The sequence below is a fragment of the Girardinichthys multiradiatus genome, chromosome 3 (genome assembly GCF_021462225.1).
Source record: "Girardinichthys multiradiatus isolate DD_20200921_A chromosome 3, DD_fGirMul_XY1, whole genome shotgun sequence".
Lineage (NCBI taxonomy): Eukaryota > Metazoa > Chordata > Actinopteri > Cyprinodontiformes > Goodeidae > Girardinichthys > Girardinichthys multiradiatus.
The window spans coordinates 28,159,933-28,224,670 of NC_061796.1; the positions used below are offsets into that span (position 1 = coordinate 28,159,933).

Here is a 64,738-nt window from a genome sequence, read left to right on the forward strand (position 1 = left end):
TTTTACAATTCAAAAATCTTGACTGAAGTCACTTTAGTTATGTTACAGAAAATGTGTGTGGTGTTAGTAAGACGTTTGTGGTGTTAGTAAAAACTGATGTTTATTAATAGAATTAAATCAGAACTGAAAAGGGCAATATAAGTATAATTGCGGATTAAAATTTGCGCTGACAAATAAATCTGGCACATTTATTAGATAGACTGACTTATGTTAATTATGTGTGTTTTCCTTTTTAGATAAATAAACCCAATTAAATCATGGAAAGACAAGTTAAGAGAAACACGGCCAAATTCTCTACACTATTTATACTCTAGTTTTTTTTAAACATTTTGTTACATAAAACAATCCCAGCCTCCAATGTAATTTTTGTGATAGACAAACAAAGTGATGAAGTGGAAAGAAAGTTATATGTTATATGTGTATTATTTTTTTACAAATTAAAATCAGAAAAGTTCACATATTTTTCATATGTGCTCCTCCCCCATGAGTCAACATTTTTTAGGAACACCCGTTATTGCATTGAGGTATGTGTCCTCTGGCTTTGCAAGTTTAATGACTGACGTTTTGCCCATTCTTTTTTCTACAAATAGCTCGAGCTTTTTCATTTTTCAAGCCCTGCTGGATATTCTCAATAAGATTGCATGCTAAGACAGGTTGTCCAAGCGTACTTGTTTACTCTGTCCCTTACAAGGCTTGTGGCAAAGCATACAATTTTAATGACTGTCTTTCAACAGTAGCATTTGTCTTGCCATTCTTTCAAAGAGGACAGATTTATAGACTGCAAGACTACTAGTTTTCCTGGCAACAGATTCTTTTACATGAGCTGTCGATCTCTGCAACTCCTCAGGAGTTACCAAGGGCCTCTCACCTGCTTCTGATTAATGCTTTCCTTGCCGGCCTGTTGATTTAGGTGGACAGCCATGTCCTGGTAGGAGTACAGTTGTACCATATTCTTTCCTTTATCAGATGGATGGATTTAACTGCGCTCTGTGAAATGTTCATGTCATATTAGAACCGATCTTCCTGACCTACATGTAGAATCACTCTAGGACACAAGTAAGTTTCAAAAGTTTAATTATCTCAAGAGGAAAAACTGTCATTTTAATTCTCCCAAAGAATGCGTTCTCTGGTCGTCTAGACTTTCTTGCTTGTGATCTCCAGGTAGATGATCTAAGGGGGGGTTCTTGGGACACAATCCGTAGGCAGCGATCCGGAGGGTCAGAAGGTGTTCTTCCAGTAAAGTTGGAGAGAGGGCAGGCTGGAGGATAGTTGGAGCTTGCAGATGCAGCTGGTAGCTGGGTTTCAGGGTTTTTTTCTCCGAAGGTGAAGGAAGTGAATCCGGAGTTGTGATCCACACGACCTGAGAGCAGCAAAAAACATGAGCTTAGGTTACTGCAATGTTTGCACAAAGACTTACAAAGTTTCAACCATGAACTTGGAAACTGGTATCTCGGAGGCATGAGTTACCACTCAATGTGGAGCATCAGGCGAAGAATGCTTGTCCTGGAGCTCCTTAAAAACGCTCCAGCCAAAATTGGATACAGGTGTGCAGATGCACACCACGCCCACTAGCAAAGCCACCGTCCGCTGCCACACCCCTTTACATCTGCAAATGTGGTGACGTACAGAGGGAACGGCAATAGTCTGTTTGTCCCTAGGCAAGAGAGGTGGCTGGTAACCCAAAGAGATCTCGAATGGAGATAAACCTGTATAAACCTTGTGTGCATATTCATCACAGGGCAAATGTGAGGACCAGGAGGAGGGATTGGATGAACACACAACGAAGCGTAGCCTCAAGCTCCTGATTCATCCTCTCTACCTGACCGTTGGTTTGGCGATGAAAGCCTGAAGTCAAGGCTACCTTGGCCTCTAAAATCGAGCAAAACCCCTTCCAAACTTTAGAGACAAACTGGGGCCCCTGATCCGATAGGATCTCCTTAGGTATCCTGTGCAACCAAAATACATGCTTCACTAGTAGTTTAGCTGTCTCAAGGGAAGATGGTAGCTTGTGGGATTAGGTGGCAAGCCTTAGAAAATCGATCTATAACAGTAAAAATGGTGGTGAAACCCTTGGAAGGAGGGAGACCAGTGACAAGGTCTATGGCTACGTGAGACCAAGGAAGGCCCGGGACAGGTAAAGGCTGTAATAAACCGGCCGGAGGCTGGTTGCGTGACTTATTACGCGCACAAGTTTGGCAGGTCTGGATGCAAGTCCTAACATCCTCAAAAAGAGAGGGCCACCAGAACGAGTGCCTAATAAGAGCCATAGTGTGACTCACACTAGGGTGACAGGAGAAACTAGCAGAATGGGGCCACTTAATGAGACGAGCTCTTACAGAACTCGGAAAATAGATTTTGTTGGGAGGACCCGACCCGGGGTCCGGTTCGGTCTCCTGGACTCGTAGGACTTGCTCTTCTATGTCCCAGGAAAGGGCACCAACAATACGGGAGGGAGGAACAATAGAACTAACTGGGACTTCCTCGTCAACAAAGAACTGTCTAGATAAAGCATCTGGCTTTGTGTTCTTAGACCCTGGCCTATAGGAGATAACGAAGTTGAATCTGGTGAAAAAAAAATAATGACCAGCGAGACTGTCTGGGATTTAGGCGTTTGGCTTCTTGAAGGTAGGCTAGATTTTTGTGGTCTGTCCAGACCAACACTGGATGAACTGCCCCCTCTAACCAGTGACGTCACTCCTCAAAAGCTAATTTAATAGCTAGAAGCTCCCCATCTCCCACATCATAATTCCGTTCAGCCGGATTTAAACGATGGGAAAAGAAAGCACAGGGATGGGTCCTATCATCTGATTCTTACTTTTGTGACAGAACACCCCCTACCCCTGCATCAGAAGCGTCGACCTCGACAATGAATTGCTTAGAGGGATCTGGTTGACAGAGAATGGGTGCATCTGAGAATCTCTGTTTTATTTCTTTAAATGCAGCTTCGGCCTCGGGTGTCCAGCAGAATGGTCTCTTAGTGGATGTTTGACGTGTGAGAGGAAGAACCACTTGGCTGTAACTTTTAATGAAGCGGCGGTAGAAATTAGCGAATCCCAAAAAGCGTTGCAGCTGTTTCCGGGTGGAGGGAACGGGCCATTCTAGCACCACTCTTATCTTTTCAAGATCTGACTTCACCTGCCCGCTCTCAAGGATGTAGCCCAAAAAAGAAACTGATGTGGTGTGAAACTCACATTTTTCTGCTTTTACAAAGAGACTGTTCTCAAGGAGTCTCTGGAGGACCACTCGTACGTGTTGCTTGTGCTCTTCTAGGGTTCTGGAAAAAATTTAAATGTCATCCAGGTACACAAAAACAAACTGATTCAAACAGTCATTTAAGACATCATTAATGAGGGACTGGAAAGCTGCTGGTGCATTTGTTAGTCCAAAAGGCATGACCAAATACTCAAAATGACCGATGGGGGTTTTAAAAGCTGTTTTCCACTCATCTCCTTCTCTAATTCTAACCAGATGGTAGGCGTTTCCAGAACTTGAACCATGAACTTGGAAACTGGTATCTCGGAGACATAAGTTACCACTCAACGTGGAGCATCAGGCGAAGAATGCTTGTCCTGGAGCTCCTTAAAAACGCTCCAGCAAAAATTAGATACAGGTGTGCACACCACCCCCACCCGCAAAGCCTCTCCGGGAAGACAGGAAGACACACACACACACACACACACACACACACACACACACACACACGCAGTAGCACAACACAGATTGTGACAGTTCAAAGCCTGACGTATTGTTTTATAGCTCCCTGACATGTCTGCTGTGTTTCTTGGTCATGATGCTGGTTGTTCTCCAATGCCCTCTAACTAACATCTGAGATCTTCATGGAAAATTCCATTGAACCCAAGATAAAAACACACAAAGGAAGTCTTCTGAAGCCAATTCGTGTCACTGGATTTTATGTAGTGGAATGAAAGTAAAGAGGGCTAAATACTAGAGGACTCCACAGTTTTGATATTCTTATTTGTAAGAACGATTGAAAAGCATGTATAGTTTTCCTTCCACTTCACAACTTTTTACTACTTTGTATTGGACTATTGCATAAAACCCAAAAGTTATGAATTTTGAACTCTAGGTAGCTTCGAGATTTCTGACTTTGCAAATTAAAATTCCATTTTCTTTTAATATTTGTGATGGGTCTTCAAAACAATGGAAAAAAAGAAACATGTCACATTTCTAAAGTATATCACATTTCTCCAACTGATTATCATGTACATGTACCATGTTAGACCAGCTCTGAAACAGGTAAAAATAACCTGTAAGATTCTGTTTTAGCCTTATCATTTTCTTTGCTGCATTCTAAGACCCTCATAGATGCGGCTACACCCCGCTCACCATGTTCCCACTGTGAGGTGTTGAGCCCTGTGATTTGAGCTACCATGAGGCAAGGAGAGCGCTCCTACTCAGCCTCATGGTCCCCCCATCTAAAAAACCTGCTGCCTGACTTAAATAAAAATGTGCACTGCTGTGTGATTATTTGTCATGTTGAGGTCCCTATAATCAAAGACCATCCTCCTACATCATCACCAACACGATGTGATGATCAGTTATGTGCTGCTGATGAAGCACCAAGGTGATTTATTCTGCAGACACTCCTATTCAGCTTTCACTCGAGTACGAGTACAAGTGCATCCATTTCCTATATCTGTTGGATCCTTGCAGAGTCTTGGGCACAGGAAGCTATGTCCATTTGTCAGTAGGCAAGAGGTGGGGTACCAGAGCAGGACACCAGTCCATCAAAAGGAAACGCAGAAACACACTGGACAAACAACCATGCAGACATTTTTTAACAAGGTTAAAAAGCTACTGAATGTCCTGACAAAGCATCACCTAAAATTTGCATAGCTTTATTCTTTGTCATTAAAGTTATATCTGGCTTGATTCAGCTAAAGCCTATAAAAACTCATTATTATGCAAAAGTTTGTTGAAGTGCTTATTTAATGTTGCTTTTCTGTTTAACATATTTAAGTGCAGTTTCAACAGTCAGACTCAGCGTACAGAAAAATATGTTCCCCTGTTTTTTATACTATGAAAATTGGCTTCATTAAACTCCTGTCTTGCTCCTGAGGATGCTTTTGTGCGGGGTAGTTTTCTGACTTTTTTATGATAAGGTTTGCATGTTTACCTTTTGTTTCATTATGATTAATTGATCATTTGGCTAGTGACATATTTCAGCGCAGTTCCATCTAATTGTTTAGGACAAAACTTATTAAACAAAGCTGTTCTCCTGCTATCAGGATCTGCCATTTTGGACTTTGTTTGGTTTTGTGTTTGTTTACTTTTCAGTTAGGTGTTTCTATTCCTTTGGGTTTAGTAGTTATGTTTGTTTATTCCTTCGGTTACCCTGATGTTAGTTTTGTTCTCTCTCTCCTGTTTTTAGTAGTTCTTTCTCTCCTCGCCCATAGTTCCCTTGGTGGTCGCTTTCTCATTTATCGCTTCCTATGGTTATTATTATTAGTATTATTACTACAGTTCTCTTTGTTTATTTTTCTTCTTTGGATTTTCTAGTTTAGTTTCTTGGTTAGTGTTTCTGTGCTTGTTTACTGTTAGGTTTATTTATTCTTGCTGCATTCTTCTTCTAGTTTATTAGTTATTTTTCCCCTTCGGCCTTAGACCCCTTTGTTGTTACTCGGTTGGTTATTCCCTGAGTCTAGCTTTTCCCAATGTCCTCTGGTTTAGTTCTTCCTAGAGTTTATTTCTACTTTTCCTTTCCAGCTTCTAGGTTTATTACCTTCAGGTTTCTTTTCATTTGTAGGTTATGTCTAGTTTAGTTTCTCTCATGCCTCTGTCTCACATTAGTTACTATAACAACCTATTTCCTCAGTTCCCTTCACCTGGCCTGTGCACCTGTTTCCACTTCCATCTGATTACCTGCCTTCCTCCCTCATTGGTCCATACTCCAACTCCCTCTGTTTATTAACTGGTTTGTTTGCTACACTCCTCGCTGGTTCCTTATGTTTCTCACCTGTTGTCTTCCTGATGTCTCCTGGCTCCTTGTTGACTTTTGACAATTTCTGTAAGTTCTTCGATTATAGTTATTAAAGAAGAGTGAAGATTAAATTGCACCATGTGGCTCCCAAGTGCTTGCTTGCATTTTGGTCCAAACCAATCTCGAACCGTGACACCTGCTTCATAAACTTTAAATATTATTTCAATAAACTCATCTTCCTTCTGCCAACTATGTTTTTATGTGAGGCAGTTTGCTGGAGTGCTAGGAAAAATGTATCCTTTTTACTGTATGTTTTGATATTATCCGTTAATAATTCAGCAGTTAATTCAACATATGCAGTTAACTGTTTCAAATGAAACTTACAATGTTCGAAGCAAAACCCTTCATGCCTGTATTTCAATCCCAAACACAGGGCTCACAATGAGTTGGCTACTCATAGGAACCAGAAAACCATACTAAGGGTAGAACATTGGGTAAAAGTCGCTGCTCCAGTACCACCCATGGAGGAGATAGGTTTGGAGCTTTGGACTTGGGTTTCGAAAGCTGTACTCATAATCTCCTGCTGGAAGGTCTTTTTCACATAAGATCCCACAATCTCTTCATACCACACAACGCCAACATGCTACCCAACCCGCGCACTATGCAGTCCGTATGTATTCATGTTTTCTGGCCTTCGTGCCCCTGATAAGGAGAGCTAAGCACTGTCATTTTTTTCTGGCCCTTGTGCATCTGGTAAGGAGGAGGGAAAAAGACCATGACCAGTTGACTACTCCTGCCTCCTTCTATCCTATCCGTATGAAACGCTGTCATTTTTCTGGACCTGTGTTACGATTTGCAAGATATAGGACCCCAGAATGCAGACGAGCAGGCATCGTGACGGTAAGTGCAAAATATTTATTAACAAAAAACTCACTCACAGCAGGAGGCAGGAACAAAACAACAAACGGGCAGGCATGAGCAAAAAACAAGACATGATCTGAGAACAAGACATGAGCATGAGAAATGTTTCCGCGGCGACTAACTGAACAGGTGTGTATAAATGGAGCATGATACAGGTGGAAAACAAAACTGATTAACATGGTGCGGGTGAACCGAATAAACTTAATTGACAGACAGGACAAAACGTGGCTGCGGCAAAAACAGAGACTCTCATATACAAACAAAACTTGACAAAACATGAACAAGACTAAAACACGACCAGAAAAATAATAAACAAAAGCATGATTCAAAACTTGAGCAGTGAAAAACATATAAGGAAAAAACCTGAAACCAAAAAACCCCAAATCATAACAACCTGTGCCTCTTTTAGGGGAATGACCAAGGAGGGCTCTCCTCTGTTTTTACCCAGAAAATAATGCTTGGAGCCCGGGTAAAAATGTTTCACAAATACAATTAGGCTTCCCAGTCAGACCCATGTCTGCCTACGCCCTCTGAAGGAACTGGACCATATATTTGCTGGTACCTTGAACCAATGCAAAAGACTAGGTTTGTCTTTAGGAGGAGATTTTCAGCCACTTCCTCAGCCAGAAGAACTAATTTGCTTTTAGAAAAACCTGGACCATTCTGAAGGATTTATTTGGTTATGTATCTATAGACAAAACCATAAAAAGTTTATTAGGAAGGATTGCTGGAAACATTTCCTTGATCCCCATAGGACCTGTGACCATGAAAACATAAGTTATAGACACAGAAGTACCCAAAGGACATACAGGGCTTGGACAATGAAACTGAAACACCTGTCATTTTAGTGTGGGAGGTTTCATGGCTAAATTGGACTAGCCTGGTAGCCAGTCTTCATTGATTGCACATTGCACCAGTAAGAGCAGAGTGTGAAGGTTCAATTAGCAGGGTAAGAGCACAGTTTTGCTCAAAATATTGAAATGCACACAACATTATGGGTGACATACCAGAGTTCAAAAGAGGACAAATTGTTGGTGCACGTCTTGCTGGCGCATCTGTGACCAATACATCAAGTCTTTGTGATGTATCAAGAGCCACGGTATCCAGGTTAATGTCAGCATACCACCAAGAAGGACGAACCACATCCAACAGGATTAACTGTGGACGCAAGAGGAAGCTGTCTGAAAGGGATGTTTGGGTACTAACCCGGATTGTATCCAAAAAACATAAAACCACGGCTGCCCAAATCACGGCAGAGTTAAATGTGCACCTCAACTCTCCTGTTTCCACCAGAACTGTCCGTCGGGAGCTCCACAGGGTCAATATACATGGCCGGGCTGCTATAGCAAATGTTGCTGGTGCAACATTTGCATAAAAGAAACATTACTTTTAGGATATTTCACTGCAGATGTAAAGTTCAGTTAAGGGAAACGTAATCATAGATCTTTTGAAAATTGTCCAGGAAGAGCCAGTTATGTACTTCCTTGCTCCCCTGTGCCACGAAGCAGAGGAATGTGTGTGATCTCTTCTGCCATCATCTGCTGGGGTAGCAGCATCAGAACCAGGGACTTAAAAAAGCTCAACAAGCTAATAAAGAAGGCTGGCTCCGTTCTGGGGACTCCTCTGGAACCTCTGGAGATCATTGTACAAAGAAGGATTCTTCATAAAATGAAGAACATCATGGAGAACCCTGAGCATCTTCAGTCAGAGGCTTCTTCAGATCTGCTGTAAGAGAGATCACTACAGGAGATCCTTCCTGCCCACAGCCATCAGCATCTACAATGGCTCTTTGAAGAAACCTGCATAATATGAGCTACAACAACATTTAATTTCCCTTTGGGATGAATAAAGCATTTTTGAATTGAATTTGACTTCGAATTGAATGACTTTTTCTTTGTTAACCATTGAGAGGGCATTCTCCCTCTGTTTGCGGGACAGCTTGATACCTAACAGGAATCTTTTGTGCTGACTCAAGTATTTCTCTGGTATTAAAAAGCCTAAGGAGAAAGAGGAGAAAGCCTTAATAAGGGGCACATGATGAGTCAGATGAAGAGTAAATTGAAGCGTTTCTTACAGATGGAGTTAGGGAATACACTGTCCTTGTTAGATTTGGCTTCTAAAGATGAACCCTCTACAGGTGACTTGTCAGATCCAAGAGGGAGGGTGATTTCATTCGTCTCTGACACATTACTGGAAGTTGCCCCCAGGTTGTTGATGGAGTTGAATGAGATTGTTTCTGGCACGGGCTGCTTGGGAACCTCCGCAGGTGCTTGCACCTGTACAGCAGCCTGTATTTCGCTCGGAGTATCTGCAGATTTCTCTTATTATTCCTATTTCTTTGTTAAATAGACTTGCAGCAGTTGCAGTACTTACCCTGCTCACCCTTCTGAAAATGATGGCATTGCCTTTATCATCATTATCAAGACCAGAGACCATGGGAAGAGAAGGCTCTGTTTTCCTGAGATCCTGGAGCATGGAGACAGTCTTGGCTTTTCTGTCTGACTGCATGTAACTCTCCCTCAGGTCAGCAGAGAGGTCAGGATGGGCAAACTGCTTATGTTGGTCAAGGCACCCAGTTTTGTAGGTGCACCCAGGGCTGTTGTGCTCATTTACATGTCCTGAAGAGAAGTTGAGCAGCATCCTCCTCTCCTGAAGATCATTAATGAAGTGTGACTTTCTCATGTAGTCAGACATAGCTGCAGAGACTTTGTAGCAAATGAGGCAGTGGGCCTCACGAGTCAGGGTCATTGTAATCCTGTAAAACATGGAGAGAAAACCAAGCAGAGCTCAGACCTGGTTTTATCCGGTAAAGGAGCCTGAATCCCGTTTCAGTGACTTTTGCAAACACAAATTCCCAGAGGGTGACTGAATGTTTGCACCACCAACATGCAGCCAGGTGAAAAGTCCCACCTCGTTAAGCAAGCTTTAAGTGAATTTCATAACACAACTCAACGCCCTCTACACTTTCAAAGGTGAAACATGGATCATTTAAGACATTATACCGGTCAGAATAAAATATGTTACATTCGTAAAGCTGCACGCTTGTTTTGGGACCTAAAATAACCCCAAAATTCAGAGAGCAACAGGTCTTACTGTTTGTTGTATGGGAGCCGCCATGTCTGACAAAGCCTTGAATAAATTTTGGCAGTATCAAAAATGGCATCAAATGTTTTTCTTAGAATCTGTACAGAATCGGAGTCTGATGTTTTTTTTTTTGTATTTTAACAAATCCTCAGTCTGGCTGGAAGTTCTGGTTTACAGAAAAAGCCAAAGGTTTCCTCCAATGAGCTATGATTTATATGATACTTGTCAAACATCTGTATTTGCTGCCTCTGGGTAGAAACAAAAGTTTATGCAAAGGTCAAATCAATGTCTCCTCTTACCAGCTTCAGGCAATATTACAGTGAAAAGAGAAGCCTGCTTGTAACCCTTGGAGCGACAGACAGTATATAAGCAAAACACTCAAGAAGAGGGCACACACACACATTCTTGTTTTACTATATGTAGTGAGGACCATGTGTTGACTCCCATTGACTTCCATTAATTTTCAGTCATTTTCAACCCTTTCTATGCCCTAACCTTGACAATAACCCTAAACCTAACTATTACCAGTGCATGCCTAACCCTAATCTTAACCTAAAGTCAATTCACACCTTGGTCCTAAACCTAACCGTTAGCAAAATAGGTCGTGAGGACCAGCAAAATGTCCTCACTTTGGAACAAACGGTCCTCAATTTGATGGTGAAATCGGGAAAATGACTCTCACTGTGATGCCAAGACAGGAACACACACACACACACACACACACACACACACACACACACACACACACACACACACACACACACACACACACACAGGAAGCTGTCAAATATGAAACCTGATGTAATTTTAATTAAATTAAATGGTCTAGAAAGTGATAGAAGAGAAGTGGACAATGATCATATATTATTTTGTTGAAGGAATACAGCTTAATAAATGTCAAGAGCACCAATCAATAAATATTATCAGGAAGGCTGAAGAGTGGGACCCAAATGCAGACAGGTAGGCTTTGGCAGCGTGAGAAATGCAAAAAAGGTTGATAAGTGATTACAAGGAAAACTTACACAGACAGGTGGTAGCACAGACTGGCATGAACATGGGCAGGGTTGGCAGTTAAATAGACATGGACAGACTTGGCATGTTATCAATATACTCCCACAAGAAGTAAACAGATCAGAGGGGTATATGTTGGTGAAAGCAGTGACTCTTTTTACATGAACCAGGTGGGCTGAATGAAGAAGATTGTAAAATCACAACAAATATAGCCTTTTTATTCAGAGGGTTCACCTCAAGATGCCAAGACTGATTACCCTTAAGGATACAAAAAAAAAAAAAAAAAACACTTTGCACCTTGCACTAATATTCTTTGTACAGATAAAACTTCAGCCTAGTAAGCTTTACAACAACAGTACCTAAATGGCCAGTTCTTTTAGGTACACCTTGCCTTCAGAATTTCCCTAATTCCTAATGAGAAACATGCAGCAAGGTGTTGAAAACATTCCTTCCAATTTTGATCCATATTTACACGACTGCATCCTACAGTTTCTGTAGATCCATGATGGGAATTTGAAATGTTACTGTGGAGCTCATTGGTGTACAGTGAAACCATTGTTATGTTCAAGAAACCAGTTTGAGATGATTTGAGTTTGGAGACATGGTGCTTTATCCTGGATATTTCCATGCTTTCATGTTGCTTACTCTTATTTCTGACACTACCACCTGAATGTTGCAGGAGAAATTAGGACTCATTGAACAAGGTAACATTTTTCCACCTATGGTCTAATTTTGGTGAGCCTGGGAAAGTTCTAGCCTCAGTTTCCTGTTTTTAGCTGACAAGGGTTGCACCAGGTGTGGTTTTCTGTTGCTTTAGCCCATCTGCTTTAAAACCGAATTTGTTGTGCCTTCAAAAATGATATTCTGCATACTTTAGTTGTTATTTGAGCTACTGTTGCCTTTCTATAATTTAAAACTAGTCTGCCCATCCTCCTCAGATTTCTGAAATCAACAAGGACCGCTTACAGGATATTCTTTCATTGTTAGACCATACTCTGTAAAACTGGGAGACAAAGCAAATGCAGTAGGATTTTCCTACTGTTCAAACATCCCTATGACCTGCTCTTCATAGCTGACATGTTTGCTCTCTTCCATTTACATTGGTAGGAACATGGCAGCAGGGAACATGTGAACATTTAGTCTCTGATTTTTTTTTTCAGCTCAGCTCTACTAAAGAAAATATACTCACAGCGGGTTCTGTGAAGATAAGGAATATAGTGAATGCCTTCATCAGTTATCTCTTTATTTTCCAATTTTCCTTATTTGGACATTTTCCTTTCCCCTGTTTCCTCATCCCTAAATTGCTGCTTTACCATCCGCCGTTTTTTCTCTAATCCTCCCTCTAAACGGCTGCTGTGCCTCCATCAGTCACCCCCTTTTGGTGTTAGTCACTGCCTGGCCTTCCCCTCATCATCTCATCACACTGACTTTAGCACTAATCTTCTGTTTTTCAGACAGCATCTGTACAGCCCCAACAGATGGGACCATTTTATTTACGCCGTCTGACACATACATCCATAGAGTACAGTGCACATGAAAAATTTATCAACATAAACATTTTACAGAAACATGAAGGTAGAGGCTGGTAAGTAGAATAGTAAGATGTGTCATATTAACTTTTGGTCTGCATCTAGTAGATGTTTTAAATCAGTTCCTATGTAACTGAAATGTGCTAACCATTATTTGCGGCCTGACTTGAACTCGTCTGAGTGGAAAATTTCTGTAAATGGATATGACGTTCTGACCAGGTTTCAGATTAACTTAATTAATTTAGACCTAATGAGTTAATCTGATCTTCAGAGTTGTAATTGGACAATTAACAAGCCATGTTCTCCTCTTGTATCCTCTTAACGCCAGATTATCTGCACTCTAAAAAGATTTCTGGTGTGACAGTTTAGTCTCTTTGCTCTTTTGTTTTTTATTAATCATAACAACCTTTTAGATATCATTTAGATAGTGAAGAGGCATCAATAACAACATACTTAACCAAAACCCCACTTTGCTTACTATGTATTTTTTATTTTTAAGGTGATAACTGGTATAGAACCAACAATGTCTTGCGTGAAGAAAAAAATGCTCAACTCATAGACCATACAAAGTTTTTCAACTGTATCTCCTCGTAATGTCTTAATATCTTAGATTAAATTATCATACCAATGATGGATTTAAAATAAAACCTATGTTAAAGCTGAATAAAGTTAAATGTATGTTTCTGAAAGGATCTGAAATGCATTATTAAATTCTGCCCCTGCCATCGCCTGCCACCCAGCTCACACAGCACCCAACCTCGACCTATTTCCTTGCAGTTAGTGGGGGGTGGGGGTTGTACTGCTTTATGAATTCCCATCAGACTACAAAACAAGCTTTGCAGCTTTGGGTTATATTTAGTCAAGTGTGTACCATTCAGCCCTGGTTTTCTTAAACTATTCCAGTCTGAGCAAAATCAGTAAGGGGGCCAACATACAAATGTTGACTGGGGCTAAAGTAGGTAATCAACAAGACACTGAAACTCCTTTCCATTAACATTTCAGAGTGTTTAATTAGCTTTTACCAGAGTTGCCTCTTTACAATGTCTGAGTTACTTTGCTCAGTTAGGGCCTTTTTCTTTAAAAAAAAAAGCCTTTTTGACCTGATCTCTTCAATGAAATTATCAGGTGGGATAAACATGGAACTGGGCATACTTTTAGGGCACTGAGGACAGGGGAGGGCAACAAGTCTGCCGTTCCAGTTCAGAAATATGTTACTTTGAATTATAAACAGTACAATTGGTTTTTAAATTTATTTTCTTGTTCATGTTACAAATGTAGCATTGTTGTCTCCATGTTGATCAATTATAATGCTATAATAATTTTGGGAGGCAAACTTTAAATCAGTTGTTTTCTGAGAATTTGTACTAAACTTATCTCACAGATAGAGATTAAACTCTGCTGTTTTCCCCAAAATGTCAAACAATTCCTTTAAATAATAAAGACATGCTTTAATCCTCAGGATTAGTGGCCAACAATCAAAGATACATTTGGGTAAGTATTTATCTTTGAATGAATTTCTGTGAATTTATATCTAGGGTATGTTTAAAAATAAAATCCCTTGTTTCCCTCACTCCCCTTTCTAGTAACTTGTTTATAAATGAGAAACAACCAAAAAAAAAAAAAAGGCTTAATGTTCTACTTTTTTGTTGCAGAGCTTAGAGGACCTTTTAAAATCCATGACATTTATAAGAGCAAGTTACATTGAAGTGTTGGGTAATGGGCCATGGGGCATATGGCGTCCTTTTTTCTCCCTAGATTTCCTCTAAATCTATTCTGAGTCTCATTTTGTCCAACAACTGTTTCTCCTTATTTTTGCTTTGCAAACCCATCCCCTCACAAAAATAAAACAGCCTCTTTATTAGAAGAGTTCTAACCCCACTTTTATCCACAGAAGTCACTCAAATGCCCAACAACGTTGCAGCTGAGCCATCTGGCCTACACACACTCATAGAAGCTGCTGAGCACGACTGAAGCTGTGAACACGTTGGAACTTGATAAGTGCTGCTCCGGCCAAATAGAGGAATTAATGAGAAAAATAAATGGATAACAGGCTGGTCGGGTGGGACTATGTGTCTGTGAGAGTACGTAACAGAATCGGATCTCAAATGGCTGCGATGCAATGAGCAATGTGGACTGTGGTCTGGCATACGTCTCCAAGATCTTTTCTGCAACAAAAATTTTTATTCCTTTTCCATTTTGTTTCTGACAATTGAATAAGTTGATGCTAAGCTAAAACTAGACCATAAAGCAATTCTAAGACAACAACTCTGGGTTCTCCAATGTCTTTTCAGTACGTTAGAGACCAACCTGAAACCAAAGCCACTGAGATGATTCAGTTTAGGTACTTTCCACTGTTTTACACTAACGGCGTGATGCGCCATTCAGCTCCCAAGACAAGACGGTACATGATACATGATGTTGGGTTCACAAGAATAAAACAAGATGAGATTTTAGCCATAATTTTGGAAAAAGTCTAAATACTGCCCTTCTTAAAAAGACAATAGAGTTAAGGTCACACAAAATCATATTTTAAAACTTCTGTAATAAGTGTATAGTTATCAGGTTTTAATAAAAATGATTCAATAAATCTCAAAATTTTGAAAGTTTTTCTGTTCATGCAGAATCATTCAGTTCTGGATTTATCAGTCCCAATGTGGTGCAGTTTACTCAATTTGTGCAGCTGTTTTGCTTTAACTATTTGTTTTATTTTGCACTTGATTCACAGCGGGAATTGCACCAAATACATGCAAACTCAAACACGTTCATCAAGTCCAGCAGGTGGAAGCCATTTTGCATCTATGTTGGTGTCGAACTCAGTTGCCATCTCTTCTGATTATTGACCTCTGAATGTTAAGCATATGTTAGAAAGTTCCACAATTATAAGGTTTGTAAAAGATGTAAAAAACAAGAGACTTAAAAGCAATTTAGACATGTTTTTAAATTAGAAGAATATTTGCTAAAAATGAAAAAAAATAGGCAGACTTCATTTAAATAAATAATGAATGCTACCGTCTGATACATCCCTGGCCTGGTTTTTGTGAATGCAGCCGTACAGCAGGTCACTTTTTACCCTTGGTCTTCTCTGTAAGCAAAATAAACAATGGCTTTCAATAGATGTTATTTCTCCACAAAATGGCAAGTCTGGTCTTTAAGAATGTCAAGCAATTTGCTTTGGCTGTAATTGATATCAACATTAATAAATATGAGCAGATAGTCCACTAAATGCATTCATAACTCCTCATTCCACTGAGAACAAACTTCACAAGAGTTTCTGAATTAGAAGCAGGTACAAACTGAGGTTTGCTAACATTTAGCACCTGCAAATGTCTGTGAATATGCTTCTTAATGTTTGAGATTTTGAACTGGAGATGATCAAATGGAGTCCCGACTCCTACAAATAAATAGCCCCATAATTTGAATACCTTCACTTTGGTGAGACGTGTTGTGTTAATTTTGCGATATCCTGGGCCATGAGATCTTGTTACATACCTATTTTACACAGTTTCTCACACACTGATCACCAGGCCGTCAGCTGCATAACTCATTGTAGGTGAAGACATGTTTGCATGACACCGGAACTGGAAAGCAGGAAAAACATTTCACAGAATTGCCACCACATATGAGCACAAGCACACGCTTGGGTTTCATTTTGTGCCAAATTATTACATGTGTGTCTGTTCGCACATGGAAGAAAGAAGAACACATCCATCTGTGGACCCAGATACCCTGAACAAGCAGTGCCACAGCTTATAAAATTAGTGTATCATCCTGTCGCCTGCTGGACCTCAAATAACCTCTCTCATTTGTCAAGACATGCGCTAAACCTCAGCTCATCTTCTTATCGCTTGTAATTACATTCCAGCAATGGCTTAATGCTGTAGAACGTTCATGTTTGGCTTTTTTCCAGCATTGTTCTTCTCATGTCCTAAACTGTCATTTTGTTTTGTTGGGGTAAGTTACCTCAAGTGACCGGTGTATGCCTAAAACTAAAGTCTTATCTAAAGATTTATCTTTAGCTATTCCCATAATCTGAGCACTGTTTCGTATATCCAGAAAAAAGTTGTACTGCCATTTGATGGTAAATGCCAGATGGTAAAAAGACTGATATAATCAGAATTAAACTTTAATGGTTTTGTCTTTCGTTTCTATTTCTAATATCAACATTTTCTTTATTAATCTGAAAAAATAAGCTGATGCAAGTTCTTTCTTCATAATGAGATTTCATTTGAAACCTTTTGCTCATTATTTGCTCTGGTTTCATAACCTAGTCAGTTGGCTTTATCCCTGCTCTGCCGTGACCCCCCCCCCCCCCCCCCCCCCTCCCCCCCCCTCATTCGGCCTGATCCTGGATTTCTGCATCCATCAGACGCCAGATACCCACCAACTGTTTTTATAATGACAATGTAAACTTGGGTATTGTGACGATTGTATAACGTAATTATGGCTATTACTGTGACAAATCTATGTATGAGCTCTCGAGCTGGTGCATTCAGTTTAGAAAAAGTTATAATGTGGATTGAGTCATTCCATCTAAAATCAGTGGTGTCCCATTAAAACAGTGGACTGCAATCTGGGTCCAGATATCCTGAGGTCAAGAATACCAGAGGCAAAATTTTCTGGAAAAATATGTTTTTGATGACCTGCATGACACGGTTGGGGGTTATCTAATTCATGGTTATGTTATCTAATGTTTCAATCTGTCAAATGTAATCACTGCACTGATCCACTGCAGCCAGGCAAGATGTTGAACTGCAACAATTCTCATCTAAATATGGTCTCATCTAAATATCTCACATAATGGTTGCTCATTACTTGGTCTTTTTGGCTTTAGCAATCTTTCTGAAGACACACAACAATCATGAATGTCTACCCTTTTGTCTATCATCTTAACTAACAAGAGGGTGTTGATAAATGCATGCTGCTGTGGTGTGTGTTGCTTTCCTTGGTCTCTTCTAAGACTCAAGGGTGTGTAATCAGGCTTGTCAGAAATTCTGAACAGTTTCTTTTTACAAAAACATTTGGGCCAAAAGCCAGATTTCTTTTTCCTGATTACATTACAGAGACACTGTCTCAGTGCTGATAACACCCCCAGTGTAACTGCTATCCTAAAAAAAGCTTGTTTTTTCTCCTCAGATGGTGAGGACCTGGAGCTTCGGGCAAAAAGAAAAACAAAGCATTACAAAACATTACATCCTGTGAGCTCCTCAAGTAATGGCATAAGTTTTTTACAGCTTTATTCTTTTGTGTTTTTCAGTGCCATCTAAACGTATTGTAAAGATAAGCAAAATAAAACAATAAATTAAACTGACCGTTTTTTGCAGTTGTACGATGTCACACTGACATTCTTCTTTGAGTACATTTATTTAGTAAAGGAACAACATCCCATGATAAGAAGTAATAAAAATCATTTATGTCACTTCTTGACAATTCCTTAAAAATAAATGTAACCTAAAAGTTTTCTTGAGCTATATTTCACCTTTTAAGGATAATCAGAGTGGAATATCTAATTATTAACCCATGACTTCCTCTTTCCCTTTCGAAAGACTGTGGCTCAGCAGGAAGATTAGTCGTCTTGCAATCAGAAGGTTGCCTACCGATCTGCGTATCGGTGTATGAATGTGTGATCGTTAGAGAGTGCAATTGGGTGAATGTGGCTCTAGTGTAAAGCGCTTTGAGTGGTCTGTATGACTGGAAAAGCGCTATATAAGTTCAGTCCATTTTATATGTTATGACATCACACGGAGGCCCATTCTGTTAGGTACTGGCTGCTAGGCTGAATGAGGACCCAAGTTGTCCCTGCCAGGAAAAACCCTTTTCTGCCCATAAACATAAGGAAATTTGTTAAACACCACTGGAACTTTAACTGTGAGCTTTGGTCAGATGGAGCAAGAGGGATCTTTTTTACAACAAATACTCAAGGTGGGTTGGGAGTGAAATAACTGATGGATTTGCTGAAAGTATAAAGGAGGATCTGTCATGCTGTGGGCCTGGTTGTCCTTCAAACACCCTGAGACATTGTTCAAGTACATGGCGAATTCAGTTTACAGATTTAAACCCTATAGAAAATTTGGTTTGTTTAAGCTGATGAGAAGGAAGCATTAGAGAGGACAAAGGACAAAGAAGGGTCAAATGTCCCTGTTTCTGTATGCTCCAACTTTGTGAAATGCTCCAGAAGTGCTCTCCTATTGAGAAAAGGGGGTTGTACAAAATATTATCATCATGAAATGACTTCTTAAAGGGGACATGTCATGAATTCAAATCCTTTCTTTCCACACTAAAATCATTCAGTTGTGGTCTATGGAAAATGGAACAGCAACAATGCTTTGGTCTGAATTTTCTTGTTATTGTAGCTCCACAGGCCCCTCTTTTACCCTTGTTCTGAGGTGTGCCTGAGAGCAACTCGTTTTGGTGCCATTTCTTTAAATGCTGTTGAGGCACAGCATTTACACCCCGCCCCCCTCCAGGTCATAGAACGTTCCACCCCATCCTGTTCACCATTTTTGTAGTTTGATAACAGATACACAATTATCTAGTGGTGCAGAAACGTTTTTATTCCCACATTGATTAAAAGATGTCAACAACAGAAGAATTTTCCATCCAGCCTTACATGTCTGAGCCTGAGTCTGACCCAGAGAAGGGGGAAAATGAAGACGAAGGATCGGCCGAACAGCGCTGTCAGATTAATCCATCATAATGGTGTGTTATTAATGCAAAAGAACTGGACGAGTGCCCTCCAACAGTTAAAGAGTACTCACCGTTAACACAGCCCCAAAAAAGCTCAAATTGTTTTGCAGTGTTGGTGACAATATCACCAATTAACAGTCCTTGTGAGCCCTTTTTTAATAAGAGCTTCAATGTTGTCCTTTAAATATAAACTAATCAGGTAACTTTGAATGCTAAAACTGACTCATCTAATACTACGGAACAGTAACACAAATTCAATTCATTATTACTGAATTTCTTTACAGACTATGTTTGTCAAGAATCAGATATTAAAGTGCTGTTGTTGAACCCATACTCATGTTACATTAAAACAAAAAAGTTGTGTTGTAAATCTGCCCAGTGCATCCATCATCCATGGGTTGGTACTGTTACCTCACAGTCACAATTTCTCTTGTTCAATTCTTGTTCAATGGAGTGCAAGTGCATTCCTGTATGCAGGAAAGACAACAGCTCACCTACCACAGTAAAATGGGATAAGGTGAATGCAAAAACTTGATTGATTAATGCCAAGAAACTGTGTTGCTCAGAGGGCAACAAACTTTGGTCAGTCAGTCTGCAATATTTTGGTCTCAATAAATTAATTTTGTCAATGCTCTACAGTAAACTCTATGGCTGCAAAGAGCAAATACGCTGCTTTAATGGCTTTCAACAACCAGGTTTAACCCGGAAATGTGCTTTATATACAATCCTATTCATTAAATTAGAATATTATTGAAGTTCCAACTGCTGGGTGAGCTGGTGCCTGCCCGATGTGCTGGGGGCTCTGGGGGCTCTCTGCTTTGTCCCGGGCAATCTTACTTCCTGTGGTTGGTGCGGGCCCTGCGGCGCCATGGGGAGCGGTTCCCACACACAAAAAACACACATACACACAACAACACACAATTACTCAAAATGGTTGACGGTCATACAAACACAGGTTACTAAAACATCAATGTGGCCTGCCTGCATTTGCTGGATTGAATCTGGAATTAATAAAGTTCATCACGCAATTAGGAAACTGTCTTGATATCCTTTTTGTAGCAAAATTGATCTGGCGCATGTAGGGAATCATCTGCTCCTTATGGTATGCCTAAATCCCTGCAACACAACATTTAAAAAAAAAGAAAAAAGAAAAGTGCCTTTATTTCAGTAACTCAATTCACCTATTGAGATTAATTACACACAGACTGGTGTTTTCAAGCCTTTATTTCGGTTTATCATGATGATTTTTTGGCTCACAGCTAATGAAAACATTAAATTTAACATTAGAAAAGTACATCAGAAAAACAGTTTTAATACGGAAATGTGGGCTTAATGAAACGTATGTTTAATACCTCCTTAAATGTCATTATTGTACTTTTAATCTGACAAATGAGCCTCATCAGAATGCATATTCTAATTTAATGATTTTATTGAATATGACTGTATAACTTCAAAGAATTCTCAATTTCTTTAGGCTATCGTCATCATCCTTTAGTGATAAAATGTGCTACAGGAAAAAGTGCAAGCAAGTCACAAACAAAACAAATGGATAAAATATTTAGACAGAAAATGCCTCGGAAATAAATATTTGTGTACGGAACCATCTCGATTCAAAGCAGATTTTTTAAAAGTTTTCCACATTTAGCCCATGTTGGACCACTTGTTTGCTGAATATGCTGGACGTGCAAATGGTGGCCTATGCCTTTCCAACGTCATCGGCCATTTTGTACCGCAGGATAGTCTGCTCCTACAATTCCCAGCGGGCACCGCGGCTGATAAGACGGGGGCGTCCGAGTTCCGATGTCACAGCAACTATATAACGGACTATGAGACTCCCCACCATTGCTTTTCAGTTTGGGATCTACACACGGTTACCGGCATGTGAAGCAGCATTCTGGAGAAGGAGATCCCACGTGGATTTTCATTCATTCTCCTTTTTGGCCAACGAGAAAACTAAGCGAATTAAGCTTACAGGAATAGGAAGGCTTGTAAGTTTTCAACTTTACCGATCGAAGACGTTAGTTTAACACGTAACACAAAATCCACTGAGTTTCAAGGAGACGGATTGCCACCCTTGTTTTGTTCCAGTCGACTGCTGACAGTCAGATCATATTTTCCCCTTTTGCCAAGGAGGCCAGAGGACGGAGATTGACAGCTCTTCTTGGAGTTAACTGCAGACGCGCAGTAACTCCCAACCCCCCCCCCCCCCCCCCCTCTCACTCGCTGCCTCAGAAGGAAAACTTCAACAAGTAAAATCCATCCTTTTATTTTATTTTTATTTCTTTATTAGGAATAGCGTGGGCAGGGTAGAGTAGGGTTTTAGTGCGATTTAGAATTGCCACTTATAGTCTAATGTGTTCTAAACTGTATGAGCATGCAACCTTGTATTGAAACTTTGATTTGCTGTGGACATCTGATAGCCGCTGTGCTTCCCAGCTGTGTGTTTTGCTGTGTTGTTTTAACACCTGAGAGCAAGCTCAGGTGCGCTGTGAAACTGGACTGCTATAATAACCTTATGGTGAAAATCAACCATTTTCTTTGTCTTCAACCTCGTGTTACTAGCTTGCCGCCAAAAGTTTATTACCCTTTGTCCTCTTGGGTTTACAACTTTGCTTGGAGGAAGTTTATGACTGCCTGTGTCCTGCTGAGCTATACTTTGGGGAGTGGCCTCCCCGAAACTCCGCTCAGCGTCACATTATCATTGGTTTGCCATAACTGCTGGTTTGATTCCATACTGCTGTTTTGTTTTATTTGTTTAGTTAGATATTTTACCCTTTTTGTGTAGAACTTTGCATGTTTGATTAGGTGAAGATTATTGAATCGGAGAGCGGATTGTATCAGGCTGTTGATTTAATAAATATTCACGTAGATAAAGAGAAGGCATTTGTGTTTATTTTGTGCAAGAGTGATTTTTCAGTCAAAATAAGGTCAAAGTTCCCCACGTTTCGGCAGAAATGGTTGATTAAATAGTGACATCTAGTAATAGTTATCAATTATAACTGAGTATTTAACGATTGTAATTATCAAGGGCTTTAGGCTACAATTACAACACCAGAGGACATCTCTTCGATTCATAAATAAGGATTTTTGGTTAAGAAATAAATTTTTTCAAATTATGATTTTCAATTACAAATATTGATAAATATTAATTAATCAATAATCATAATCCTAACACCCAGTTGCATGTCATTCATTCTTTATGTTTTGATTTTAGCATGTTCATATAAGCACCCTCCAAAGTGTTCTATAAATACATGTTTTATTGTCATTATGATTATTATTATTATTACATAAGCACCCTGTTGTCTCTTCAAATATTGACAAATATTGACATTGACCCTCTTGGGAGAATGTAGAATGTATGCATGTACAAGTTATATTCAAATCAACCCATTCCTTAACTTAATGCTTCACTGTTTTTGTCAGTGAGCTTATACACCTAAAGTTTTAATCCTGGACTTATCTAAAACCCAGGATTATCATTTAAAACCCTGTATTTAGGGTTGTTTATGATAAAAAAAAAAAAGACTATGTGTATAGGACGACTTGTGATGTAATGCATTAGAGACGATTTGATCCAATGTTCTCTGGGTCTTTGCTCAGGATGATCAAATTTGTGAAAGCACTCCAGTAAAAGAGGGAACACAACACATACAAACGACGGTGGACACATAATACAGTACATAATCTAATCAATCTAAGTACAGTAATGTGAAAAATTAGGACACTCCATTAAATATTCAGTATTTTATTAGGAAATGGTTACATGTGGATATAATCTTATTCTTTAGCTCTGGAAAGTAATTTGTGACAGTTGTGCCAATCATTAAACTATTCTTTAAAATATAAACATAAAAGTGTTTTCTAGCTGAGAAAATGTCAGGACACCCTACCTCCTAATGGCTTGTGTTACCCTCTAATTTCAGCAACACCATCTACCGGTCTCTCACATCAGTCTGAGGAAGGTCTTCCCACTCCTCACTTTCAGCTGTGAGATGTTTAAAGGGTTTCTTGCTGTTCAGCCTGTTTCGAGAAACCTGACAGCATCTCAGTAGGATCAAGATCTGGGCTTTGAGTACACCCAGGACTTCCTATTTATTAATTCTCAATCAGTCCATAGTGGATTTACCAGTATTTATTAGGTCACTGTCATGTTACAGGATCCCACTCTGCTATAGCTTAGATGTTTTTACAGATGGTCTCATATTTTCCTCAAGCACCCTCTGCTACATGGTAGAATTTATTTATCTGTAATGATGAGCTGCAGCAACGCATCCCAAACCATGATGGTGCGTTCACACCGAACGCGGATTCTGCGAATATTTCAAGTCATTTGTGTGCTTTTGCCTGCTTGACATTCCGCGTGAACTCCGCGTTGTCATTTGGCAACAAGCGGCAACGCTTCGCCGCGTCATCAAATAGGAGGAACTTCTATCTGCTGCTTGCTGGTTTCCACTGAACATGGCGGACATGGATTTCACGGACCTAATTACGGTGTTTTACCTGTGGATAAAAACGCCACCGATGTTGACGTCCCTGGGTTCACGAGATTCTTCAGGGACGGGAACAGTTCAGAGATTACCACCACCTACTCCAGGAGCTGCATCTGGATGTCGGTCGATTTCAGCGGTACGTCCGTCTATCCAGGACCCAGTACGAAGATCTGCTGTCCATGTTGGGAGACGAATCGGCCTCCGGGACACCAACTACCGGCGCTATATCCCCGCTGCTGAATGCCTGTCCATCTGTCTTCGGCAAATAAATAAATCTCAGCTCAATAAAAAAACAGCGGATTTTTAATGTCCACATCTCCTAAATATAAGATATTTGTACCTAAACATAACCAGGCCAGGTCCTTTCTGTACTTGTCTCAGTAAAAGTAATTAGTTGAGTCATACAACTCTGGCTTGCCGCACACCGCCACTATGATTTTGTCCTCCATCTTCACTGACAACCGCTTCTTCTCCGCTGCGGTCATTCACCCTATGTCACAGCCACATCCAGTCCCTGATTGGTTGACATGACGCAAATTTAGGAAAAAGTTCAGATTTTTCAACTCGTCCATCGCTCTCTTTCCGCTCCCGCTTCGCTCGGCGCGCCTTCCGCACCGCGTCCTTTGTCTTCTTCGCACCGCCTCGCGCCGCTCTGCTCCTGAACGCGCCTCTACATAGGGATAACATGTAAATCGGCCGCTCCTATCGCAGAATCCACGTTCAGTGTGAACGCACCATGACACTTCCAGCTCTGTGCTTCACAGTTGGTATGGTGTTCTTTTCCTGCAATGCGGCATTAGGGTTTATGCCAACAATGTTCCCTGTTCTTGTGTCCAAACAATTAAGTTTTAACTATCAAACCTGTGCAGTCTCTTTCTGATTTTACAATAATGCTCTTCCATATTCACAATAGATAGTCTGCTGTAGGTCCTCTGATGACATTTTAGGGGTTTCTTGGAGACTTCATTTAGCATCGTGGACTCTGCTCTAAAGGGTGAACTTGCTTAGATGGCCAGACCTGTGCAGGTTGGCCAATGTTTTGAAGATTCTCTGCTTATAGACTATATCCCTGCCAAATAAATTGTGGATTTCAAGTTCTTTTGAGACCTCTTTAAATCTCCTACCAGACATTACATTTTTCATTACATTTTGTAAAATGTTTTAGAAGGTCTTTAGTTTGTATTGTTTATTTATTCATATTCAATTCAAAAATGTATTTAAACAGCATATTTAAAACAACCTCAGCTGACTCAGCTGGAGAGAAATAGGTATAAAATGAAATAGGGAATATAATTAATTAAAACAATAAATGTAAAAATAAAAGTAACAGACCAAGATATACTTAATTTAAATGAATTTGCAATAAATTCAAAATTCTGGGATCAATAAAATACATCTTTCTTATCTTATTTCAGCTAGTGTTAAAGGCCAGGTAAAAGAGATACATTGTCAGTCTAGACTTAAACTGACCTGAGGACTGAGAGGATTTGACAGACAAATGGAGACTGTTCCACAGTATGGCAGCTGCCATTCATTAGATTACTTAAATTTTTTAATTGATATCAAATATCCATATGTCCAAAACATAATAAAACATGCAGGCTATTTTTGGGTGTCCTACATTTTTCAAATGACAGTACATTTTTACACACCATCATAATGCAAAATGTCCTACATATGGTTTGACATTAACAGCACATGAACACATTTGTTTGCTGAAGCTTTCTTATAGATACCCACTCTAGTTCATAAGCTCATCTCCAAAGGGTTGTACAAGGCATGTCCAAAAACAGCACTTGAATTAGATAAGAGATTAAAGAAAACGAGTGATGGACAGACAAATACACAATGATGACATAGCCATGGGAGGAAGAGAAAAAGGAGATAAAAGAGGGGATTACACATATCAGCAACACTAAGTCAGTGGGACGTCACAGAAGGGGGGGATGATGGATGATGGAGAAATAATCTGGGAACATCTGGACAGGCTGTCTCCAAGGTGGTGTCTTATACTGAAAATGTCTGTTCATGTGTTCTTTCCTTTTTTTCATAAGCTTATAGAGAACAACAATGTAACCAAAATAGTTTATTGTTAATCTCCTGCTTAAAACAGTACGCTGTGTCCTGTTTCCACTGCTGCTTCTTTTTTCTTGTGTCTCACTTAATAGGCTGCATGTCAACCTCATAACCATCACTAGGCCTTTATTTTTCACAGTCCTTCTGCAAACATGCCTGTTCACATCCGGGGGCAGACTTCAGCAATAACAGTAAAGCTAATAATGATAGCAGACAGCAAGAGTCCCCAGTGAGGAGGTGGGAGTTGTTGTGCCCTTTGTAGAAAATACATGTTTTTTTCACCCTCCAACTCTATAAAGCCCAGTAAAATGTAAGACAGGCACATAACTATATGTATTACTGGAAAGTTTGCATAATGCGTTGTTCTGTTTTATTAAATAACCACAAGAACAATTGCATCAAAGTATTTAAATCCCGACATCGCTTTATAATTGTAATATTTATATCTTCCCATGCTGTTGTATTTCATAACTGTTGTATTTACAAAGAAGCACCTATAGTCATCAGACATATGTACCTAAAGATACATTAATAAACTTATTAAGAATTATTACAACCAAAAGCTTGTTATTTTTTTTTTTGTCTATGATCATTATTTTTCCAGTAAGACATTGTGCTTCGCTATTTTGACACTGTATTCTTCTGTCTTGTTATTTTGAGCATGTTTGGTATGTTCTTGTTGCAGAAAAATTATTTAATTTCAGCTGTATCTGAAAACAGCTGAAATGACAAAAAGTACTGTATTGAGAGGATATTCCAGTGGGGACACGAGGTAATGCTTTATCTTGTCTTTTTATGCTATGCTGTCGTTTTTCTACTTTATGTATAGCCCTTTGGCCAACATTGCATTTGACTTTAAACATCTTGTGGAAATAAATTGTAACTCAAACTATGCTTCAAGTGGGTAATTCCAGGACACCACGAAACAAAGAATAAATCACTTGGACTTACTAGAAGCATACCATCAAGGAGGGGCACTACTGCAACCAAGATGAACAATCTGGTATCAATTGGGAACTCTCCTGGTCTTTTTATACTGTGGCTTGCTTAGTTGATGACATGCAGGTGGGAGAGCAGCACAGCATGTACAGCTCCATCCTTCTAGGAGATCAGCTGCACAGGAAGAGAGGAGGAGAGGAAAAGACGCAGCTATGAAAAACACAAAACATACACAACCATCTAAGGATCAACACAAGTACAGAAGCCAAATGAGGGCATGTTAAAAAGTTATTTTATGTTGAGATATTTTGTTATCTAGTTATGACCAAGTAGGGATTCTCTTGATAATAGTTTAATTATGACTTTAATTATCTTAAAACAACAAAACTTCTATTTCAAATAAACCCATTTTGACCTTTTATTTCCTATTTCTTGAAATTATTTCTTAAATCTCACAAAAACAAAAGGGTCCCATCAGAAACAAAGCTTATTTACTACAGATGCATCAGTTTAATGGCCAGAAATCACACTTTATATTGCTCGTCTCTGTTAAGGGATCGGCATGTTTAATGCTGAAAAATCTGATTTTTGGGCTATAAATGCATTAACCAAAGGACAAGCCTTCTTTTTAGCTTTTTCATAAACAGATAAAAGTTAGGTACATATGCTTTGATGCATAAATAAGGTGAAAGAGAAAAATAAACTACAGGTTTATTCATAGAGATTAGGTTATGAGTGCAACAGACAATAAACGAATCACAAGACTATACATGTTAAATTACTAAAAAGAAATATGCAGTTAACAGGTCAAGATTAATTAAAATAATAAAACACTATCAACCAGGAAAGACCTCCATTGCTATTATTTTTATGATATAGAACTGGATTAGTTACATCAAGGTCATCACGTAGAAAACATGTGATCGTGAATTAATCACACCAAAATAATAACAGTAGGTGCAGCCTGTTGTTGATTATAGTAATATGGTATTAAAACAATGATAAAGTATTTGAACCTGCAGGTTTGAGGTTATCATAGATTGCAATTAAACAGACTATAACATCAAAATGGCTGTACTTTTTCTCCATCAATATTCAGCAACTCCCCTCCCGCCCCTCTGGAAGCACAAGATGCTCTTCATATCCTATTGAAATATATCACCCTGAAGGTTGAGCTGAAGGGAGAAAAGGAATACATATGTTTTTGTTCATCATCTGTTGATGACTATGCAGAGCCGTTAACAATAGTAAGCCTCTATTTATTCGATCTATTCATTTCAAAAATGTAGCCATGAACCAGCAGCCACAGTAGTGACAACCTTGAAACTGAACAAGTTCATGTTATTTTGAATGTGTCACCCTGTCCACGAACACGTGTATTACAAGGACATTTTTATTAATCCTAGGAGTCATGCTTGTGTAGTTGCAGGGATTACAAGTAACAATGTCTGAAATTAAAAAGACTTTCATCATGTGAAATATTTTTCTTTTATTGCAGAGGTGGTTTGAAAGTGAAATAATTATTTAATAAGGAGGTTTTAAAGGAATATTAGTGAAACGTATTTTTCATGAACACAAGGAAAACTAAACTCTTATAATAATTTAGAGGTTTTGGTAAAAAAAACAAAAAACACTTACTGCTGATGGAAGATGACTAAGGGGCGAGTGTGGCTCAGTGTAAGGTGTAGTCGTTTTGCAATCTGAAAGTTGTAGGTGCAATTCCACCTTCCACCTATCAAGATTCAAGAATCTTTATTCTCATTATGTCACCATTATTAAATTTAGCTGAGACCCAGCTCAAAAGATACACATATACAGGGGTTGGACAATGAAACTGAAACACCTGGTTTTAGACCACAATAATTTATTAGTATGGTGTAGGGCCTCCGTTTTGCGGCCAATACAGCGTCAATTCATCTTGGGAATGACATATAAAAGTCCTGCACAGTGGTCAGAGGGATTTTAAGCCATTCTTCTTGCAGGATAGTGGCCAGGTCACTACGTGATACTGGTGGAGGAAAACGTTTCCTGACTCGCTCCTCCAAAACACCCCAAAGTGGCGGAATAATATTTAGATCTGGTGACTGTGCAGGCCATGGGAGATGTTCAACTTCACTTTCATGTTCATCAAACCAATCTTTCACCAGTCTTGCTGTGTGTATTGGTGCATTGTCATCCTGATACACGGCATCGCCTTCAGGATACAATGTTTGAACCATTGGATGCACATGGTCCTCAAGAATGGTTCGGTAGTCCTTGGCAGTGACGCGCCCATCTAGCACAAGTATTGGGCCAAGGAAGTGCCATGATATGGCAGCTCAAACCATCACTGATCCACCCCCATGCTTCACTCTGGGCATGCAACAGTCTGGGTGGTACGCTTCTTTGGGGCTTCTCCACACGTAACTCTCCCGGATGTGAGGAAAACAGAAAAGGTGGACTCATCAGAGAACAATACATGTTTCACATTGTCCACAGCCCAAGATTTGCGCTCCTTGCTCCATTGAAACCGACGTTTGGCATTGGCATGAGTGACCAAAGGTTTGGCTATAGCAGCCCGGCCGTGTATATTGACCCTGTGGAGCTCCCGACGGACAGTTCTGGTGGAAACAGGAGAGTTGAGGTGCACATTTAATTCTGCCGTGATTTGAGCAGCCGTGGTTTTATATTTTTTGGATACAATCCGGGTTAGCACCCGAACATCCCTTTCAGACAGCTTCCTCTTGCGTCCACAGTTAATCCTGTTGGATGTGGTTCATCCTTCTTGGTGGTATGCTGACATTACCCTGGATACCGTGGCTCTCGATACATCACAAAGACTTGCTGTCTTGGTCACAGATGCGCCAGCAAGACGTGCACCAACAATTTGTCCTCTTTTGAACTCTGGTATGTCACCCATAATGTTGTGTGCATTTCAATATTTTGAGCAAAACTGTGCTCTTACCCTGCTAATTGAACCTTCACACTCTGCTCTTACTGGTGCAATGTGCAATCAATGAAGACTGGCTACCAGGCTGGTCCAATTTAGCCATGAAACCTCCCACACTAAAATGACAGGTGTTTCAGTTTCATTGTCCAACCCCTGTAGGTTGTAGACACTTACAAAAACACTTATGGAACAAGAGAACATATGTACATGGAATGTAGCATGTAGTATTTAGTATTTACATAAAGTGCAGCTTGTGCAGTCTGGGATGGGCTGGTGGTTTGTTTGATTGTTAGCAGGGGTGTTTAGTGTCTGCCTGTATGGAGACAATTGTCTTCACTGCTTTGGTAAAGAAACTGTTTCTATTTGTTTTTGATGTGATGTTTCAAAATCGCTTTCCTGATGGAAGTGGGACAAACAGTGCATTGCCCAGGTGGGTGGGGTCTGTAGCAATGTGTCTGGCCCTTTTCTGGACTTGTGCAGAATAGGTCGATGTGCTCCTGAGCAATGCACTTTATCCCAAATTGCCTACCGATTGGGTATCGGTGTATGAATGTGTGTGAGGTTTCTGAGTTGGACTGGTTGAATGAGGCTTCAGTGTAAAGTGATTAAGTGTATTTTACTTTGTAATTAGCTTCACTATCCACAAGCTGATTAGTAATGCTGAAATGTACCAGTGTTTTTCTTTATAGTATAGCACATATCACACATTTTTGATTTGTTCAATTCTGAAATACTTTTGCTTTTATTTTCCATCAGAGGTGACAATATTTGCATTCTATGGTTAATAAATAGCTTTTTACCTGAATTACATTTGTAGGTAACTCTTCCCTGCATGCTACGCCGCTCTCTGTATAATTTTCCAGTTTTTGTCTGGTGTCATGCCTTTCAACCTTTTAGATCCTCATAATTTCAATTTATTTATTGCATTGATTTCAAACTTTGTGGCTTTTCTGATGGTTAATCAAAATGTAAATGAAAATACAATAAAACAAACAAACAAACAAATAAAAATGGGTAGATTCTACATGTTTTTAATAGCGGACCCATTTTTTTAATTTGATAATTTGGGCTTCACCAAAACAGAAAAGCTAATGTTTTATTCCTGGAACACAATAAGAAAGATTCCTAACATAAAATATGGCCTTCTTCTACCAAGTGGACAAAGGTGTTCATATGAGTCAGAGAAGAGTGTCACAATTATATAAAAGTTGTTCACTTTCAAGGTTTATACTGATAGATCATGGTTGGTCTGTTTTAGAATAGTTTTGAGAATTGATGATGTAATATTAAAATGTAACGTATTTCATTATTATATCAACACCCACTTTACATTGGATGAAGACTGCTTTACTCCAGAACGGCCTTTTAGAACATTGCGGCAAATTTAAAAGACCTTCAAAATGATGACAATTATGACATGTGGTTTCTCCTTTTTATTTCCATTATCATAAAACACTATCCTGTTTTTTCACCATGCTTCATATATCAGCAGCACATTCCCATGATAATCCATGTTCTGGACCTTGGTTTCACTCCTTTAGAGTTTGTAAGGATGCAGCCAGAAGATCTAGAACGATGCTTTCACATCTGATGGTTGTTTTTGTTACCTTGTAACGACCAAGAAAATGTTCTCTGTAGAAGGTTTCTGCACCTCCATCATCAGTTTTAGTCTTGCTGTACCAGAGAAAACACCATCACTATATTCATAACTTGAAAAGCAACTTTGAAATGATTTAGTTTGGTTTGATGCAAAAGATGACTGAAAGACGACAAAGGGTTATGCATTATTAATTGGTGTGGAGTGGTTTCATCCTAATGGTTGTAGTGAGCGGCAGTGGAAAATTATGCATGTAGCACCTCTTTTTCTGCATATTCTTTTGCATTCCTTCACAGCTGTCACCAATGTTTACCAAATAAAAATTAAATGAAAACCTTTATGAAGCAATGGCAAAGCCCTAGTGATACTCTCAGCACAGACCTCTACCTGTTGTGAAGATGTGATGGTTTCTTACTCTCTTTTCTGATGTGTTATTCCTGTTGTGATCTAGGTGAGTGCTTGAAAGAAAAACGTTAAGGAAATTGAGATTCTAAGACATCCATTCTGTGTTCTAAAATACAGTGCCTTGCGAAAGTACTTGGCCCCCTTGAACTGGTCAACCTCTTGCCACATTTCAGGCTTCACACATAAAAATATAAAATTCTAATTTTTTGTGAAGAATCAACAACAAGTGGGACACAATCGTGAAGTGGAATGAAATTTATTGGATGTGTCAAAAAGTGGGGCGTGCAATATTATTCGGCCCCTTTACTTTCAGTGCAGCAAACTCACTCCAGAAGTTCAGTGAGGATCTCTGAATGATCCAATGTTGTCCCAAATGACTGATGATGATAAATAGAATCCACCTGTGTGTAATCAAGTCTCCGTATAAATGCACCTGCTCTGTGATAGTCTCAAGGTTCTGTTCAAAGTGCAGAGAGCATCATGAAGACCAAGGACTGTTGTGGAGAAGTTTAAAGCTGGATTTGGGTACAAAAAGATTTCCGAAGATTTAAACATCCCAAGGAGCACTGTGCAAGCAATCATATTGAAATCTACCAAGACCCGGCCATCCCTCTAAACTTTCATCTGGAACAAGGAGAAGACTGATCAGAGATGCAGCCAAGAGGCCCATGATCACTCTGGATGAACTGCAGAGATCTACAGCTGAGGTGGGAGAGTCTGTCCATAGGACAACAATAAGTCATACACTGCACAAATCTGGCCTTTAAGGAAGAGTGGCAAAAAGAAAGCGATTTCTCAAAGATATCCATAAAAGTCTTGTTTAAAGTTTGCCACAAGCCACCTGGGAGACACACCAAACATGTGGAAGAAGGTCCTCTGGTCAGATGGAACCAAAATCGAACTGTTTGGCCACAATGCAAAACGATATGTTCGGCGTAAAAGCAACACAGCTCATCACCCTGAACACACCATCAACACTGTCAAACATGGTGGTGGCAGCATCATGGTTTGGGCCTGCTTTTCATCAGCAGGGACAGGGAAGATGGTCAAAATTGATGGAAAGATGGATGGGGCCAAATACAGGACCATTCTGGAAGACAACCTGTTGGAGTCTGCAAGAGACCTGAGACTGGGACGGAGATTTATCTTCCAACAAGACAATGATCCAAAACATAAAACCAAATCTACAATGAAATGGTTCACAAATAAATGTATCCAGGTGTTGGAATGGCCAAGTCAAAGTCCAGACCTGAATCCAATCGAGAATCTGTGGAAAGAGCTGAAGACTGCTGTTCACGAACGCTCTCCATCCAACCTCACTGAGCTCCAGCTGTTTTGCAAGGAAGAATGGGCAAGAATTTCAGTCTCTCGATGTGCAAAACTGATAGAGACATACCCCAAGCAACTTGCAGCTGTAATTGCAGCAAAGGGTGGCGCTACAAAGTATTAACGCAAGGGGGCCGAATAATATTGCAGGCCCCACTTTTCAGTTTTTTATTTGTTAAACAAGTTTGACACATCCAATAAATTTCATTCCACTTCACGATTGTGTCCCACTTGTTGTTGATTCTTCACAAAAAATTGAATTTTATATCTTTATGTTTGAAGCCTGAAATGTGGCAAGAGGTTTACCAGTTTAAGGGGGCCGAGTACTTTCGCAAGGCACTGTATAGATTTTTAATGTGTTGGCACATAATTAGTAACCAGGGGTCTATTGGCATTTGTAAATAATCCTCATAGTAACTGGAGAACTACATGCATTGCTAAAACTTAACTGTAGAGCTGCCAATACAACATGTGTCTAAGGCCATCTTGGCATGTTCTGCATCAAATTCAATTCGACCAAGCCATGCTAATCTATATGGATCACCATGATCCTCCGAGTTCCACCCAAGACTCCTGACACCACAATAGTAAACAGCCACAACATTGGTGCATCAATTCTGTGCATGCTCAAAAGCCTCCATAACATATAACGTAATGGTCAGCCTGCTGTGCTCTTTATAGGCTGCTAAAGACCACCACGATCCTGCAAAGAATATGCATGTTGTGGCAATAGTTTATATGCCTTACTTTAGGATGAAGGTATGAACAAAAGTGTAGCTTAAGCTTGCACCAACATGTAAGGGAACAGGAAAAATTGACTAAATCAAACATGAGTTCTGTTAAGTGCTCATTAATGATTCTAAACCCATTTTAAAACCAACAGTTCCGTCATGGATTTGAAGTATGAAACACACTCTGAGAACCTCACAAAAGGTTTTTGCAAGGTGGTTGCAAGCTAGGATGATTTCCAACATGAGAGCATAACTAAAAGCTGACCATGTTTGAACTTTGACTTCTGTTTTTTTATTTCAAGAACTCTTAAGGTTAAAAATAAATGACATTGTGTTTATTGCGAGCCCAGAATCTAATTTGTGGGTGTTTCAAAACTGACTGCCATGGCTGACTTAAAAGAGAAGGATTTTCAGATTGACTGAAACGATTAGCAAATATTACATAATCATTAAGCCTAAACAAACGTTCTCTCTCCCTATGCCACAAATTCAATTCTCTCTCTCATCCTTCATTAATCCCCAAATTCCTTCTATTTTCCTCTTTTCTTTAGGTTTTGTTTGGACCTGTCTCAAGGCTAACAAATGGTCAGTTAACAAGTTTGTTCAGAGACGGCCTTGAAAGCCCGCTCTTCCCACAATGGTACATACACCCGCCAACCCAGGCACACACTGCTCTAATTGTTTCCCTTTGGACAAAAACAGAATTCTTTTTAGATCCATCACCAGACAGAAACAAACAGATTTTTGACACACTCACAGGGAGCTCTGTGTAACAAGGAAACTTAACGAAGATTGTACAATTGATGGCTACATGAAATGATTCAGACCACAAGGAGGAGCAGAGCAGAACCTTTGATCCCCTGTGAACTAAAACAGAGAGCTGGGTAATTCTAGTTGTAGACTAAAGACAGAAATAGGAATTGGTGTAATAAGAACAATGATTAAAAAAACAAAACAACAAGCCTAAGGGGGGTTAACAAATAACCAGACAAAACTAGCTTTGCAAAAGTAATAAGAAACCTGCGACCAGTAAATGTACAGCTCAATAATTCAAACAGCCTAGGTCAAATCTTTACCTGCATTGAGGTACTGGGCCAAAGACATCTCTAATTACCATATACAGTCAAATTAACAACGTAGTACATGGGCTTCGATGAGGCTAGCTTGTCAGACTAAAAGTACCTTTTGAAAGTAACAACCTTTACGCAGATATTAAACATTCATTTCATTAAGACAATTTCTCTGTTTTAAAAATGTTTTGTTGTCGTAAGTTGAAAATCATTAAAATTAACAGAAATAAAGGCCGGAAAACAACAGTCTGTGTGTAATTAATCAGTATATTATGTTTCACTTACTGAATTGAGTTACTGAAATAAATACCACTTTTCAGTAATATTCTAAATGACCGAATGGCTCTGTACTAGCAAGACTTTCTTGTAATGTTTTAAAGACATGTTGATTAATAAAGTCCTAATAAAGGTCTTTTTCAGTTTGTCTTTGGACTTTGGTGGCTTTTTCACTTATTTTCTATGGGGTTATTTTCACTCTATTTCCTGTCATTCTGAGTAACTGTTTTGATTGTTTGTGAATTCACTTATAGTCCCTTGCAAAAGTGTTCACATTCTGTCACTTAATAACCGTAATGTTAATGTATTTCATTAGACATGTAGAATACCCAAAGGCACATTCACAACTAGGAAGTAAAAGAACAATGATGTATTTTTACAAATAAAAACCAGAAAACTGTAGTGTGCAATTACAGTATATTCAGGCCCCCTGAAGCAATACTTTGCAGAACCATTTTCTTCATGGAGAGCATCTGTGAACATCAAATTTCAAGTCTCATTAAGGCAAATTAGGAGGAGCTTAAAGAGAAGTGGATTCCCTGAGGCAGATGCCAGATTGTTTTGCTCAACTGAGTGAAAGTTCCATTCCCTTCTTGATGTTCTGTCCCTTGCCTCCAATGATCTGCTTCCCTGTTCCCTGTGTCTGTTTGGAGGACTCTCCTCAGGACTCCCTCCATGAATCTCCTCACCACTACTCTGGCCGCCCACCTGGAACCTCCAACCTGGATTTCCCATCGCTCATTTACCTGCATGTCCACCCTCCAGCGTTCTACACTGTTCAACACTTGCCCTGTATTAGCTTGAAACATCTTCCCATCAGCCATGACCAGCTTAGCTGTCCCTGTTGAAGAAAGGTATGCCCACAGCATGATGCTACCATAACAATGTGTTATAGTTTTTGGCACACACATAGTGTTGTGTATCCTTGCCCGGAAAATCTGTTTTGGGCTCATCAGACCAGAGGACTGTCTTCCACATGTTTGCATGTTTCGACAATAGCTTAATTTTTGCTGCACTTCCATGAAAGCCAGATTTAAGGAATGCATGCTTATAGTTGTGCTTTCAATAGATTCTGCATATCGGTAGGTCCTCCGGAGTTACCATGTGTTGTCTTTCTGATGAATGTTCTCCTTGCCCTGCCAGTCCGTTTAGCTGGATCTAAATCTAAAGACAAAACATGGACGTTTGTGTATTGTACGCTAAAAAAATATTAAAAAGGGATGAAGGGATGTGAATACTTTTGCAAGGCACACTACCTCTGACCTAATCATTCACACAGGCCCTGAAACTCGAATAATGAACAATTGTTCTGTCAGACAATCTGGCAAAGAATCTCTCAAGTCTTCTGTTAGGGCTGTACTGAATTTCCTCATTTATTAAAGAGATGACTTTCAGATACTGTTAATCTGCTGTAGGTACTTCTTCATTTAATCTCTAGCTATCCATTGTTCTCATATTTATGTTCATTCTGCCCAATGAGGTATCATGGTTTGACAAAAGGACCAAACTCCATTGAACCTCCAAAAAAAAACAATTGTATGTATGAAGAACTGTTGCTTGAGATCACTTTAAAGGATTACAAGAAAGTAATGCTGCTCAGAGGCAAAAGCTAAAGAAATATGGGGTGAAAGAAAATTGGCATGGCACTGTATATAATCATCTATTTTGTGTCCAGTTGGCAGACAGTGAGCAGATAACTTGATAGACACACAGGAATCAAAGTTCTCCGTCACCAAGATGGATTTTAGTCAGCTGGATTCCAAAGAGCACGTGTGTGAGATCATGTGTGAGATGTAGACACAAAGGAGAGAAAGAGGAAGGCATGGTTGGAGATCTGGGAGTAACAGATGATTCATGTTACCCCACACAAATGATTTTAGGATGTTTCCAATACATTGGAAACGGATGAAACTGTTTTCAATGTATTGGATGGGCTTATTTCTGCAAAACAATCCTTGTAATGAAATAGGACTGTCAGGTTTTTGTTGTTGCGTAGGACATTACAAAGGTGTTGAGTGTTGCAGAGCATAGCCAATAGAAAGCAGCTGCTTAATGGAGAGACACTAAACACCATAAAAAGGTGCCAGAGCTCCTGCATTTTATAATAATTAAATTAAGCATGATATAAAGGCTGATCTGGTTCTTGGCACTGTTGCCTCACAGCTAGAAGGTCTTCACTTTAAGTCACGGCCTTAACTGTGTGTAGGTGTTTTTTTCTGTCTATGTGTGGGTTTTCTCCAGGTACTTCAAATTCCTCCCACAGTGAAGAAACTTGCAAGTAAAGATAACCGGCGGCTCTAAATCATCTTCAGGTATGAGCGTGTATGTTTCTTGTTTTTTTTCTGTGTTGGAAGTGGGAAGAACTATTAACCAGTATAGTGTACCCTTGGTTGCAGCCCTCCCCCATGGGCCATATTTAAGGATTTAGAGAAAAATGGATGCAATACCAAAAGCTCACTTTTCATCAATTTCACCTGAGAAACATTGCTTGATTTGAAAACTACAGTTTTAGTTGTTTTAAATCCCTGGAGCTAATTTTAACTCACAAGTGTGAAACACAGTGAAGACTTTTTTAATGACTATAACCAGTATATATATATATGTGTGTGTGTGTGTATGTGTGTGTGTGTGTACATTTTTCTAACGGGCTTTAAAGCCAAAAAGCTGATGCATTTTTTCTTAACTCTTCTATTAATATATTAGACAATAGAGTGTCTATATTAATAGGCAACGTGAGTGTTTTGCTTCTCTGTTGTACAACCTATTGCAACTCTATTGAATGTTGGGCTTAACTTGCAGTTTTGCAACTTGAAGTACTTTGACGTGCTCCACAAAGTGTGAGCATTGCTGCACCATTTTGTTTTTCTATTATTTGTTATTGCATTTTCTCCTTTTCATGACTGCTTTCATGATCCAAGAGTTCATCAAAACGACATCTAGTTTTTATATTCTTATGCCAAAATGTAAGTATGTTGTGGTGTGTTGGTTATTCATTTGTTGTAACGTTTTTGCTTCTTGGCTATAAGTGTTATACCATTGAAAAGCATGTTTATTTTCCTTCACTTTAACAGGAAAATGCATTTTTGGGTTAATCAGCAGAGTTGAATATGTGGGCTTGACCATGAAAAACCGCTTTAAGAAACAAAACAACAAAAGTAGAGTAGTCTTATTGCAATCCAAAAGTTGTGTGTTTGATTTCAGCTTCTTCTTGTCACATGTAGATATGTCTCTAGGCAAGGCAGTTACTCCCAATTTGCATACTGGCCTGTGTGTCGGTGTTTGAATGTTTGTGGGTCAGGGATGAAGCCAGGTGGTCGCCAGAGTTGCCATGGCCACCATAAGCTAATCTTTCAGTTTCACCAGGAAAGCACATCTCCGGAACAAGGATTTCCCCTCCAAAACAGATGGTGGCAGCAGTAATACTCTCAAATGAAATGTCAACTACTAACAAAATTATAATAGAAGATGTGGTTTTGGTTCACTTCACAAGATCATTTAAGGAAGAAACTAACAAAAGCTTGTTAGCTCATAAGCAGCCTCTGAACTTACATAAGTGGAAGGGACCAATTTTCTCTCCTTTTCCATTAAAGATGCAAACAGTTTCATGGTGTCACTGCTGTTTATAAGGAAAAAATGCAGTGTTACTATTATAAGTTGAATTGATGATATACTAACATGAAAGATGACTTGTTTGAACTAGTTTTTGTGTATTTTTGTTATTAATTATGGGGGAGAAGACAAAGTTAGTCATGTGTTTCTGCAAGAAAGAGCAACCACCACTTCTCAAACCACAAGAAGACGATGGGAACAGCACAGGGCGTAGTGGTCGAGTGCGCTACCCATATACAGAGGGTTCGGTCCTCGACGCAGCTGTCCCTGGTTTGAGTCCCGACCCCGGCGACCTGTGTTGCATGTCTTCCCCCTCTCTTTACCCTACTTTTAAATAACGATAAAATAAAGGCCATTCCTGCAGCAAAAAGAAACCTAAAATTAGTTTTTGGCCACCCCAATGAAACTTTTCTGGCTCCGCTACTGTTGTAGGTGGGACTGGCTGAATGTGAAACAATTGTAGAGCCCTTTAAGTGCTCCATATGACTAGAAAAGCACTACATAAATTCAGTCCATGTACTGTGTACTTCTGTGAGAGATTGAATTTTTTTTTATTTTTCCATAAAAAATTATTAAAACCTATTTCGTGCATTGCCTGTTTGCTTTTCTCAGTCTGCTTGTCTCCTGAAAACAAATCAAACTTAGGGTAACTCTGTCTACGCAAACAAGAAGAGGCAAGTTGCAATTATGCATAGCAGAGCGCAAACACTAAACTGACATTAGAGACTATAAATCTAAGTAGGGGGTTTCATATTGCACTGCCAGGAATAATGTTGAGCACATCACAACATCAAGCAGCAGAGGACAACGCAGCCTCTTCTTGGCTGAGTCATGTAGGGGAACATGGAGTGGGTGGTGAGGTAAACACAAGTAGTGTTTCTGGTGATGTAAATAGTGTAGTATCAGAGGTCCACCTTACTGGCACTCATGATGTCACCCTGTTTAATGTGTGATAAGACAAAGTGCCACTGGGAGGTTCTTTCCTTTTGGTCTGTCAGTACTAAAGGTCATTGACTCCTATATGCCGTTATGTCATGATTTGTGGGTGTTTTTGGGTTCTTTTTATTATTATTCTTAATTGGTTTTGAATCATGCTTCTGTTTATTATTTTCCTAGTCATGCTCTAGTTTTTGTCTTCTAGTTCATGTTTTGTCAAGTTAGGTTTTTGGATCTGGTTATGCTTTAATTTCATAGTTTACTAATTGTGTTTCTATTAGCTTGTATTCAAGAGTCTCTGTTCTGCTCCAGCCACGTTTTGTTCTTTCCTGTCTGTTTTCAATCATCTTCATTCAGTTCACCTGCCTCTGACATTCAGTCTCCTCATTTCACCTGGTTCTTGCTCCATATATACACATCTGTTCTGTTCATTACTCGTGGAAACATCACAGTTCATCTGTTTATGCCAAGCCTGTTCTGTCAAGCCTGTTTTGCCTGTTTATCAATGCCTGCATCTGCAACTACCTGTCTGCCTGCAAGTTTCTTTTTGGTTATCAAATTTGTTTTCAACTCACCATGCCACGTTGCTTCCTGCTTGTCTTCTGGGGTCCTCCGCCATACCAGCTGTGACAATTTATGCCTGTGTGCAAAAATTCACAGCCACATATACACTAATAGTGACTTTCCTCACCATTACACAATGCAAAATGCACATCCCTGCACAAACAGAGATAATAGTGGTTTGATGCAGGCACAACACGTCCTGTGTGAGCCTAGAGAGCATCGCTGTTCCTGTCTCAGTGGGAGTTTAATTTATTCGACAGTTACACAGAAACGAAGGTTTCAGAGCTGAGTTTTATGATCCTCATTGTTCAGCCAAAATAACTCAGCTTTCACAGCCTCTTCTTCAGAAACACAGTTGGACTTTGCACAAACACTTATATAATAAAAGTTTTATCGGGACATAATAACAGTTACAAGTTGTCAGGCTATTATTTTACAACTCTTTCTCTCTATAACATTCTTATCTGCTCTGGTGCAAAGTGCACACTCACACACCTTTATAATTTTCTGTCGTTGAACACAGTCTGGCATGACCCCACGCACGTACACCAGTTCTTGTGATGAAGCATGGCAATGGTGAATATCTCACGTAACATCATCATGATGCAAGCAATTTTTTGTGTTCAAGTCTTTCTTTCTTCAAGTGACCTAATTTAGAAGAGTGGTTGTGTAACGGCAGCCAGAAGTATGAGAGGGTATCACCAGTTTTATATTGGATTTTACTCCTCTGCTTGAGACCTAGATGTATCCTGAGGAGTAGAAGTAGAAGAATCTTGGCATCTTGTTCGCCAGCAACGGTGGGATGAAGTAGGAGATGGATAGACGTATTAGGGGTTCTTCTGTAGTTATATGAATGCTGGTTCCGTCTGAAATGAGCCGGTAATGAGACCATGATGTATAATTTCTAAATTGTCCCACTTTTATGTGGTATTTGCATAAGTGTGCACACCCTTAAGCTAATACATTGTTCAAGCACCTTCTAAATCACTTTCAACATTCAGTGTTCTGTATGCTGAAAAAGTTAATCTCTTCTTGTAGGATTTTCCAGATTTTTCCTCATTTGTATTCTTTACCTTGAGTCATAGTTTGCGGAGAGGATAACATGGATCTCATTCTACAAAAACATCCGTCAAGAGAAGGGCATACAGGCGTTCAACAGTTTTATATATTACATGGAACAATGAATACAGTCATCAACATCAGGAGAAAATATGGAACAATACAAAAACTAATGATTTCTCCAAAATGATTGAAAGAACAATATAGAAACTTCCGCAAGGAATTTCCAACAAGGACTGGTTGTGTTCCTCATGTGACAATAATCTTCTGTATTATGTCTTTGTCTGTGAGAAGGAGCATGGTTGCCAGACATAAGCCTTTTCTTCTAACTAAAACTGTCAGACCTGGCAAAAGTGAACCCAAACATTGTGGGAGATGAAACTAAACTTAATATTTTAGGCCAAAGTTCGAAAAGATGTATTTGGCACAAAAATAACAAGAGTATCACCAAGTGATCACCACACCCACAGTGAAACATGGTGGTGGCAGCATCTTGTTCTGGGGTTAGATTTCTTCAGATGGAGCTGGAGTTTTGTGGAGGTGAATTAAATTATGGACATTTCCAAATACAAGTCAGTTTTGACCCTTTCAGGTGTTTGCTAGAATCTGAAGATGAAGAGATGTTTAATTTTTAACCCTAACAGTGAATCAAAGCATATATCTAAATTCACATAATAATGACTTCATAAAAGGAAAATGAAAGTTTTGGAATGGCCTCCACAACAAAATCTGAAAGAAAATCTGTGGGATTTCCTGAAGAGGGCTGTGAACAAGAGATGTCCTCACAATTTTCTACACTGTCATAATCAAAAGGTACACAATTATGCAAATGGGGGTTGTAGCTTAAAGTATTTTTTAAAGCCACGCTGTTTTTCAGTTGAACTGTACAGGATAAAAAATAAAAAATATTTTGAAACAATTTAACACATTCGCCTTTTTTGACATTTTAAATATCTGACGTGGTCAGAAGATACGAATGATGAATGTAAGATACAAACATCTAATGTGGGCATATCCCACTGGGAAGAAAGTGTTTCTAAATGTCCATTGTCTTCATGTCCTTCACCAGCATATTGCATTCTCCTTCTTTATCCCTAGTCTGGTTTAATGGCCTTTTATACCACCTTCTTTTCTTTTGTTTTTCCAAAGCTACAAGGCAAATGAGCTCTTCCTCCTCGTTCAATCATTCCATGGCAGAAAGCGTTGGACATGTAGGATTTTGTCATGAGAAATGTAGGAAACTGGTACACTTGACTATGAAATTTCTGCGGACAGAGTCTGCACCACTCAATGTACACGCACTACTCTATGGGAGCCTTTAGTGTATCTATGTTTGAAACTTGTACTTTGATGTAAAAAAGGAAGAAGTTCTTGAATTGTGGCCTTTTGTGCAGACAGAGTTGACTACTGAGGATGTTCTGTGGACTGGCTTACAGTACTTATTGCATCCACACATCACTAATCGCATTTGTGTATGTAATTTAGGTACCCAGTTCAATACAAAAACATTGATTCTGACAGACAACATCAGAATGCATAAGTAAGCACAGTAAGTAGGTAACCACTGCTAACAACACTAATGTTTGCATCTGGACTCCATTTGTGTATCTCTAATTCAAAGTCTAAAACACCTAGATTGCATTTTAGACCTTCTTTTTAAACCTTTAAGATTTATTAAATTTGTGAAAACATGTTTTTTTGTACATTAGGATCAACTTAGAGTTTGACCAGCATAAAAACTTGAAAATACTGACTGGTCAACATGGTACTCACATATTCTAAGCTGATTACAAATTCATTAAATGCAGTTAGCAATTTCTTTTAAGGCTTCTTTTGGCACTAGTGGCCTTTATTAACAGCTGCCATACAGGAAATGGGCAGAGAGAGAATGGAGGAAGACGTGCAGCGAAGGTCCCATGGTCGAGAATCAATCCCAGGATGGTTGCGCTGAGACCTACAGCCTCCACAATACGCAATACCCCAGTTTGCTATTTTTAAAACCTTCATTCATTGTCAAAAATAATAATAATTTGATTTTTAGTCTTCCTAAAAATATTGCTAGAATGTTGTCTCATCTTTTTCTTGTGAACACAATATCATGAATGGCCTCATTTTGTGAACTGAATGTTAATAGACCCCTACCTTTTACCTCCCCATGATGGACCGATATTTGATTTCACCACCCAGCTGTGACAGATATTCTTAAGCTTACTACACATAAATGAAGCAGAACCTTAGTTGCCATCTGCTACCCCCTGGTTGCTCCACATGTTTCTGTTCGTATACCCATTTTTCTTCAGAAGAAGAACCTTTTCCTCTCCTTTCATCTCTTGGGTTCTTAGCTTGACAGAAACAAGAAAGTACAACTATTTTATTGGTATCTGACTCCATATGTACCTTCTGCATCTGTCAATTAAATTCAGGCAGTCTGAATCCTTCTGATCCCCCTTACCTCTAGGGAGTGTAGAAGCCAATCCAGGTTCGATTCTAATAACTAGGCCTTTTTGCTGAGACTCACATGGACTGGACCCTTCATTAAGGACATGGGGATCAGAGCTGAATGTCTGGAAAAACTGACCCAAATACAGTTTGTCCTGTGGCCATCATTCAGCCTATTTCACAAACCAAATGTACAGCCTCTATTTTCTGTGCGAATAGTGTACGTATGGTAGTAGAACAAGATCCATTAAGCAATGATATGTATAAGTAGGGCTTAGCCTGCTGTTTACTGTCTGATACAATACGGACAGTTGGATGTAGATCAAGGCAATTCGTTTGGATGAAGGCCGACAAGTTGGATGAACAGCATGTGTGTATGTGTTTTAATCTGGTCTATCCTTTGCTGGGTCAGACTGACAATCTGGAGCCCAACATAAACACTGTGAAACACACCACCCAAGCCCTGGAGACCCATGAACGGGTGTTTGAGCAAGTTGCCTCATCAACATGGTGTTTTCAACTGACATCACCAGGTTAAACTCTTTTTTTTATTTACACCAGTATTCCGTTTCGATTTAGGCTTTCTGACCAGTTTTTTAGTGGACTCAATATCAATAACTCTGTCATATGGTGTGGGTGGGTGAAGGGTCAAACTGCAGACAGGAATGTGGGATGACCATATTAATGTTTTAAATGAGAAATGAGGGCACTATTCCAGTCTGTTGTGGTTATGAATGAGCTCAGCCAACCAAGAAAGTTGTATAGTAATTTGTCTAGGTTCCAGCCTATACTTATAGTCAAAAGATATGGGTCACGATCAAATATAATCACATCTGGGATACAAGCAACTGAAATAAGCTTCCTCTCACTCTTTGAAGTAGATTGAGCTCCGTCATCTGGGGGCAGTTTAGAGTAGAGCTCTTCTGGATCAAAAGGTGTCAGAGAAGCTGGTTCAGGCATTTCTTCCCTTCTACTGTGCCTTGCGAAGGTACTCGGCTCCCTTGAACTTTTGAACCTCTTGCCACATTTCAGGCTTCAAACATAAAGATAAAATAAAACATTTTGTGAAGAATCAACAAGTGGGACACAATCGTGAAGTGGAATGAAATTTATTGGATGTGTCAAACTTGTTTAACAAATAAAAAACTAAAAAGTGGGGCGTGCAATATTATTTGGCCCCCTTGCGTTAATACTTTGTAGCGCCACCCTTTGCTGCAATTACAGCTGCAAGCCGCTTGGGGTTTGTCTCTATCAGTTTTGCACATCGAGAGACTGAAATTCTTGCCCATTCTTCCTCGCAAAACAGCTCGAGCTCAGTGAGGTTGGATGGAGAGCGTTCATGGACAGCAGTCTTCAGCTCTTTCCACAGATTCTCGATTGGATACAGGTCTGGACTTTGACTTGGCCATTCCAACACCTGGATACGTTTATTTGTGAACCATTCCATTGTAGATTTGGCTTTATGTTTTGGATCATTGTCTTGTTGGAAGATAAATCTCCGTCCCAGTCTCAGGTCTCTTGCAGACTCCAACAGGTTTTCTTCCAGAATGGTCCAGTATTTGGCCCCATCCATCTTCCCAACAATTTTGACCATCTTCCCTGTCCCTGCTGATGAAAAGCAGGCCCAAACCATGTTGCTGCCACCACCATGTTTGACAGTGGGGGTGCTGTGTTCAGGGTGAGGAGCTGTGTTGCTTTTACACCAAACATATCGTTTTGCATTGTGGCCAAACAGTTCGATTTTGGTTTCATCTGACCAGAGCACCTTCTTCCACATGTTTGGTGTGTCTCCCAGGTGGCTTGTGGCAAATTTTAAACGAGACTTTTTTCTGGATATCTTTGAGAAATGGCTTTCTTCTTGCCACTCTTCCATAAAGGCCAGATTTGTGCAGTGTACGACTGATTGTTGTCCTATGGACAGACTCTCCCACCTCAGCTGTAGATCTCTGCAGTTCATCCAGAGTGATCATGGGCCTCTTGGCTGCATCTCTGATCAGTCTTCTCCTTGTTTGAGATGAAAGTTTAGAGGGACGGCCGGGTCTTGGTAGCTTTGCAGTGGTCTGATACTCCTTCCATTTCAATATGATTGCTTGCACAGTGCTCCTTGGGATGTTTAAAGCTTGGGAAATCTTTTAGTATCCAAATCCGGTTTTAAACTTCTCCACAACAGTATCTCGGACCTGCCTGGTGTGTTCTTTGGTCCTCATGATGCTCTCTGCGCTTTGAACAGAACCCTGAGACTCTCACAGAGCAGGTGCATTTATACAGAGACTTGATTACACACAGGTGGATTCTATTTATCATCATCAGTCATTTGGGACAACATTGGATCATTCAGAGATCCTCACTGAACTTCTGGAGTGAGTTTGCTGCACTGAAAGTAAAGGGGCCGAATAATATTGCACGCCCCACTTTTCAGTTTTTTATTTGTTAAAACAGTTTGACACATCCAATAAATATCATTCCACTTCATGATTGTGCCCCACTTGTTGTTGATTCTTCACAAAAAAATTTAATTTTATATCTTTATGTTTGAAGCCTGAAATGTGGCAAGAGGTTTACCAGTTCAAGGAGTCCGAGTACTTTCACAATGCTCTGTAGGTGCCTCTTATTTGGGATTTTCTATGCACGCCTAATTGAAATAAGACCCTGGGGAAGACCCTGAATACACTGAAGGGTACAAATATCCCATCTGGCCTGGGGTCATCTTGGACTCCCCCAGAAAGGGGGACAGTGCTGGGAAGAAAGATTTCTGGGTTCCCACATGGACCTGCTACTCCTGCAACCTGATCTAATTTAATCGGAAGGCAACAGAGTAAATAAAGTTCTGGGTCTCAATAGGAGGGGTGTAATAAAATCTCATTGAAGTTCACAATACTTCTCATGAAGTAAAGTTTGTCTATGAGGGAAGCCATTTGGTTGCTGTATTAGCATGACTTCATCTAGTTTGTAAGGTTTTATCTGTTCGACCTACATCTATCAAGGCATGTGCTTTGGGCTAGACACTTGGTAAAGATGTTTGAGGCTCCTGTTCTTGAAGTAAGATATAAAGCAGTTCTTTCTTTGTCTTGCTGGGTTGCAAGAGTTTCCTAATAAACACAGCTCACTGGCTCATTGAACTGGCTGACAATACTCCATTACATTAGCACTGACAAAGTCTGCACCATTTGTAAATCACTTGTGTAGCTGCATTTTTGGTAGAATAACACACTAACAAGCCAAAGGTTTTTAAGGAATATAGACAGAAATAGTTATTTTTTTCAAAGCATAAAATATTTAAACTGATGAAACTTGCATTATATAATTTTACACTAAGCAGAAATTATTTAAAACCAATTTTGTGAACTGTAAATCTTTGCTTTGTAAAACAACATAAAATTGGGTGTCTTAGTTTTTCCCAAATATTGTTCATATCTCATTTTGTCTCGCTCCTGTTACCTAAATGTATTATTACAAGACATAGGTAAGAACTACACTAATGTTTTCAAAGTTATGGTTTCAATATCGCTAAATTGTTTTGTTTTACCCTGTATGAAGCCTGGGTAAGACAGCAGTACCTCTCCCCTACCTGTTGCTGTGCACTGTCAGTTAACTGACTAACAGAATACTACTATGCTTTGCTTTGATTACAACAAAAACTAAATCAACTGGATCAAAATATTTCCAATTCCAGCCAACAGAGACGCTGAATAAACATTAAAGATACTTCATTATGATTACAATTAATAACTTGTCTTATTATTTCAGAAACCATGGTAATATCTGTTGCTTTTCTGTTTTAAAAGGCAGTGGATTACGTTATACATTTCTGTACATTTTGGTTATTACCATGAAACCATGGTAATCTCATACCACCCCATGCCTATATCATTACAGCCATATTCAACAGTGTACTTGTTTTTTGTTTGCGATTCTGCATAGTAACTCTGAGCTGTTTCTGCCCAACTCAAAAATAAATTTGGCTTTATCAGGATAAGGATCAGGTTACACGCCTCACCCTTTCCCACTATCCAGATCTCTTTCCCTTGCTTTGCTCTCTCGCTGACCCCCTTTATCACTTCTTTAATCTTACCAGTTTATTCAACCTCCTGCTGATATTTCCTTTTGGTCATACACTGCAATCAGTTTAAGAACTTTTTTTAAATGTCTCCCTCATGCTCATTTTTCTGCATTCTGTGGTTTCCACACAGTAAAACAGATGAAATAATGAGAATCATGAACTTGTAATTTGCTTTTTCCAGCCCCAGTCGTAATAGTGGCATTGTAAATCACACCCCTAATATCAGGGCACAGACGCATGTGTGTCACCGAGGGCAGAAGTCTGAAATTAAGCTTGCCAGAGTGTGGTAAAATCACAGTGAACTCCTGACACAACTTGAATGTGTCTTATTGTATTGCTAATGCATGCGTGTGTGGTGCACTCATTAGCCCATGTCCTCTAATGAGCACCGCGGGTGGTTTAACACCTCGCCCCTATAGACAGTTAAAGCGTGGCCATGCCAGGCTGAGTCCAGGCAGCTCGTAATTACAGCATCTGGTCTGAGCAGACCACAGCGCATTAAAAGCCTTTCTCTCTCTCTCTCTCTCTTTTCCCCTCTGCCCTGTTCCTTAATTAGAAATATCAGAGCTAACCTTTTGTGTATCATTGCTTGTTTCACAGACCTGCTTCTGCTTAGATAAACAAGACAAAGAGCTGGTGGGAGTTAAACTGGCAACCCCGCTGGCAGTCATTGGAAGTAAGGGAATCCAGTGCGGTTGTGATGGAGAGGAGGCCAGTAAAGAGGTGATGCAAAACTACAGAGACTAAAGCCATAACCTTGATTCTGTGTGTCTGTGTGTGTGTGTGTGTGTGTGTGTGTGTGTGTGTGTGTGTGTGTGTTGGAGAGAGCGCATGAATAGACCTCTAAACCACGTTCTGCAAACCACCATGAAAGACTGTAATTAAGATTTTTTTGGAGAATACTGAGGGAAAAAATGTCAAAATACAAGTTATTCAACACGTATTATTACAGTATGTGATGAACTAGAAGTCTTGCAGCAAACATGCAAAAGAAATAAAGTGTGTTTGTGTGTATTTTCTTATCAGCAAACTTATCAACCTTGAGAGAGCTTGACTTAAGAGCTTTTTCTGAGTCACCAGGATTTTTTTGAATCATTTTGTATTCACGTCGTGTACGAACTTTTCTCTAATCACATTTCAAGTTTGCAACACTTTTACCTCTACTAAAGTTTCCAGCTCATTGAATGCACAGTGCTGAGCTGGGTGACTTAGACACTAACCATTTTCAAAGGCTGATATTTGATTGAATTACACCTCAAGGTTGTTTGGTTGATCACATATAGTATATGCCAGTACATGGTCATATGTTGGAAAGGACACTTGGACTCAAGAGGAGCATTCCAGTTTTTGTTCTAGCAAAAGCAAATGATGCATACCTATGCATACCCATGTGCAGTCCAGTAAGAAAAAAAAATACCTGCACTGCACTGAATATGATGCATATTACTGGGCTTTTGGAACTCACTTTACACAGAGCTGACAGAAAAATAAATGCATAACCAGTATATACTGTATACCTTCTTTTATTTTGCATTAAAAACACTTCTAGTCACCCAGATCCAAAGCATTTTTAGCAGCTTTGAAGACCATCCCAAAGGCTCTTCCTCTCTGCAGCCTCCTAAAGCTGGGAAAAGGACTTTGTTTTTGAGACACTCAGCACCCAGTGGACAATCAGATCAAATAAAATAACTAAACAACAAGCAAGCCTCTCTGCACAATCCCGCCTAGCTGAGTAAGCAAGATGGAGCACTTTTAGAGTTTTGTTGCTTTCTGTAGTAAAGTGCCAACTGCCACGTTGCTTGTCTCTTCTGAGAGAACATGGTTGTAAAGTTATCAATCTCATTTATCTCCCGGCAACTTCTGATAACAGTAAGTCCACCAAGACTTAACCGAGTAAGTTGGAAAGACTTGGAGAACATTTCACACTGACTGGAGCTTGTCTTCTTCGTTTGAGAAGCTCCCTGAGATTGCTGCTGCCGTAAATTGCCTCCATGTAATTTAAAACAAAACTGAAGTCAGTTGACTTGAACTGGGGCCTGCTCGCACAGTAACTGTAGATATTAAACTCCCTCCAGTTCTGTGCACACATCCTCGTGGATTAGCTCTTGCGTTTTCCTCACTCTGGCTTTATCATAACAAGCTCTTACGATGGTCTAAAGGACATCATGCTTGGAGCCAAACTATACATCGGGATTCTGAGCTGCACAGCAGCTGACGGAGGGAACAGATGGGTCAGTTGTCCTGGGCTCATAGTGGAGGGGGCCCTCCAACCATGAAATTATGGTCAAGAATATTTTTTTCAAAAAAGGCCTGTGAAGAAAATATAAGTATAATATTTAAGTTACACAACACCTCTGTCTATTCTCTTCTTCCTAAATGTCCTTGCAGTAGCGTGCCACCCCCAACACTACAATGGTTTAGCCTCTGACACAGCTTCTGACTTTGAGTTCATTAAGCCACTTCAATAAAGTGTAAAATACTCGCTATGCTACAAGCAGAAGGAGCAAAAGATGCCGCTTCAATCTGTCACTCAGCTGCTCCATCTCTGTGATATAAAGAAATGGTACCACAGCTGTCACCTGAGGAACACTCCTCAAGCCAAGTTGATTGGAAACATTTAAAGGCTGGTAAACATTAATGGTTCAAATTACCTCAAATGACAGTTTTTGAATAAAAAATATACACACTTCTCCTACCTGTCCATATCCTAATTGAAGTTAAAACTGGACCTGTAGGTTATAGTCTCCAATCCACTGTAACCTACAGACTACAGCTAGATCTCATTTCTGTGTCCTCTGATATTTTTTTTAAGTTATTTTTCAGCTCTAGTGGCCTTTATTATTTTTTCAAAGTAATCAGACAGGAAATGGTGTGGAAAGAGTGTGGTAAGGGAGTGCAAAGAGTATCAATGGGCCAGGATTCGATCCCACGACAGCCTGCATCAATTACTGAGGCCTCCATGCATGGGTTGCATACTTAACCCCCTAAGCCACCAGCACCACGTCTTCTCCTTTAATGGCACAAACCAACCCGATAATTTCTGTGAACATTATTAGCACAGGTCGATTGGTAACGATTGAAGCCTGGTAAACATTAATGGCTTAAATTACCTCAAATTACAGTTTTTGAGTAAAAATATTTGATTTTATCACACCTCAAGGTTGTTCGGTTGATCACATCTCATCCCTGTCCATATCCTAACTGAAGTTCAAACTGGGTTTTAAAAAGTGATACGTGTTTAAGAAACAGATGTTTCTCAAACACGATGCAAACTTATTCTTTTTACCAGCATTTTGTGCAGTAATTTATTAATTTATTGAATCGGTTTCTTGTCTTAGGGTTTCTTTAGTTTTTAGTCAGAATGCTTGTCTGGACCTTCTTCCTGTTATTTTTAAAGAGATGTACTTAGTTCAATCCACATTTTTTTTGTTCTTAAAGGCCTTTGCGTGCATTTTATTTTTCAAACGTTGTCCATGTACCAGTTTCAGGCTCTGTTGGGATTAGAGGACAAATACTGAGAGCAAAAGACAATAATGCGAGATGATTTGTTGCACTCAGCCTTTAGCTGTAAGCCTGTAAACACTAGACTTAGAGCGCTTTCTTTTCACACTTTATCAGCTTTCTATAGATGGGGACTCTGTAATGCGATTGGTTTTAATAGTCTAATAATACAGACTTCCGAGAACATTGTAATCCAGCCAAGGGCTATTCTTCCACTGCTGGTCTACGCAAATGTGATCTTGGGTTTGTGAGTTATAATGGGTCGCTTACCTCCACTGCAAACATAGTAATCCATGTAGATTGGAAGAAATACAAATGCTTCAAAATGGGCAATCATAAAGTACTTTTTAGTTGAAACCGGGAAGTATGAATAAATCATTCTTAGCGCCTACAGGATTTATGATTTCAATTATCTCATATATAGAGCAAGTTAAAACCCAGATCTGAGTGATCCACGTTTGAAAACTGTTCCAAAGTCCCAAAAGGTTTGGCCAGCAAGTCTGTGCAGATGGTGTCTATTTTATGCCCAAACACGCCAATCTAATTTGGATGTCTCTCTAAGTTGACTTTAAGCATAAATGTCTTTATCATGATCAAATATAATTACAAGACATATTTTCTGAACGGCTTCACTTTACTTTTTAAGGCTGAACCAGTATGCTGAAGGTTTTGCTTCCCTGATAAAATGCCATTGTGACGGATTCCCTTAAAGAACCTCCTTTTGTCTTAAAACTGAATGATCTCAGAGCCATTTCTCCTCAGATTCCCATGAGACATTTCCCTGGCAGGATAAATGGGTTTCTGCCTGCTTCTTAGTGAATCATGGTAGTTTTATTCCTTTGCTCCATTCTAGTAAGGGACACCATCTGTTAACCATTAAGAATTTGGGTGAAGACCACCACCCTCTTCTCTCACTGCCTGTTTTAACTCCCTATAACATCTAAAGTCTGACCTGACCTTCCTTAGTCCAGCTGTCCTCAGAAAACTGGACCCACAACCTGTCCTCACCCTCAGATTTGCATCATGTTGGTGCTTGAATTTTTATAAATCACTCAAGCTAAGCATGCTTATCTTTGTGCATGAATGACCCTCTGTTGATGAGCTTTGGTGGTGGTTTGAAACATCCACACCGGAACATGCTGTCCACATGTCCATCGGCTTACGTGTGGTCTGCTTAAGCGGCTGTGTTTTTGTGAGAACAGACCTTCGCTCAGAGATCAGACGAGGATATTTCTCAGTCCACCTCCTGACTGTAGAAGGCAAAGTGTCTGTTCAAATTGCCCACTTGTTCTCTACATGCTCCAATATGTAGTGCCTTTTTAGGTGCTGCTAAACATTTCAAATGTTTATCTTCTATAAATAATACGGCATAGTAAACCGAAAATATTGAGCAGAAATGCCACATTGCATTTGTCAAAACAAATCAGAATTCATCACACCCAGGACTGCTATGTTTAAAGTACCTTCTATCAATGAAAGTCCAAAACACTTGACCATTACAATGGTCCACGTGGTCTTCTGGTAAATAAGAAAGTCTTTGGTTGTAAATTCGAATGCATTTAGGATAATAATTTAAGGTGTTTTGTGCTCAATAATCAGTCTAAAAATCAGTCTACATTTTTAATATGAGACCCCTTTATTAAATGATTGGATAAGTGGAAATTAAATTCAATTTAATTCCAGTAAGAATAAATGGAAACAACCAATTTACTACTAACGTCATCTCACAGTGCTTTACAATGCAAAACCTGTTCAGTTTATATCCACTTATTATTTACTTTAATTCAATTTAATTTAGTCTAATTAATTCCACTAAAATACATTTAGTCAATTTCAATCCAAATTATAATACAATACAGTCAGATCCATTGATCATTTAAAAGACACTACACCAACAGTACTTTCCATTGGAAAGAAAAAAAGGGAAGACTGGGTTAATGGCAGACATAGCTCAGTCAATGGCTCTGGCTGGGAAAAGGACCCCACTAAACACAAAAGTACCTGCCGAGGGGTACTTTCTATGGGAAGAGTAACAAAGGGAGTACACAAAGTAAATGGCAAAAAAAAACTGTTAATGGCAAAGGTATGTTTATAGAAAGCCACTGCTTTTTTGTTCTCAGACATTTATAGCTGTCCAGATAAATTAAACCTAATGTTTACTGGAACACTTGTAAACAAACATTTAGGGAAGATATGCTTCATATTGTGTTAACTACATATTGTCATATGTAGTTAATTTGTTTCAATGTTTTCCAAAATAACTTTGGGACTGGATGATATTAATACATTGCTATTCTTTTTTAAACCTTTAGCATATATAAAGGTTTTCAGAAACGGTATTATTAGTGTTTTGGGAGGAAATGTTAAATATAATCTTTTTTCACCAAAATCTGACATTTATGTTGTCCATCATCTTAGATTTAGCTTGTTTGTTCCTCCACAACACAACTACAAATACAGTATAAGGTACATAACAGTGAAACTGTCAGACATGCATCATCAGGTGGTTACCCCAACCCCTCCAGTTAACACTAGACAGAGGAGGAGAACGATTACATGAGCCATATCTGTTGTCTACAGATGGAGGAGTTGAAAAAAGGGAAAGGAAAGGTCCTTATTTCTATTTAACTCCACAGCTTAATCAACGGTTTATAGGCATTTTAAAGAAATCTTAAGTTCAAAAGCCTACACACTCCACATAAAATTTAGGCTGTGGATTGTGGCTTTAAGTAAATTCTTACTCAGATTTCAGGTTATGCAGACCATGCTCTGCTGCATTGTTGCTCAAATCCCTCATTTATAGGTATAAAAGTCCTCCAGAAAATTGTTCTGCTGCTAAACGAAGTGAAAGCAGAGTACTTAATAAAATAGAAATGCCAATGTGTGTTTGTGTGAAAGTCTGATAACCAGACTTTACCACCCACTTGTGTCATTTAAAAGACCCTGGTTTAAAGGATCACTATGGTAACCATTCTTTGCCCAGAGCTGCACTCGAAAACATACAAATACACATCTGTTTGACCAGAAAGTGCATCAATAATTAATGAGCTGCACTTTCTAAATTGATTTCCAGTTCCTCAAAAGACTATTTCCACAAGTATCACATCTGTGCTCCAATTTAGAGTGATTTCCCCTGCACCCTTTATCACATTCACCGTTTGGATAAATTGATTGTTGGGTTCTCAGTGAAACTGCAAATACAAAGGTTGCACAACCCCTAGAGGTGCATAATGACTGTCAGTTTGTGACTGAATCACTAAATAAATATGGTTTTGTTATGCAATACTGTGCTTTCTGTTATTTTACTACTATTATTACTATTACTGTCATTTTACTTATTCTTACATATTCTTACAGTTGTATATTATGAATAGTTCTTATTTATATTAGCTGATTTGTATTTATGTTGCATTCTGACTTAAACATGTAACATGATGTATGTATCCGTACTGAGGAGAATATCTGCATGTGTTCATTTTGATATTTTGGTCTGAAATAATTGCATCTACAAGTGTTTTTTTGCAGCGCTGCATCAAATTTATGCCCCACATCTTCTCAAGAAGAGCAAACAACAGGCGCACAATGATTGCTCAGACAAGAACAGTGATCCATTTTGTGTGCATGCTTTCTTGGGTTGTGGCTTTTCATGTAGAATAGGAATTAGGACAGACTCCTGACATGGTAAGTGCTAGACTGAGTGTTCCTGACAATTAGCCAACTGTGCAATTACCCAATGATCGTGACCAAGCTAAACGATGGACAAAGAAAGAACAGAGAGACAGAACAGGAGGCTGAGAGAGAGATAGGACAGCATGGCTGGATTGGAAAACTTCCTGAAAAAGAAAATAGAAGCACCAGTAAGAATAAAGGTTTTACAGCAGGTACGGATTTGAATGTTAAGTTATATGGCATGTTAAGGTTTTTGGCAGAAGCTGGGGGAAGGCTTGATTTTATCATGTCTGCACAAGTGGATTTCTGCAACAAGTGAAAAAGTAGTAAACTATTTTTGGAAGGAGGGGGTGTCAGCCAGTGTGTGTATGCATTTGAAGAATCCCAGCATATCCATGACATCCATGCACTTTGACCTTGCACCTGTATTGCTGTAACCTTAGCACACAGTATGTGTGTGTCCATATGTTTGTTTGTGCATGTGAACCAGTTGCAACTAAACTTGTTTAGCCTCAGGGTTTTAACATCTTGGCTTCTGCAACTTGTTGATCATTTTAGCCTATCCATGGAAACATTTTGCATAGCTTAGATATTTGTGAGTTTAGGAGTGATACAACAAAGTCATTAAAGTAAGATCTAGATTCTTTTTTTCATTTGAAATAACATAACAGCTATAATATCTGACCTAAAGCACATGAATGTGTAATAGAAGTAAGACTTCTAAACATCATGTAACTTTATTTAGAGTGATTTCCTCCAGTTCATACATGAGAACATTAAAATGAAATCTATCTCTGGTGTTGGGTGATAAGACTTGTCTCACTGTCATAACTCCAATCTGTCTTGCTGGAAGTAATCGAGGCAGAGATCAAGGGCTCTGTACTTGCAGGTCAAGTTCTTACACAACAAGCTTGTTAAAACATTACACATTAGACTGTCCTTTCACTTCTCACTTTGTGCGAATGAACATAGTCCTGTGGAGGGTTTTAACTAAAATGTCCTGAAAATTACAATCTGCCTTTAAATATTGACCAGACGTTAACTGATGCCAGAGTAGGTCAACATTGTGAGGTGTTTGCTCATTAACTTGTTTGCTCCTACACTGCTGTAACAAGGGTCCCCCCCACCTTTCAGATTTCTTTTGTTCTTGTGTTTTTGTCACAAATAAATATGTCACACAATCAAAACAACATTAAAATCAGGCAAATTTGTTAAATAAAAAAAAATTTGTTTTCAAATTATCATTTCATTTATTACGTGAAAAAAGGTGTCCAAACCAATATGGCTCTATGTGAAAATGTCATTTCCTTCTAAACCTAATAATAAATCGTCCCACCCTTTGTGACAACAGCTGCCATCAAGCATTTGTGATCACTTGCAATGACTTTTTTTGCAACGCTGTGGAAGAATTTCAACCCTGTCTTTTATATCAAATTGTTTTATTTCAGCCACACTGGAGGGTTGTTGAGCACGAACAGCCTGTTTAGGATCAAGCCACAACATCTCGTCTTTTTCTTTTTGAGCTTTCTGGTTTGCCTTGGATCATTGTCAAGCTGAATAACCCAGGTAAACTCAGTCAACCTTTATTTATACAACACATTTCCAGATAGAAAAATTACATAGTGTTTCACAATAAAGTAATGCAACTGCCCAAAAGCCAACAATACATAATAACCAAGAGAAAATAAGCTTTAGTTGAAGGTGGTGAACTGACGACCGGACATTCTCCTTTAGGATTTTCTGGAACAGAGCAGAATTCATGGTCCCATCAATTGGAGCAGGTCCTCCATGTCCTAAAGCGATAAAGTAACCCCTGACCATCACCTTACCCCATCATGTTTGACTGTAGGTATGATGTTCGTTTGAATTATAAAAAGTGACCTTAACTCAGACCAATGAGGTCTGCAATGCTTTAGATGTTGTTCTGGGTTTTTTGTGACCTCCTGAATATGTCATTGATGCATTTTGGAGACATTTCTGTTGGACATCCTCTCCTGGAAATGTTCTCTACTGTTTCCCATTTTCTCCATCCAGTGATAATGGTTCTCACTGGAGTCTCAAAGCCTTGGGAATGGCTTTGTGACCCTTTCCAGACTGATGGATGTCAATGGAGTATGGTTCTAATTTATTCTTAAATTTCTTAAAATTAGGGCACAGTATGTTGTTTTTTGAGATCTTTTAGCCTACTTCATGTTGTCAGGCAGATCCTATTAGAGTGACTTCTTGATACTACAGATCTTGGCAGTAATCGTTCCTGTGTGTGTCTAGTAAACCTGAAACATAAAAATGTGGTTAATCCCTGTAAATAATTATTTAACAATGGCGCAGTTACCTTTGTCCACAAGACCCTCATGGTTTGATAGCTATTTTACCTTTCATGAATGATGTCATTATTTGAAAACTGTGTTTTGCACTCACTCAGGATATATTATTTCTATTTTAAAAGTAGCTTGGTGAGCTGAAACATTTAGGTGTGATAAAAAGAAGCAAAAACAGAATAAATCTATAAGGGAGTAAATACTTTCTCAAAGCACCATATGTGATTATATTTAACAGGAAAAGCTTATTTCAAGTAAATCTTAATAACGGAATGTCTTTACAATTTGACCTTAAGACATCTGTTAAACCACAGGTCCATTACTATTGGAAACTATCTTTAAAATTAAAAACAGTCAAAATTCATTATGAACCTAATTATGCATGTATGCTAATCATCATTACAAAGGAATCTGTTGGCGGGAAGAAAACAAGCAATCACTGTGTTCGCAGTCAGAAGCTTGCATGAAAGCATATAAACCTAACAACATGCACACATGCATACACAGTCATGCTCATATGTAGTCACGGTTATGCACACATGTACCCATCAGCCACGCATGCCCACACACAAGCACATGTATACGCCCACGCTCATCCTTCGGAACCCTTGGAAGAAGCCTCTCACACTTCGCCCCCGTCGAGTACATGTCAGTCCATCTGGGATCATTAACGCTATGTTAATGAATATAGGGCCGAGGCCCGGAGCATGTGAGGGAACAACAGGGAAAGAAAAACGCTGTATGGAGTTAAATAAAGAGGATAGAGGGTGGGAAGGTGGAGGATGATAATTGATTCTCCTCTAACAAAATGCACTGTTTGAGAGATTTCTGGGGCCAAAAGACAAGAATGAGAAAGAGGAAGGGGCACCGGCAACAGGATTTCAGAAAGTGAAGAAGGAAACAGTAAACACTTACAAAGCAGGAAGATGCAAAAATAAAACAACAGAAAGCAGAGTCAAGACGAGCTGTACTTGGTATGTTCTCGCCAGGGGCAGATGAGAGCTTTATGGAAATAACTGAACAGATGAACAGAAGAAAGGAAAGGAAGGAAACACAGCAGAGACAGCAGATGAGCCGAGAGAACAAACAGGGAGACAGACAAGGAGATACAGTTAACAAACGATGGCAGCTGAATGAAAGCTGTGGTTAAATATTTCACCGGGGCCTGTTTCTGCCTTTGTGGGTACATGAGTGTGTGTGTGTGTGTGTGTGTGTGTGTGTGTGAGTGTATGTGAAGGAGGACAGAGAGAGCGAACAAGTGCAGTGTGCCTGTTGACTGGGAGAGTTAATGATTCCTGTGGTCTGAATAGTGAGACAGTGTTAGTCCTGGAAGGAGGGAGGTGGCTCATTTACCCCCCACTGGCAGCAACTGCAGCATCATCTACAGTTTGTGTGTCCATATAGCTTGATTTTTATTGCTTTATGTGCTGCATGGCTGAAAACAGCTTAGCTTCCATGGCAACTTTACAGAAGATGCTCAAAGCAGATCCATCACCTTTATAATGAATTTATCAGCGCAAGAATGAGTATTTTTCCTGCTACCAGCAGCTAAACGCAGTAAAGCAAGAAGTGTGCCTGCAAGGGGGTTCGGTGAAAGACCACCTGTAAGCAGATAAATGGGCTTGAACAGAGGAGCCAGGAGACACAGGAAAAGAAGCAGAAGTGTGCCGCTATGCACCAGAAGGACGAGGTTGGGGGTAAAAGGGACAGAGGGCAGTGGGGTGACAAGCTGTCCAAATATAAATGAAACAATACCAAGTGTTAACAAGCTTAAACTAATGACAGAGGTAATGACAGAGGTTGGATGGACAAAAGGCAGCTTTTTGAAATGCAATCTGTTGTCAGTTAGAGCCAATAGGAAACATATTACGTAGATTTGCCTCCCCCTCCCCAGTACATTAATGTAGATCTTCTTTATCACCTTTCCTTAAAAGCCAACTAAGGTCCTTAGCACAATAATTTTAGATGCAAAAACACTGCTCAAGAAGTTTCAACAACACCAATTCCACATTCAAATTTCAGAAAATAATGAAAGCAACAGAGGGCAATACATTTGTGAACTTTTTGCAACATCCTGCAAAAAATTTGAATAAATAAAACAAATGTACACGATCAGAATAAAACTAAACAGTCTCCTTCAAGCACAACAGAAAAAGTACCATGAAGAAATACAGACATATCTCACAAAAGAATTAGTAGTTAGCACAATGATCTAGAAGTTTGGAACTCAACCACAGTGATTAAAAATATCAATGAAAAGCAATAATGTAACATCAGCTGAGGCGGTCTGTGGAAATGTTATTTACTCAAAGGTATATAGAAGATTTCTGCCAATGATTGTTTTATAAATAAACTGGTAACAATACAACAATCTTATTGGACTAGACGTGTACAGAATGGCTTCATCAGCAAATAAATAGATATACGTACTGCCAGCACCATGGAAAATATTATTTTTGTAGAATATAAATTGGGTTAGACCAAGTATAGACCCTCGAGGAACACCTACCTGTAAAAAAAAAAAAAAAAAACTGATCTTGAAAGGTTTTATTAGTTGGCCACTTCCATTCTGCACTAAAAAAACATTTTATAGCCATGTACTTTACCAATGGAAATCAGTTTATTTGTTTGCAGTTTTGGTTTGGCACCCATATCCATGCTTTTTTGCATTTTTCTGTACTGAGCATGCATCATTTAATCCCTGCAGGTAAGGATGTTTCATGCAAGCATTGAAAACTGATGTTTCAGGGCAGTTTTTTTATAATCTCATCATCATCTAATGTAAGGAAATGTATTAATATTTCTTCCATTAATATTATCGCCCATCAGCAGATCTGTTTGAGTTATTTTGGTCTGATCAGGGGTTTTAATCTCATATATCTAATAAGAGCTAGCTGGTCCAGACGTTGTGTGAAACAGCAAACAACAGAAATAGGAAAACCTCAGCAAATACTGTTCAACTAACCTAGATTATGTATGTATGAGATTTTAGCAGTTGTATATCCTGTTGCTATCCCCATCTCCATAATTCATCAAGTTTTATTGACTTGTAGGGGTTAGGTGCAAATCTAGAAAATATAAGGACGCTGCCATTATCCAAATGATTGCATTAGAAATCAGAGTACTCCTTAAAAACTTCAAACTCTGATAAAAAACATTATTTTTACACAGTTTGTTCACAAACTTGTTCAAACAGCCTTTCATCAACCCTGTTTGGTGCTTGTTAAGGTTTGGTGTAGCTTAATGCCTTGTTTTTTACACCTCAATATTTTCACTAATTTCTCTCACTCAGGTTTCTTTCAGAAGTGTCACTCTGCCTTGTTTGATTGACCCCAACAAGGGGCCAACAAGATGCCAGCTAAGAAGGAGCATATCAGAGAGGCAAACTGAAAATTGAATAGACTGACAGACTAAGGGTAAAATCTGTTCTTCTTTACGCTAGAGTGTTCAACACATCCATAAACTTTCTTTTTATGGCTTTTTCTTCTATTTAGGCCAGTCCCTTGTCTTCTTTCTCTGGCATCATTTGGATTCGGAATACCCAAAACTCTGTAGCTTTTGTCATTCTAATGAAATAGTTGTCATTTCACTTGGTTGACAGAAAACTACGTATCATGTGGCACAGTGCTACCTGTGCCACATGATACGTAGTTTTCTCAAGCTCTCTTTCATCAAACAGCTTATGCAATTGTGGTATTTTTCCACAATACTCTAATGACTTGTGGCAGATACTGTGACGCCTGGAGACAAGTTCTTTGGAAGTAAACAAGCCTGGTTTCCGTTTGTCGAACAGTTTGTTCGGCTGTCAGTTTTTCCCCCGACTTCCTTTAATCCTCTTTTAGAACTGTCAATTTTTCCATCTCTTCAAACACTTTTGTGTCACCAATTTTTTTTTGTTCAGAAGCCCCAATCTTCCCAATCTGAGTGTGCCTGTACGGGATGTGGGAGGACTGAGTGTCATCTTTGGACTCTACTGGCAATAACACTGTCAAAGAAGCCTGCAAAGAGGACTTTTCCCGTTTTTGTGCATTGCATTCATGTGTAGAGCTGGCATGGGAGACCCCAGTTATCTTATTGTTGGCTGCTACAGCAACAGAATGGAGGTGTATTTGTGAACTGTGAATTTCTAAATCTGTCCATTACATGTGATGCACTAGATAAATGCATAGTGAGGATAGCCCACGTATGAGCAGCAGAAATCTGCTGGCAATGAGGGGCACTCACTGGGATCCTGTTGCTGGTTGGTCAGTGAATCACAGGCTAGTTTTGGAGCTGCTGAGACAGTATTTTCATTTCAGACGTTCCACTCAGGAAATCAATCCATAGGTCTAAAGTATAATGTCACCAGACGGCAAGATGTTGAATATCTTACTTTGCACAGCCAGTACCAGGAAAGAAATTTATAATACTTTTAACTCTGGGAATGATAGAATATTAAAATGCCATGCTATTTCTAGTTCAGTTTCTCTTACAAAGAGCTAACAGGTTTAACTATATTTAGTGAGTATTCTAACACCTGTAGCAACAATAAAAATATATAAATAAAAAGCAAGTAGTGACAAATCTAGAGACTGTTTCTGCTGCTTTCCAAGAGTTCTTCTTTCGATCTTTTGATGGTTCAAATAGAGGGTGTGTATCAGGATCAAGGGTGTGGAATTTACTGTGTTTAACTGTGTTAGGATGGGGGATGTTACTTTTGCTGACTTCAAAATCTCTTTTTAATATTTAATGGCCTAGAAATGAAAGTTCAATGACTAATGAATCCCCTCAAGTTAGCCAAATAAATTACAAAGAAGGCATCAGTTTCACCTTTTTGTTTCAAGCATCTAGCATCTGCAGAAGTAAGTCTTCATCAGCACAGACGTGTGTGCATGGTGTTAATTTTTACAAGCTCATGCATTGGTTAATATAACCACAGAGTGAATACAAACTGTTACAAAATTTAAAAACAATATAAAGTGAAAATTATGAGGTCAAACTGTGTAGTTAAAGTTGCATATCAGAACTTTACCTCTGTAATTCTTCTGCTTCCAGTTGTTAAATATAAGCAGATTGTTTATGCATTGACGTGTTGTTTAAAAGGAGAATTGCAGTAGGTGTATGTATATACCTTGTCATGTGAAGGGGTATTTCCAACCCTTTAGACGGGTCAAATCTGAAATGGTTAATTTTGTACTGAACAGAGTTTCCTTAAAGCACAGTTTGAGATTTAGGAAGCATAATTTTACATTTTCATTAACAGATCATTTTCTACTCTTTTTTGATATTAGAACTTCGTTAGAATTTGACAAGCAACAAAACCATAAAAACTAGACTGGTCAAACCTGTACTGCAATTATTCAACACTGGATGTAGATTCTTTAAAACATATTTTGTGATTTGTGAAAACAAACCAAAAAGTTTGTTTTCAACAAAATATTGTTAAACATTCTGTACTCCATCCTGAACCCCATAACGTGTGTTGTTTTGTATTTTTTCCTGAATGTAGTGTTACATCCCGAGTATTAACCAGTAGTATTTGTTAGCCTTTTTCACCTCCTGCCACTCCTATTTGGGAAAGATTACAGAGTGTAAAAGCACCCCTCCCCACCACCATCAATGTCCACCCTGATCATGTCGGTGATCAGAGAGCTAAGACATGTGTGTGCTTGCCCAACCAAGCCTTGGGACAGTTAGACTCTTTACTCGTGACAGTCAGAGACACATAGCTCTGCACCAGATCACCCCGCCATGTGTCCATCTATGCCCGAGGGTACCCCCTCTCTTGCTGAGGCCACAGACGTTCAACGCTCTAGACTTTATCCCCTCCATCTGCCAACTTGATTTCTCCAGTTACCTGTCTGGTGACAGAGCCAAGTGGAGACTATGAGATAAAACTCACTGATAAGACTGTAATAATTATTTACTATCTCACAAAACATAAACCTGTACAGCCACATGTCTGAGCAACAACAACGTGCAAAAAATTAGACCCACACATGCTTCCTTGCAAACATTTACAGGACTTAAATGCAAACAGTGCAGAAAACTGAAAAGAAATAATGCAACAGATTGTTGTGCTGCAAAGCTAAAAAGAGGGAAACAATACAAACAATAAATTTTAGCCCTGATTAACAGGCTGTAACTCAATAATAACAAGTATACACAACATGTAACTGATTGCAACACAAAGTACGTCATAGAGGCATGCAGCTCAACCCTAAGGCAACTAAGAATAGTGTTACAACACATACAAACATCGCTTTAACAAAGGAGACTAGCAAAACAAAATATCTATTTGATTTTACTTTGTTTGCTGCATTGTTTTGTTTTTCTAACTCACGTGTCAAGTGTAGGGCAGATGCCTCAATCTTTAACTGCTTTTCTGCAACGGCTTTGATTTGAATTTAAATGCATAAAATCTGATGTATGTTTCGACTGCCATAACTGTCTATCTCGCTTTACTTGGCCTTCTTTATCAGTGTTGTACAAGAGACTTACTGTACAGGGAAGATGTTTAGATTATGCAGTGATATAAGTAGTTAAAATCACTAAAAACAGCAACATCATGAAACTAATGATTACATGTTCCTCCAGAGATAATTATGATCCTCATAATGTCATGCTATATCGCACACTGGAGCCATTTTTCATAACAAACTGTAGTGACATGTTGTATAGTTTGTTCCAAGGGTTTCATAACTAAATGTAGGATTTTAAAGGTATAGCTCAGAAATTTTGAAATGAGGGATTGTTAAAAGAGTTTAAAAAGTTATCTTGACTGCAGTAGAGAACTTTCTTCTTTTTATTTGAACATTGTGATGACAAAATGTGTTGCGATTAATCAGCATTTTTCTGAACTTGTCTTTGTTTTGCCATCATCGTCATTTTCCCGCCACTTTCCGTGTTCTTAAGTATTTTGTCTATCCAGATCTATGAAAGTGTTGGTCATCAAGGACAATGGCAGTTCATCCAACCAGCCAAATATAATATTTACATGCAGTGGGTAAAGTTATGTTGCTTGAAATATTGCATCAAATAACTAAGTTAACTATCTGAGTACATGTGGTACAAGGACAACTTTTGGCTGCTTAGGGCCTCCTGCTGGCCTGGGGGATCAAAAAGAGCTTGAATTCACAAAGGACAAGTTAACAAATGAACATATCATAAATGTAACATTCAGAATTATGTTAACTGGGCCATAATTTAAAGCTAACTTGTTAATTTTCGCAGCTTGCCTCTGAGCTGGGAAAACATTTCAGGCACAATTTAACTTTTGCAGCTAGATCAATGAGTATTAAACCTTTTTTGCTGTGGTTGCTTGTGTTGCTGCCTGGAAAGAAAGAATAATCTTTGTTAACATACTATATTGTAAAGCAGTGCATATCTTCTGTGTTTAACTTGTTGATTAGGTTTCATATTCTGAAAATATTCAAATAAACAATAAAAAAGTTTTTACTGCTAATATTTTTTGTATTTTTCCCTTCAGCTTAACTGAAAAACTTAAGTTGTAGGATAAAAAGACTGCATCAGCAGTTAAGATAAATATATATTTTTTTTATTTCCTGACCAACAAATTACTATTTACTTTA

The 64,738-nt window shown here is 39.1% G+C and overlaps 1 protein-coding gene across 12 annotated transcripts; it reads right to left on the minus strand.

Moving 5' to 3' along the window:
* Window positions 1-1,057: 1,057 nt before the first annotated feature.
* LOC124865439 lies at window positions 1,058-40,426 on the minus strand. 12 transcript variants are annotated; one of them, XR_007037593.1, is made up of 6 exons: window positions 40,133-40,426; window positions 26,702-26,852; window positions 15,976-16,064; window positions 9,236-9,617; window positions 3,192-3,274; window positions 1,058-1,360 (listed from the first exon to the last, which is right to left on the minus strand). XR_007037593.1 is itself a non-coding variant. In XM_047360524.1 (4 exons), the coding sequence occupies exons 1-3, from the start codon at window positions 40,174-40,176 to the stop codon at window positions 3,221-3,223; spliced, it is 480 nt and encodes a 159-aa protein (XP_047216480.1). In that variant the 5' UTR covers window positions 40,177-40,426; the 3' UTR covers window positions 1,058-1,360; window positions 3,192-3,220. The 12 variants fall into 12 exon arrangements, 2 of the variants coding, with proteins under 2 accessions (XP_047216480.1, XP_047216479.1); XR_007037591.1 differs by having other exon boundaries at window positions 26,691-26,852; XR_007037594.1 differs by lacking the exon at window positions 9,236-9,617 and adding an exon at window positions 15,496-15,568 and having other exon boundaries at window positions 26,691-26,852.
* Between the last annotated feature and the right edge of the window lie 24,312 nt (window positions 40,427-64,738).

What these genes read in the sequence shown, in the direction of transcription:
- LOC124865439 (XM_047360523.1), bottom strand. Translation starts at nt 40,176, where the DNA reads ATGGCGGAGGACCCCAGAAGACAAGCAGGAAGCAACGTGGCATG. An exon ending in GCAGGAAGCAACGTGGCATG is followed by an intron (nt 9,618 to 40,132) that starts GTGAGTTGAAAA and finishes CATGTTTTACAG; the next exon opens with GATTACAATGACCCTGACTC.